The following is a 72,089-nucleotide window of genomic DNA, read 5'->3' as shown; positions in this document are numbered from 1 at the left end:
CTCAACAAGTGTAATTTCAGACCTGGTTTGTCTGCCTTTGGGGCGAGTCCTCCACTGCCAGGAGCTCCTGATCCTCCGTGGGCCATTTGTCCAGGTCTTGATCTACATGCTTAAAACAATTTCAAAAAGTCTCTAACTAAAGTTTGTAGTTGCATACAGCTAGTCATCATTAGAGGACTTTTCCAGTATTACTCTTTTCTCCAGCTAATTGATGTGAACTGCTTGAGCCCATATGCTTGAACAGCATAGAAAATTGATAGAAGCTTGGAAAAATTTTTGGTCCAGGAGGGAAGGAACAGAAGAGACTGAAATAGACTATGCATGCAATTGAGGAAACAAAGCATTTGAGAAAGAAGTCTGTGTTGGATGCTGTCTGTGGGCAGCCAGCACTCTTCCTGCTCCTTCCCGTGCTCTCCCCCGCCCTGCAGGAGCTGGACACCTGGGACCTGCACTCTCTAGACATCTTGACAACAGGGTTTTGAATATGGTTTTTACCAATGAGATCGACTCACACAAGCTTTAGGAATCAGGTTTCTACATAAATCTTTGTCCTTGAGACACCCGATCAATTCTGCCTCCTGTTGGTCCTTTACTCAGGACATTGGCAAAGGCTTTCTGCAGATTTCTGACCTGGAGGTGACAGAAGTTTTGTCCTGGCTGTAACCAAGACTGCAGGGATGGACCTAAAAGACTATGCAGGTTCCCAGCTTTTATGTCTCTGGCTTTTCTATTAATCTTGTAATCCCCCAATTCCCTGTATTAAATGCCTTTCTATTTGAAACACTTAGTGGTTTACGTTCCTTCCTTATCATGATTGATACAGAGAGATTTCATTTAAATTATTTTAAAGGGTCAAACATTAGCACCTCTTTTTAAGATTATTTATCATACATTATCAAAAGGCGACTTACATTTTTTGGACTTAACCTCATGCTGTTTGCTCTGACACACCAAACATTTTGCTTACAAAAATTAAGCCCTTTTCTATTATTTTACTTTAAGTTGGTGGTTCATTACAGAATTAAATTCTCCAGGAATTCCTTCCTTGACTGGTTGGATCTCTATTTGGTAAGTCTGGTTCCCAAAAGAGGAGGGGAGATTTTGCCTCCCCCACCCAAACGGGAGACACCTAGAGACATTTTGGGTTGTCCGATTGTGGGGAGGGTGGGGGGTGGGCAGGCGTGCTGCTGAATATCCCACAATGCACGGTACAGCCCCCCAATAGAGAAGTATCAGGCCCAGGATATCCGCTGCTACTGAGGCTGAAAAATCCTGGTGAAGCAAAGGATAGCTTCCTGCAATCATACGCCTGTGGATTCTAAGCAAGGACACTTCCGTTGATGTTTACCATACGCTCTGAATGATTCACTCCCTTCCTGCTTCCCATCTGATAGAACTTAGCACATTGGCTCCCATTTCCACACAGCCTGCTGCTTGTCCACTTAGTCTTGCCTCTCGTGAAGACCCAGTCCCCACCAGGTATCCTTTGTCCCATGATGGCATGTTTCCTTGAGGCACGCTACTGGACGCAGATGGCTGTCAGGGGACCCCTGTGGACGAGACCGAGGGAGAACACCTTCATTCATTTCTGAGCACAGGATCACGGAATTGTAGGCAGGAATCTTAAAGGATGTCCAGACATAGCTTCCCCTAAGAGATGAGGAAATTGAAGCTCAGAGAGGGAAATTGACTCCCCGAGCTCTCTGTTTCTAGATTTGTAACATTCTACCTGAATGCATTCGGAGGACTTGTAAAAGCTCTCCCCTGATTCCAAGACAGAATGTTCTGGAATAGAAGACTTACCTGAAGATGGAAGAAATACTCTACTCAATGGCAAAGCCGCTTGGCACTTTCCAGCATCATTCACTCTCCCAACACACCTTAACTCTGGGCAAATCCAGCTTTGAGCAGGAGATTTCCCACACGCTTCCGGCTGGACGCAACCTCCCCCCCAACTCAGGACAGAATGGCAGCACCTATGCGGTAGCTCCGGGGGCTTCCAGTGCCCCGTTCAGACCTTGCTGGGGGGGCTCTTCCCGGGAAATCTGTAAGAACTCCTTAGTTAACATTACTTGAGTTTCAGCTTTGTTGATATTTTTTTTTAAATGGAAATAACTTAAACATCTAAGAGTGTTTATATAAGTTTTAACATATCAATGTGATCAGATTTCCTGGCATGAAAAAAAAATTTATTGCAGAAGAATATTTACCAGCATGGAAAAATATCCATAAGATATTAAATGTAAAAACCCTCAGATGATCAAGGAACATGTAGTGTGATCCTAATTTTAATTAAAAAAAATTTGGAGGGGGGCAGAGGGAGGTAATTAGGTTATTTATTTATTTAATGGAGGGAATGGGGATTGAACCCAGGACCTCACACATGCTAAGTACACACTCTGCCACTGAGCTATACCCTCCCCCTTCCAATTTTAATTTAAAACAGTATGTATACTATGGGAAAAAATATGGGAACAATAGGAACCCAACACCAACAAATGGTCCTCTCTGACTATTTCAATGACAGGTGAGATGGTTCCTCCACTGCGCTTTTCAGAACTTTTCAAATCTCCTAAAAGGAAACTTGTAATTTTAAAGGAACCTTTTGCTGGTGGTGTTAGCACAGGTGAGGCCAAAAGAAGGGACTGAAAAGGGACAGAGACCTTTGCAATCAAGAGGCCACTGATTTCCTTCAAGGCTGCAGTTTCCATGGAGAGGGGAGAGGCCAGACTTGTCAGGGACACGACAGCCAGCAATTAAGAGGTGGGACACCGAGCACAGACCACAGACACCTGCGAGGGAAGGTGCGACGGAGACGGAGAAACTGAAGGTGAGCGCCAGATGGCTTACAGGTCAAACAAGACGATAGATTTTATTTTATTCTATTTTCTTTTACTTTATTATTTTATTTTATTTTTCTAAGAAGCAACAAAATTCACTCAAATATTTTTCTTTTTCTTCCTTTTTGTTTTCTAAGATAGAGAAAGATCCTTTATTAAGATTCGTTCGAGAAAGAGAACCAATGGTTTGTGAGTGTGTGTGTGTGTGTGTGTATAGACACACACACACAATATATTTGGAAAAAATACAGGAAGAACATGAACTCCCAAATATATATTCAGTATGTGTATTTTTGAATATGGAAAGAAGGACCTGACTGATGGAGCGAAGTCCTGAGAGGGAAGGGGACTGACGTAGGTGAGAAGTGAGAGGTGAGGCTGGACAGGAGGACTTCATAGAGACAGGTAGAGCCCAGCGAGGCAAGCTGTGGCATCTTCAAGGAAAATAAAGAGCTTTTCATGTTTCAAGTTGAAAAATGTCATTATTCTTAGGGATGTGAACACACTACATTCATTTCTATGAAGTATGAAAGAAATGGGTTTTTTAACTATTCATTTGCAAATTGGCTGCAACCACAATCACAAATTAACCGTTATATTTCATAATTGTGTCAGCCTCTGAAAATGCTAAAGAAGAATGAGTGTGATGGTCAGTCTCCTTGAGGCTGTGTTGTCACTTTCATTGAATTTTATTAAATGAAATGAAACGTATTTATTTAAGGAAATATCATTTAGAACGGAAGCCTGAGTGTTCTGCTGCAGTGCATCCCCAGAGCAGATCCAGAGCTCACAAATGATGACTCCAGCTTCGTGACCACGGCTACCGTGGGGGAAGTTAATACAGACCAAGAGTCTGCAAAGATGTGACAATCTCTAATTTCGGGGGGAGTGACTCTGAAGCATTCCTATGCAAGAGGCGAGGTTCATCAGCCAGCCGACTTTATAGAATCCTATCAAGTTATCCACATGGAATATAGCTGAGCATTTTCCTCCAAACCTGCAGAATCTCTTTAGCAATTAATCTATCTATGCTCCTTTAAATATCCAGAGTCACTTTGAAACTCCTCATGCAGATAATGGGATAGACATTCTGCACATATATTTTTCCAAAGAGAATAATCTGAAGTCTGTTACATTTGAACACTTGACTCAAGTTATAAACACAAGCATAAAACACTCCTGAGTGTGGCAAGTTGAATGTTGGCTCTGCGCAGTTCGCTCTCTGCCCATCCCAGTTCATCAGATACAGCCTTGCAAATTTATTTGCAGTTGCCGGATTAAAACACACTCAAGCTGGCTTAAGCAAAAAGAGAATATATCAGATCATACAAACTAAAAATTCCTGATGAAGGGCTCACTTTGGACGTGGCTGAAGTCAGAGTTCCCACGACGTAATCAAGACTATGTCATACCTTGGCTCTGCCTACACTGAGGGCAGAGTTCTGTTTCCAGCCAGTGTCGCATGGGAGGGACACCTATTACTTGTGACACTTGATTCAATTCTGCCGAGGCTGGATGTAGACATGTGGAGATTTGACCTAGTTTAACAGCTGTCAAACGCCTTCCTCGTCTAAAAAAGATCACTTTATAAAGATCACCTTCTTGTTCCTCTGTAACTGTCACTGGAAAAATCACTTTCCTTCGCTCCCCTCATCTCTCGAATACCTTCTCAAATCACATCCATTATCTTTCCTTTTTCTTCTAAGAGTGTACATTTGGCTGCAATTTCAATAACCAAGCTCTGCTGGTGGCCCCGGTCTGTGAAACAACGTGTGTGCAGCTCCACCTAGTGGGCAGAAGGCAGAAAATACAACGCAAAAGATTCAAACAGGATTCTTCAATTTTTGAAAACAAGGATGCTGAGTTTGGGCAATGAACAGATTGGAGGAACAATTATTACCAAATCCACTGATTTGAATCATGTTTACACCTCTGTAAGTAACTACTGGTTCCGAAGAAAAAGACTTGGCTTTTTGAAAAATTCGATACGTAATCAAGCCATAAGACGTTGAGATTTTTCTAATTTTAGAGATTTCACACAACCAAGTCAGTCGCAGGATCAAACTTAACGTTAAAAAAGTCTCGTCTTGTAGCAGAATCTTTCTTTCAAATCATATATTTTCCTACAGACTTAGGTAATAAAACTGGGTATGTATTTCTTGTGGAAAACACTCCTTAACAGACTAAGTTAGAACTGTTTGGAGAGATGACATTTGAATGTGTCCTGACTTTTTGGCGTCCAGAGGGAGAAGACTGCACCTCCTTGGTGTGACTCCTCGTCAGCTGTCTCTTTCAGATTTTGTCTCTACAGATGTATTCTGTGGGTATTTTCTGCCTCTAAACAAACAGTGCCAGGTGCACTGACACCAGGGGGAATATGACGTCGCAGACACAGACCCACATGCCGCTGGTGGGGAGTGGCCAGAGGCAAGATGGCTGCTGAGGTCTGGGAAATTCACCAGCATGTCCCAGGTCAGATAATAAATGGTAAAGTGTCATGTGAGTTCCCTGTCCGACTGTCCCAGGCGTGCAGAATGTTTATATCTGATTTGCGCTTTTCTGCTGTATCTTCACACTTGAAGAAAGAACAGAAGGGGTGAACAGGGCTGTGCTCTGGGTCCTGGTGATACAATCCTTGGATTATAGCCCCTTTGGGATTTCCTAGAGCGGCAGGACTCAACAGGGCTGCTCCTTTTAGTAAGAGTTTGATACACATTCACTGCCAGGTAGGAAGGAAGTGTGTTCTGATGACTTGAAGGAATGGGATAATTCTGAGACATTCGTCTAAGAAGTTGGGCTTTATGTTCTTAAAAAAGTTTTTAGTAATTTAGTTCTTTAAGAGTTGTTATGCAAGCCTTGTTATGTTAGCAACTGACTATTTTTCAACCAAAAAAGAAACTCTGAAATAGAAAAATAAACCAATAAAGATTTAAAAGGTTAAAAATTAAAATAATTAAAAATTAAAAATTTAAAAAAAAAGCGTTGTTATGGATTCGGGCAGGTATTTGGGAAGTGGTGATGCGATCTTCCCCCACCTTGTTCTCTGTGGGTCTTTTTCACCTACACGAACCGCCTGTCTTCTTTGCATCACCCTCTGGATTTTATCACTCTTTCCCAGAGAGCTTTCTTCAGTTTTCTCCCCTTTGCAGTCCTCATCCGAACCACGCAGCATCTTCAGCTATCACCCAAAATCCAATGACTGCAGAATCTCTCTCCAACTCCAACTTCTGTCTCAAATTCCAGCGCCACCTGACAGTTGGATATCTCTAGAATTTTCCATCATTCAGAACTGCAAACTTTGCCTGTCCCCCACACCCCCCTGAATCCTCATTTTTATCTAAGTACCAATTTTTGTTTTATTTCTTGTTGACCCATAACTTCCCAGCTGGCTAACTGTTCTGCCCTAACTGACCTCCTGCTCTCTGCTGGCTGATTTGGAGATGGTCAGCTTCCTCTCTTGTGCCTCTTTTTCTCATTACTCTTGCTGTACGATCTGACAAAATCTTCTCAGTGCCTCTGGTTGTCCCCTATTTTACACACCACTGTCGTATTCAATGTTTAGAAGAATCTTCCAGTCTGTTACAGAACAAATTGTGTCCTCCTCCAAAATTTGTGTATTGGAGGCTGAATGGTCAGGGTGGCGGTTCTCCTGTTCTCTGTACATCCCCTGCTCGACCAGCCCCTGCCTCACCCACACCTACTCACCTGACCCACCTTCCCGCTTCATCACAGAGCCTCATCAGTAAACGCCTACACACTTGCCCCAGGCCCCAGCTAGAGATTGTTCAAATATTTAGATCAGAATGTGTCTGCTGTGATAGTTTATCACAGGGGCGGTGAGGGCTGGGCTGCTCTGCTCGTTTCCCTGGTAACTGATGAGTCAATTTGACATTGACTTTCCTGTAACTGCTAACCTCCCCCTCCCCTGGTCGCGAAGAGCAGTGCCTTGTGCTGCCTGCCTTCTTCTGTACACGGTGGGGACTCGCGCCAGGACCTCGCTCCAGATGTGTAAGGTCTCCCACCCACTGGGGGATGTCGCTGTCGCCGACTCCAGGCTCTGTCTTCAGCCTGGAGGCCGGGCGGGTACAGGGCTTGCAGGCCTGCGAGGTGCAGCCCAGCAGAGGCCTGTTATCCAGTATCTCAGAACGTGACTGTATTTGGAGGCAGGGTCATTCCAGAGGTAATCAAGTCAAAAATGAGTAATTAGTGTGGCCTCTAACCTGACATGATTGTGCCCTTAAGAGCAGAGGAATTGGGAAAACAGACATGTCAGAGGGAAGACAATATGAAGACACAGGAAGACGGTCCACAAGCCAAGGAGAGACCAACCCTGCCAACATCTCGGTCTCAGACGTCTGCCTCCAGACAGCCTTCAGACAGGCCACAGCATTCAATTTCCCTGGGCCTCCAGCCTGCCAGACTTCCCTGCAGAGTCAGAATTTGCCAGTCCCTACAACTGCATGAAATAATTTCTTAAAACAAGTCTCCCTCTCTCTCTATACACATGTACGTACATCTTATTTCTTCTGGTCCTGGAGAACCCTGACTAACAGACACTACAAATTAAAACCTATGATTGTTTTTTAATGCAAAATATGGTGCAAGTCCTTAGACTAGTCATCGAGATCCTTCCCAGTAATACCCCAAAAGTCCCATTCCAACTACAGTTTATACCACTTTCTTTCAACCATCTTTTGAGCAACATCTTAACAATAACATTTATTGAAAACCAACTATTTAACATTTAAGAAGCATTTTTTTTTTCTCCTGTGGTCTAAAAGCATAGACTAGACTCAGACTGGATTCACATCCCTAAGATTTCCCTACGTTTCAGTTTCTTCCCCTGTAAAATGGGAATAATTCATCCGATTATTCTACAAATGGTTACTGAACAACCATGGGTGTCACAAATACCATCATGAGGTTGCTCCTTTGGAGACGAGTCAGCGGAGACCTCTAACCCCTACGTGCTGGCGCTGTTTACTAAGAGGAAGACCAAGGAAGAGCACATTTAGGGGAAGCAGTGAATCATGACTTTTATTTGGGGTTGAAATGCCTCTTCGCCATCCAAGACGAGATGATAAGTAAGTAGCAGAAGATGGAGGAATGAAGCTCAAAGATTAGAGCAGGACTCGCGATAGAAAATTGAGAGTGATCTACCTTGAAAGGCATTTAGAGCCGTGAGATAAACAACGTGAATTTAGACACGTGGAGTTCCATGAGTCAACGGGAGAAAATGCTTCAGAAGGAGACGGTGATCAGCCTTGCAAAGTATTCCCAGAGGCTGCACTGAGCGGACGGCTGCATGAGGAGCTGAGGTCCCGCCCCTCAAGGAGACAAGCAGAACTGGTGAAAGCTATCTTAAAAAAATTTTTTTAAGTCTCTGGAAATTGTCATAAGGGCACACAGCGAAAAAAAGAAATCTTTATTCAAAAAGAGCACACTAAGTCTTGGTGAGAACGGTGAGCCTGGAATTGGGATCTATGACCTGATCCCTCCTCCTACCCTCCCACCCTTCCACTCTGACCCAGCTCAGCTTGATGGAAGCCCCATTTCAATCAGGTCTGGCAAAAAACACAGGACTGCCTCCCCATCTTCTCCCAGTCAAGGGAAAAGGCATTTCACGGGGAGGCATGGAGAACCAGCATTTCTCATCCCCTCCAACTTTCTATTTAAGAGGCTAAATACCTGGGGAGTGTGACTGCGAGGTCCAGGGCTCCCTGTCTCCATCCAGGGGAGGCTCCACGCCAGTGAGAATGCTGGCTTCCTAAGTGACTGGAGGGTGGAGGCTCTCCCTAGCAAGGGACGCAAGTTACCACTCTGCCCAGCACCGAATATGGCTCAGATAGTCTGCCCAGGGCAAGAGGTGTTACATGAGAATAGAGCTACAAACGTCCCCCTAAAGGAAGTGAGGTTGCTTGAAACAGTGCGGGAAAGTTCACGAACACTCCCCAAACCACGGCCCCTCTGGGGAGCAACAAGCCAAACCAAGCTGGTTCACCGGAGAGAACCAGCGAAGAGGCAGCTAGCAAGAGCACACCTGGAGTCAGAACGGGCCTTAAAGTCTGGCCTCCAACCTGCCCCTGTCTGAGATGGATAGGAATAGGCTGTGGACCAGTTTATGCCCAAGGGCATAATAGAAAAATAGAGCCATCAGCCGGCAATTATTGAAGCCTAACAGCAGGGTGTGATACCAAGTGATGCAGACAACTCAACAGAGAGATCAGAGGAAGAGGAAGTCGAAGAGAGCTGTGCTAAAGCTGTGCCAGCCAGGGCAGCTGTGTGCACGCCAAGGCTCCACACTGAGCGGGGAAGGGCTCTCACTAAAACGGTCTAGCCAAATCACTAAACCAACCAACAAGCAAACAACAACAAAAATAAAACCTGGAGAGAAGGGGAGACGAATCGTTATCCACAGTTACCACCATGCATTACCTAAAATGTCCAGCTTTCAACAGAAAATGAGACATACAAAGAAACAGCGAAGTGTGACGAGAAAGGAGGCAGTAGAGATGGCCTGTGGAAGGGTCCAGATTTCAGATTTAACAGACTTCAAAGCTGCCATTATACATATGTTTTACGAATTAAGATAAACATACTTAAAGAAGTAAAGGAAGGTATAGGGGGAGGGTATAGCTCAGTGGTAGAGTATATGCTTAGCATACATGGGGTGCTAGTCCTGGGTTCAATCCCCAGAACCTCCTCCAAAAGTAAGTAACTAGATAGACCTAATTACCTCCCTTCCCCCCACCAAAATAAGTAAATAAATTTTTTTTAAGTAAAGGGAGGTTTGATGATGATGTCTCATCCAGTATCAATAAAGAGATAAAAATTATAAAAAGGAATCAAATGGAAACTATGGAGTTGAAAATACAATGACTAAAATGAAAAAAGGTCACTAGAGGGGCTTGACAGTAGATTTGAGCTGAAGAAAGATGAGAGGATTTGAAGAGAAATCAATACAGATGACATAATCTGAAAAAAAAATAAAGAGAAAAGAATGAATAACAATGAACAGAGCCCCAGAGGAATGTGGGACACCACTAAGTACACAAATATATGTGTGATGAGAGTACCAGGAGAGAGCAAAAGGGGCAGAAAAGAAATATTTGAAGAAATTATGGCTGAAAACAATCTACACATCCAAGAAATTAAACAAACTCCAAGTAGGACAAATGCAAGGAGAGCCACACCATGACACATGGTAAAAATGCTTCAAGGCGAAGAGGAAAGCTGGGAAGCAGCGAGAGAAAAATGCCTGCAGGACTTTCCACAAGCCCGTGACTCTGCAGGGAGCACCTCTCACCCAGCAGGGGTCCCAGCTTCCTGGGCTGCCTGCTCTGAATCCCCTGGATTGGATCCCAAGCAGCAACTACTTCACCTTTTATAACACTCATTTCACTCATTGTCAGGCTTAGACACATAATTTTGGGGGCTCAGTGCCAAAAAACAAAAAACCAAACCAAAACCAAAACCAAAACCAAAACGAGGGGCCCCTCTTCACGACTTCTTAAGGATTTCAAGATGGTCTTAGCAAAGCATTAAAATCAAGCTCAGGGATGTTCTGAGCATGAAGCCCAAGCCATAAGCCCTCAAAGCCGGCCCTTCTCAGTTTCTCGTTCAATGTCTTTCTTACTAGATTTTCAGAAGCATGAGGCCAAGTATACAGGTGGTGTCTCTCTTGCTTATCATGAAATTCCTTTTGTCTTTCCCAGTGACTATCACAGCAGCCACGTAATGAGTTTGTCAGCATATGGAAGCTCCTTAATTCAACTTGCCTGTTTTTGCTAAAAAACAAAAGCTAATTTTTGCTCCACTGTATGGTCCTTATTACATTGTTTGATTCACAAAGGCTTCATCTTTCACTGTGTCTAGCATGTTGGCCTTTTCAGAAGAGTACAGACAGCTTAAGCCCAATTATTTTATATCATTTTGCAGTTCTTAGGTAAGTTCACCATATTTATAAACCCATCGAACAGAATAGTCCTTTTCTCATGAGTTGATTGATTAGCTGCGCAAGTTTTAGTGTTTTCTATTTCATCTTACCCTTACCTAGGAAGTATCTCACTGTATTAACCATTGTTAGCTTTGCTTTTAAGTAAGTACTCATCTATTTGTAGAATCTTGAACTTTTTGATGAGTGATTTAAAACTACCTTAGCTTTGGATTCCATTTACAAAGTCACCCTTCAGATGTCTTCATCTTCTACACTATGGGTACAATTACAACAGATGTGAACAGGTAAGTGATGGTGGGTCTTTGGAAATTTATCAAATTTCTCTGTGCCCGTTTCATATCTAATGACACAGGGTTACTACTACTAACCTCACAAACTTTATTAAAGAGAATGACAGGAGGTGTCATAAAGGCACCTCGGAGGGTCCTTAACATTCAGCAGATACACTGTGGGTGTTAAATTTTTCTCCCTCTCACACGACAGGGCGTTGCCTGTTGGCATCAAATGCAGTCATCTACTTTCCTAATTCACCCAAGTTTTTATCACTTACCAAGAATCACCAGATGGTGGTGGTTTTTGAAATTCTTCTGATTTAAATGCAGTTAATAATGAACACATTTCATGAATCACAATCCTGTAGCATCAACAGAGATTTAGTTCATATAGTCATGCACTCTGACAAAATGTGCCTTCTGAGAAGATGTTGTCGTGAAATTCTCACAGTGAAATGCACATTTTCAATGCACGTGTAAACCAAACAACATTTTAAATAAAATATTTAGTTATTTTAAACAAATATTTAATCCTATGACCCATTTAATGGTCCTTCAGTTTAATGAATTTAGCAGGTTAATGCCTGCTTATTAATAATCTTTATCAACACATTTTTCCTTACTGAAAACAAAACAGACCTTTCCAAATGACAGCCACATATCACCAAGAGCAGATCAAAGCCACTGAGCAAACAGACTAGCTATAAAAAAAGTTTATTAAAAAAATAGACAACATATGTAAACATCTTTTCCAGTCACAAAGCTTCATAATACAGCATATCAGGCCCAGGCCTTGAATCTCTGCAGTGGGAGCACCTGAATTGTTGGCTAATAGTAATCAGCTTAATTTACCTTTCAGCGAGCTGTTAAGCCTGTAAGAAAATAAATAACCAGATTCCGCCAAGTATACTAATACACAGAGAAAATCACGACATGTACAGTAGATCTCAGCAAAAAATAACTATTTGCAATAATACATGAGATTGAGTCCTCATATCACAATTATCTTTTCAATATATCTTCATTTCTAAATTCATCATAATATAGAGTGACTAAAATAAAGCTGAACAGGAACAGGTACAGAGCAGAGGGACAAGGCAGATGGCCACCCATCACTCCCCCACCCTCACGCCACACACACGCGCACACACACACACACCACACACACACACACCCCCCACACACACAGCCCTCACACCACACACACACACACCACCCTCACACCACACACACGATGTTTTGGTAGAAGCGAAACTGAAAACACAGTTTCTACATTTTGTATTTCACGCATTACTTTAGGCACATATTTCCTCTACTTATAGTTGGAAGTTACATGCCCCAAATGACTGAATATAATGTAGCTAACCAGAGCTGCAAATGTGATCAAATTCTGAGGAAACCAAATCTCCGTTATGTAATTCAACCACCACCCAAAGGTGAAGCCAAATCACAGAATGGATAATAACACAACAAAATGTACCTGAGGTTTTGCTGCAAGAATCTTAAACACGAGATTGTTTTCCTTAGGGCAAAAAGCCCTTATACTGATAGAATTCTTTCATGCCCTGTCCATCATTCGCTGAGGAATACTTGTTAGATGACTAAGATGTTTCAAAATGGCCAAATAATATAATTTTCCTCCTTTAAAAGTCTACTATAGGTAGATATTTGGTCATATCTGATTTAATTTAAATCATTGACCTTTCAGTTATTCAGTAAACCTTAACCAAGGTAAAATTTTAAACGAAATATCAAGCAATGTTTAATGTTTGCAATTAATGTTTCTCATTGTATAGAAAAATTTAAAGTTGTTGTCTATCATTAGAGCAACCGTATTCTAGTGATAGAAGTGTAACAGATTTAACAAAAGAAACCCAAGCAAATTCACCAAGCTCCTGGATTGCCATTTCAGCAGCTTAAGAACTCAGTAGTCTATATTGTATTATATCTGTATGCTTTATAAAAGTGATTCATCAAATAATTTAAAATCATTTATAAACCTGATCTGCTATCCAAAGATTCATTTGATAAATTCACATCTGAAAATAATCTGTATTTCTCCATCCTACTATATCAGTTTACTTCACCCAAGAGATATCTAACATTTATGCACAATTAAATGAAATGTGAAATAACGATTTTAATATACTTACATTCTAACAGTACTGCTGTTTCCTGACTTTGCAGTGTTTCTTTCTGATTGCTTTTGAGATTATTGGGATAATTATGCACGTAAAGAGAAAAATAAAATTAAATGATGTGAATGTTCATGATACATGAAGTGTGCATCAATTAATTTTGAAAAACTCCCTGGCAAAAGGAAAAGCCAAATCAGTGGGTCCTGATGAAGGAAGACCCTTTCTACAGGCAGAACCTACGGATTATCCCCTCGCAGCTGCACAGTAGGGTCTGAGTCAAACGTCAATGACGGATTTGTAAAAAATCTATTTCGGAGTTCTAATGGGCAACATTGTTATAAGTTACATTCAGTAAAACTTGTTTTACAAGTTACATTCAGCAAAATTTTCTCAACGAGAGAAATATTGCATATTTTAGGTGAGATCTGGATATATTTATGCATTATAAGTCTACTGCTGAATTTAGATAGTAAACAGGACTGAATATTCCAGTCATCAAATTAAAAAAAATAGACACCTTTACTTATTAATAGTATCACATTATCCTTGGCTTTTTGTTGCACAAATAACAAAAAAAAAAAAAAAAGAGAGAGAGAATGAAATGAAAGAAATGAAGAAAACAAGAAAGAAAAGAAGGGAAAGGAAGATAGAAGACGAGAAAAGGAAGGAGACAGGAAGGAAGGAGAAACACACACTCATCCCAATTTCTGCGTGTACTAAGAAATGGGAACAAAGCATGAAAATTGCGCTTAAACGTAGTTTGACATTGTTGCACGTTTCTTGTTTTACAGGTGCGTGTTGTTTGTATTTCAAGTTACTAGGTAGGAGTCCAGTGGACAAAGCACACAGTCAGCGCCCACAGCCATCACGCATGTTTTGGGAGAAGTCAGACGTCCATCACTAGTTCAGTAACATGGCCACAGCTTTGAGAACACAGCAGCGTGAAACAGTTCAAAGGGAGACACATTGCTCTCATTCATTCACCTTAAAAAAAAAACAACAACAAAAAACAAAACAAAGAAATGCCTGAACAACCTAAGGCACTTAAGACAGAAATTCTTTCTCCAGTTGCTGCAGAGACGGCCGGCTGGCTCCGCCCCTCGGCCTGCACAGGGGCACCGTGCGGCCCCCGCGCTGGCCTTCCGCGGCGGCGCCCAGTAAGGAAGGCACGCGCGGCTCGCTTCTGTCCTTGGCGCCGAGGGGGCGGGCGGAGGCTGGTCCTGGGCCGCCCACCCCGGGGCCGGCCTGCGCGGGCGGAGGCGGGGAGGCCGGCGGGGCGTCGACCCGGCTTCTCGGGGCGGGCGGGTGCGGCAGGGGCAGCACGTGGACAGCTCTTTGTTTTTCAGGCGGGACCTCACTTGGCAGGTCACTGCGAGGACCAGAGGGGGAGGGGTGCATCCCCCAAACCCACTCAGGGGGCAGTTCAGAGGCTCCGGGGGCTGAGAGGAGAGCGACACCAGCTGGTCGGGAGGGCAAAGACAGCGTGTGATTAGAAAGGCAGGGCCGTCTAAAACGACGGACGTCAAGGCAAACAACCCAGGCTGACCTCCCTTGAGTACCCACCTTAACGTGAGCGTCAGCAAAGGAACCCAAACACAAACCTTATCTTTCAAACTGTCAGGATATAACGTTTGTTTTTATGAAAAAGTACTACAAGGTTGGAAAGACTGCTTAGGACAATGATCACTGGAATTGTTTTATAAACAGGATGGATTTTGAAATGGATTAGACTGGACTAAAGGCTTTAAAAAATGATGGTGAATATGACTAAATTTCACTTTCAGACGATGACTTGAGAAAATTACTGAAAATAAGAAAGCAGTTATGTTTTTAATTTTATAGCTTCTCTTTTTTTTGTTCTGAGAACTGACTTCTTCCCACTCTAGCAAATAATTATTGGCTTCAAATTTAAAAAAAGAGTGGTTTCTTATGGGATTGTTGAGATAGGATTTCACATGTGCAATTATAAACTACTGATCCTTTACTGCATCATAAAAGAGCAATAAGCCAATTCATCTAAAGACAATGAACAATAATACGAAAAAAAAATCTTGAGGTATAGTACCTGAAGAGATAAAGGAAAAGGTAAAGCAAATTAAAGCAGATTCAGTTTTAATATACTTTATAACCAATCCTAGCGTAGCATTTTACAATCTAAAATGCATTTTTCATATACAGTATCTCACTTAACCCTCATATATGTCTGAGGTAGTGGTAATTATGTATAAAAGGTGTAATAGTCAACTCCCACATAGCACTGAGTGCCCATTTGAGTTTTACACCTCCCTAAACTCAATCTCAACATAAACTGTGCAGAAGACACCATACCCAGGGGGAGGTTAGACAATCAGTTTTAGTGCCAGCTTTCCCACTAATTACTGACTGGTTCAGATTTGGGCCAGTGTCTTCCTCCCACAAGGGGCTTGGGGCAGTTACTCTCCACTTGCCCTTTCTCTTTTAATATGCTATTACGTATTTAGTTTACTGAAGTTTAATTATACTTTTCCCAGAATCCAAATGGTAGTTACTTAAAGTCAAATAAAAGAGTAGGGTAAAATTCGAAGATCTATGTGAACAGTGAAAGCAAACTTGTAAACATCCTCACTTGGAAAAGATAAAGTCAAAAATTCATACAGTTTTACATTCTAGTCTCTACAGTGGTGTTTCGTCCTCTCACCCACTGGTGCAGCCTACCTGAGGTCTGAAAGGCACTTCCATCAGACCTGGTCCGTCGATGACGCACTGCTCTTTCCTTCGAAGAGGCAGAAGAAGGCACATCCCCACATGTGGGCTCTAGGAAGGAAGGAGGCAGGTTCTCCCACACACCACGATTGGCCTCCAGTCTTGGCACAGAGGTCGGCTCTGGACCCCTCCCTCCGAAGGCTGGGCAAAGATCTGGGGTGCGCATCTCGGGGTCACGAGGGATGTGTGCGCTGCCCTCGAACGAGTCTTCGCCATCAGTCTGCAGCAAGCACTTGGTGGAGAGAGAAGGCACGGCCAGGAGGCCCAGGGCGCTGGACGGGGGCAGCGAGGGGCAGCTGCCGGCCCCCTCGCCCGTGCCTGGCAGCCTGCTGGGCGGGCTGGTGGGGCTGCGGGACTTAGGCGCCCGCTGGAAGATTCCCTCCCGCCTCTTCCTTTCCTCTTTGGGCAGCGGTTCCTCCCCAGCCCGTGTTTTTTGAAGCTCTCTGAGGTCCAGGCCCAGGGCCACTGACGCCAGCAGCACGGTGCAGCTGTACAGGGCGGACTCCGTTTTCTTCCTCGGGGGGCATCTGCTTAGGCTGTTTGGAGGGGTCCCCTGAGGGGTGCCAGTGGCAGGGCTCCCGGGGGTTCCTTCCTCCCTGCTCTCGGGTTCCACCGGATTCTCTCTCTGGCCTTCCTTCCAAAGAGGTAGATCAATGCAGGCTTGACTGGGTGATTTTATCTGCTTTGGTTTTCTGGGTTCCAGTCCATCAGGGGCAGGTTTTGGCTCTTCAGAAACACCTGAACAGAGGTACAGACACACACGGTAGCACCATTTTACAGTAAGAAAACAACCATTTAAACTATACTGTGAAACAAAGCTGAAATCTAATAAATACATATTCTAGATCAAAACACAAGGAGTCCTCTCCAGTTCAACAAACGGTTCATCCAGGAGGACCCGAAGGAAGGGGCGTCCAGGGAGCTACAGCTCAGGCCCCCTGCAGGGGAACCGACAAGCAAACCCTCGGCTGTTTCCTGTCCTGCATGGGCACGGGGAATAGAAAAAGTCATCACGATACAGAAAGGCACCCTCACATCCAGGGGCATGGGGCTACCCTGGACAAAATGTGCCCTTTCCTGACCTAATGACAATGCCGGGCCCTGCTGCTACATCTCGCCTGCAGAGATCGGTGGTCCTCGGAGTCTGCAAACTTGGAGAAACGTGCATTCTTAGTCCCCTCCAGACTGTGGAGTCAGAAGTTCAAGGGTGACGCCCAGCCGTCTGCGTTTTAGGGATCCCTGCGTTAGGGGAAGTTTTATCGCTAGTATTTGTTATTTGTTTGACCAACGACGTTTGACAATGAATCTTCGTTGATGAGAGGAGAATTTCTTGCCCTTAGAGCAAGAAAGAGTCAGAATATAATGAGAAATCTGACAGCAGGCAGCAGTTACCCGGGAGTTACAGAGCAGCTGTCTTGGTGTACCTGAGTGTGCTAACGGAGATATTTACACTGAAACCACACACTCACGATGACACAGAAGAAAACTAAGAATGGACAGTACGTGATAAGGTGCTTGTAAAACTGAGCATAGCACCGATACCAAATTCAAGAAGTTTACGGCGTGTTTTGCTAAAACAGCTTTCATTTGGCCACAGTTATCAAAGGGCTGTCTTAAATTGCCAAGGAGAAAGTTCAGTTTTCTTTTCTTTGGTGATGACAATCGTTGACATTTTCCAACCATTTCCATATCTCTTCAACCTTTTATTATCTGAACATTGAAGAGGAATACTGAGTACTGGAAACAATTATGATTCCTTTAGATTAAACAGATTCCAACGTCATACTCTCCAGCAGGAGTTTTCCAGAGCTAACCTCCTTGACAAGACTTCATCATGCCGAGGGCTGGGAATACAGCCCGAAGACCACCCCTTAATCGCAGCAGAATTTCAGGGTGCCTTTTTTTTCTATTTACTATCTCTTATACTAAATTAATTTGATTCTAGATAATTAATCACATCAACTTTTCTAGTAAAGAAAAGAGGCTGCAAATTCCTAATAAGTAATGTGGAACCTAATTATTTTCCGCCACAAAGACTTAGAGGACAGAAAATAATTCTGAGCTTAATCCAGCAAGGCTACTGCTTGGTATATGGAGTGCCGCTAACCTTCCCTGTGTTACCTGAGCAACAGGTATTTAAGCAAAATTTCCGGGACACTCAGGTGCTAAGTCCAACTCAAACAGATGCCACTTCCCGAAGCACATTTACCTGGCTGGTCCACAAATAATGATGCCAACGGCATGGCTGTCTGGTTCTTTATTAAGATAGTTGACCAAGGACTGTTGCCATCTGAGAGAGGCCTCATTCTACAAGAGAAAAATGTTTATTTTGATATAACAGAACCACACGACACACAAATTAGGTTTTGGTGAATATATGACAATAGTATTTTAGGGTAGTAAGGAGAATGTATTTGTACCCTGTGTTTTAAAGAGCAAACAAAGTACAAATAAAAACTTAATCTGAGACAGGCGATGTATCAGAGAATTTTTTTAACTGTTTAACTAAATAATAATTTAGTGTGAAAAACTCATCCTAGAAATTAAATTAATATTCAGGTACCTCGGTATTATTCTAATTGCTTTCTAAAAGCTAACTCTGGCCAATGCAATATTTCAAAGGCACTGTTCTCTGTCACAGCACACACTGGAATGACACCGGATGTCACACACATACCTTTCTTTGCAATCGGTTCTTTCTTTCATTTGTATTGAATTTGGTCCCCAGGTACAACCCTTTTTCTTGAAATTCCTTTTCACATCTTCAAATTCTTCTTGTCGACAAACTGTGTTCCTTCCCCAAGTTTTATTGCTTTCATCTGAAGTCACTAAACAGAGACCATCACTCATGAACCAATTAAAATTTTTTTAAGTCAAAGTGAATCAGGTCAGTTGTGAAACTATCTTACTTAAAACATGTAAACAATCAAGAAACATGAAAACAATGAAGAAATGATGTCTTTCGCCCCAGCAGATGGCCAGCTTCTTTCTCTAATCATAAATAACAGGAGAAGTAGAGTAAATTAAAAGGTATAAATTCAAGGTAAATTAGCAGCAAAGACCCGATCATTTATCTATGTATTTAACATTATGCAACAGTTAGGATTTCATTTTACTGAGGGAAAAAGTCAAACTGAACATTTAACTTACAAGAAATTTAGTACCTAATTTCTCAACCAAATCAAAGTTCTGAACCTAAGGAACACAAGTGTATTTTAAAATTATAAATTAAGCCAATTTTTCATTAGCTGTCACAACTGCTGGGCTACAATTACCCTTTAAAATCTGAATATATTTCAAATCCCCCACTTCTTGCCATATTTCATTGCTTCCTGGGAGGTTTACATCCATGTTTAACACCCATGTGTCAGTGACACGTGTGTAAGCCGTCCCTCAAGCCTCTCTGTGCACTTACAATTGACTTGGAAATCAGTGGGGAGAGTGGATATCATTTCTGCACACTTAGAAAACCACCCCGTAACACAGACCTGCTACGAACACGACCAAACATTATGACGTATCTACAGGGTGGATAAGAAAATCCGTAAAAAGTGAGGTGGGAGAAATGATCTATAATGTTTATATTACATATAACCTACTTTCATCAAAAATTGTTTATGCATACAAGTATACACACACAAACAGAAGATAATTAATGTGGATATAAACTTTTTAATAAAAGTGTCTACCTTTGAGGGAGAGGATTGCTTAGATAAAAGTGGGAAATTTAACTTCTTTATATCATTTTTTAAAATCAGAGGCATTATGGGTGATGCTTGTGTGTTCCAGTATTTTCCACATGTAAAAATACATGTATATATGTGTCCGTGTGTTTGTATGCACACATGTATATGCACGTGTGTGTGGTGATCTTGAATCAGCTGTGCACTTTTTTATTAAGAGTCTTACAGTCGAATTCGGGAGGAATGGGTCAGCAATGCTCACGTCCGTGAGAGGAGCAGAGTGAGCGGGAGAGGCTTTCCGCTGGGGACTACGCGCCCTGAGTTCATCTCCCTGCTTCGTGCACCTGCCGCCGGCCCAGAGCCAACGTTAGCGTTTGCTCTTCTGCCTCCTCCCTCCCCTCTAGCCTGGTGCTCCTGTTTCCTCCTTTGCTCCCACATCTGTTGAACTGGTACTGCTCTGTGGTTGCTCACTGCTGCCAGAACAGTGCTAGGGCTGGACCGCAAGATCTCTGCCTTGGTGCAGCGTGTTTACTGTTTTGACCTCTCCTGTCCATCTCTGACCTGTCATTGCTGCGTTTAGTCCGCAGAGGTTTCTTGGTGTTTGTTTGCTACGCAGACCGGTACGTAGGGCAGGGTGGGATGGGGCAGGGTGAGCGACGTGTCCAGCTCATATCCTCCGTCTCTTTGGAAAACTAAGTGCTCTAAGTTTACCATGCATCACGACACTCTGTTATTGGAAACACGTCAAGGAGGGACAATGGCAGCAAGTTGCTGAAATAACGGAAGGCAGTGTGACTGGCTTTGCCTCCATCTGATTCAGCTCAGCAACAGGGGAAAAGGTGCGCTTGGCCCAAAGACATCAACCACAGGATGTGCCTGGAAACTTGAAATTCTCGGATGATAAGTGAATTCTATCATTTCTTTCTTTCTTCTTCTTCTTTTTTCTTTTGTTTTTTTTTTTGGGGGGGGGGGAAGGTAATTAGGTTTGTTTGTTTGTTTATCTATTCGTTTAAGCGGAGGGACTAGGGATTGAACCCAGGACCTCATGCATGCTGAGCATGCGCTCTACCACTGAGCTATCCCCTCCCCCCTTATCGTTTCTTATTCTCAAACAGAAGTGTGCACTAAACATGACATGACATCATAATACCATTATTAGAGTAAACCAGAGGACGTTATAATAAGAAAAGTAGTAAGAAAATACTTGGTGGAAATATCAGGTGGTGCCCTCTCTAGCAGACGCTGATTCTTGGCATGATGGCAAAATACCACATTTTTATCCAAAGTCAAGCGTGTACTGTAAGGCCCTTTACGCTGGTATTCTTCCCACAATCTTTGGGGGAGTTTTTTTCTGTTCAGTTTCTCTGAAATGACTCCCATCTTTCTCAATACATAAAGTTACCCTTCCTTCAGTGTCAGGGCTTTTTTTCCTTCTTCCACTGCTTTCATGACCAATTTTTCTCACTCGAGTTGACTCATGTCTGCCCATCGCTGGTCCAGGGGAAATGGGCCAGACAACATCTACGACTCAGGGTTGAAAGGGTCCATTCCCCTGGGTCAGATGCGCATTTGCATGGACCCTGACTCCCTCCGAGAGGCAAAATCCTCAATGCCTACATGCTGATGCTATAAAAGGCAGACACCAGGGAGGGACCTCAAGTCCACAAAGAGCTTCAGAGCCAGAATAAAAAAGATGATGATCGTAACAACTGTCAACACACAGAGCTCTGACCAGGTGCCGGACACTGTTCTAAGTGCTTTGTATGCATTGGACCCTTTGGTTTTTAATTTTCTTATTGAAGTATGGTTGATGTACAGTGTTCTGTTAGTTTCTGGTGTACAGCATAGTGATTCAGCTATACAAACACACACACCCACATATATATATGTGTTGTACGTTGTGGGCTTGGACAGAATATATATGTATATATATCTATTCTTTTCCATTATAGGTTATTATAAGCTATTGAATATAGTTCCCTGTGCTATACAGTAGGTCCTTGTTTATCTATTTTGTACATAATAGTTTGCATCTGCTAATCCCAAACTTCTAATTTATCCCTCCCCCACAACCCCATCCTCTTTGGTAACCGTAAGTTTGTTTTTTATGTCTGTAAGTTTGCTTCTGTTTTGTAAATAAGTTCATTTGTGTCATTTTTTTTAGATTCCACATATCATTGAAATCATGTATTTATCTTTCTCTGTCTGAGTTACTTCATTTAGTATGACAATCTCTAGGTCCATCCATGTTGCTGCAAATGGCATTATTTTATTCTTTTTTATGGGTGAGTAATATTCCACTGTATAAATATACCACACATCTTCTTTATCTGGTCATCTGTTGATGGACATTTAGATTGTTTCCATGTCTTGGCTACCGTAAATAGTGCTGCTATGAATATTGGGGTGCATGTATCTTTTCAAATTAAAGAGTTTTCTCTGGATATATGCCCAGGAGTGGGATTGCTGGATCATAGGGTAACTCTATTTTTATTTTTTTAAGGAATCTCCATACCATTTCCCATAGTGGCTGCACCAGATTACATCCCACACCCTCTCCAGCATTTATCATTTGTGGACTTAATTTTAAGATGGCCATTTTGACCAGTGTGAGGTGATACCTCATTGTAGTTTTGATCAGCATTTCTCTGATAATTAGCGATACTGAGCATCTTTTCATGTGCCTGTTGGCCCTCTGTGTGTCTTCACTGGAGAAATGTCTGTTTGGGTCTTCTGCTCATTATTTGACTCTTTTAAACTATGATCATCCCGTTTTTACAGAAATGGAATCTGAGGCCTGGTAAGGTTAGGAACTGTGCACAGTCACAGTGCAGGGGGGCCAGAGCCTAGATTTGATCCCAGACGGTGTGGCTCCAGACTCCATGCTCTCAGCTGCCACGTTGAACTGGACTGTGAGAACCACAGGGCAGTGATGCAAGCTGGGGACCAGAGGAGACAGAAACAAAGACTGGAGTAAACCACTGGGGGTACCTGGGGTGGGAGAGAAGAGTACCCAATTCATGTTCAAAAGCATGAACAGTCCTGTATGGAGGGTGGATCCTGCTGGAATATGCGGATTCAAATGTTTTCACCTGTTACTGCAGAGAATGAATGCTGGGGACCCGGCTGCCTGGGGGAAGTAGGGGTGTTCCCTGAGCCGGCTGCATGTCATGCCACAGGGTTAGAATGTATTTGAAATCCCCAAAGTATTCAATGTCACTAGTACAAATCCCGGGCCTGGCCAGGCTGATCCAGGTACAGCGTCCCCACTGCGTGAGGCTGGTGTTCACAACTGAGGACTGTGACACAGGAACCCTCATTCCTTGTTGGTGGGGATGCAAAATGGGGCAGACACTTCGGAAGACAGCCTTGCCGTTCCTGCAAAACTAAACACACTCTTATCATACAGCCTTATCAAGTATTCCCACTCCTTGGTGCTTATCCAAAGGACTTGAAAACTTAGGTCCACACAAGAAACTTCATTACTGCCAAATCTTTAACTTGGAAACAACCAAGATGTCCTTCAGTAGGAGAATGGATAAATAAACCGTGGTACATTCAGACAATGGAATATTATTCCACATTAAAAGGAAATGAGTTGCGGGGAGGGTATAGCCCAGTGTATGCTTGGTTTGCAAGAGGTCCTGGGTTCAATCCCCAGTCTCTCCATTTAAGAAAAAAAAAGGAAATGAGTCATTAAGCCATGAAAAGACAAAAAGGAATTTAAATGCGTCAGTAAGTGAAAGAAGCCAATCTGAAAAGGCTACGTGGTATCTGACATTCTGGAAAAGGCAAAGCCATGGAGACAGTGAAAGGACCAGGGGCTGAGGGTGGCGCACAGGGGATATTCGGGGCAGTGAAACTACACTGTATGATACCACAGCGGTAGATACATGTTGTTGTACAACTGTCCAAGCCCAGAACGTACAACACCAAGAGAGAAGCCCAGGGTGAAGGATGGATCTTGGGTGATAACGGTGATGTCTCAGTGTATCATATTATAACGAACTGTAACGAATATCCCACGGTGATGCCGGATGTTGACAGTGGGGGAGGTTGTGTATGTGTGGGAGGGGGTATATGAGAAAATCTCTGTACCTTCCTTCCAATTTGGATATCAGCCTAGGAACTGCTCTAAAAAAATTAAGTCTTAAAATACCAACAACAACAACAAAAAAAAACAACAAAAAAACCCCCAACAATGTAAAGACAAGAGGAAAGAGGTAGAGAAACAGCTTGGCAAGGCCAGAGGTGTCATGCCTTCTCTCTGCCTGGTCCCTTGACCAGAGATGTGAGACAGGCCTTCATTCTCTTCTCTATTCCTTTAATTAAGCCCTTACTCCTTCTGGGCAAAGGCAAAGTGCCAAGCATGGCTTTATGAAAAAGGCATTCTCGGAAAGACAAATTAGGTATCATAAAACGGTCACACTTTGTGTTCTAGGATTATACATTTATTTAGATGAATGAGAAAGAGACTGGTATCCTGCGAGCTTTAAAAAAATTTGTTTTTCTTCTGGTGCCAAGGTTTTCATTAGCAAAAGAAAATAAAAAAGAAACTGATTGCAGGCTTGATTACAGAAAATATTCTCTTGGATTTTACCCCTCCAAATAAAGATAGTAAGTGCAGAAAGGTAAGTTTGGTGAAGAAAAGAGAGGATGTATGTTATTTAATATGGCAACTTCCACTGACTATCAGATTACTCACATACATACATATTAAACACATTCTCCTTTTGCTGAGACTACTTTTGGGGTTCATATGGATTCACCTTTGAACAAAATCAAGTTTTGTCTCATTCCACTCAAACTCTGATTCAGGGTCTAACTGAAACTCTCACAGTGTGAGGATGTCAAATGAAGTAGCATATGTGTTTTTCTCCACCAGGCTGAAGATTTTCAAAAACCAAAACACTATGTGGTATTTTGAAGTACAGATCTTCCTCAACTTACAGCGGGGTTACGTCCCAATGACCCCTCGTAAGCTGAAAATATCGTAAGTTGAGAATGTATGTAATACATTGGCCTATTGAACATCATGGCTTCGTCTTGCCTGCCCTAAACATGCTTAGAACACTTACATTAGTCTACAGTTGGACAAAATCAAACAATGCAAAGCCTGTTTTAAAATAAACTTGAATATCCCATGTAATTTACAGAATACTGTACCGAAAGTGAAAAACAGAATGTTTGTCCAGGTCCAGAATGGTGGTAAGTGTATTGGCTGCTTCCCCTGACATAGCAGGGCTGACCAGGAGCTGAGGCTCACCGCCCAGCATCATGAGGCTGAGATGATGCTCATCATGAGATGAGGCTGCGTGTCACTCGCCCAGGAAAAGATCAAAATTCAAAATTCAAAGCGTGGTTTCTACTGAATGTGTATCACTCTTGTACCATCATAAAGTCAAAAAGCCCTGAGTCAAACCATCTGTGAGCGGGAGACCGTCTGTATTAGGTTGGTCAATCCAGAGCCAATTAAAACCAAATCTCCAAAAACAAACTATTTTTTTTTTCTTTACCAAACAATGAAACTAATGGAAGAAACCCTGAATTCCTGATTCCATTTTTCAAAATATCCATAAATATGCAACTGATATAATTAGGTTATGCACATTTTGCACGCGAGTGTTTAACCAAATGCCTCAAGATATTACTTCCCCTTCTCACTAATTGTCAGAGAAATACAAATAAAAACTACAATGAGGTATCACTTCACAACAGTCAGAATGGTCATCGTTCAAAAGTCCACAAATGATAAATACTAGAGAGGCTGTGGAGAAAAAGGAACCCTCCTACGCTGCTGGTGGGAAAGTAGTTTGGTGCAGCCATTATGGAAAACAGTATGGAGATTTCTCAAAAGACTGAAAATAGACTCACCATATGATACAGCAATCCCACTCTTAGGCATATATCCGGAGGGAACTCTAATTCGAAAAGATACATACACCCCAATGTACATAGCAGCACTATATACAAGAAGTTGTGGTATATCTAAATAATGGAATACTACTCAGCCATAAAAAGGAATAAAATAATGCTATTTGCAACATCATGGATGGACCTAGAGATTGTCATTCTAAATGAAGGAAGCCAGAAAGAGAAAGAAAAATACCGTATGATATCACTCATATGTGGAATCTAAAAAAAAGAAAAAAAAATAGGAAAAAGAGGACACTAATGAACTCACCTACAAAATAAAAACAGACTCGCAGACATAGTAAACAATCTTATGGTTACTGGGCGAAAGAGGGTGGGAAGGGATAATTTTGGGAGTTTGAGATTTGTAGATGTTAGCCACTATATATAAAAATAGATTTAAAAAACCATCAAATTTCTTCTGTATAACACAGGGAATTATATTCAATACCTTGTAATAACCCTTAATGAAAAAGAATATGAAAACAAATATATGTATGTATATGTATGACTGGGACACTGCTTGTACACCAGAAATGGACACATTGTAACTGACTGTACTTCAATTAAAAAATAAAAAGATATTTCCCTTTCTGCTCTGTGGCCTGCTTACATCACTGATTGCATAGAACCTGAAAATCAGTTATTGTGAAAACAAGAAAATGAGACCAAGGAACGTAAGACCAAATTTTGTTTTCCAAATAGTTATAACATGTAGTAAATATCCCATGCTTAGAACCAGCCATAAAAACAATATATATGTATATATATATAACTGAACTGAATCACTTTGCTGTACACCTGAAACTAACCTTATAAATCAACTACACTTTAATAAACATTTTTTTAAAAGTCTCCTTAAGTTGACCCCAAGTCACCGGTGACAGGTGCCCAGCGTCCCTACACGGGGAGAAGGCTTACGCTGTATGGCCCGGAGTCGGGGAATCACGGTGGGGCTGCTGGGCGGGCTGGAGCTACCGCTGTTCAGGCTCCTCCGTTTGTCCAAGGTCGGGGAGGCCTGCACCGTTATTTTGTGCTGGAAATCTGTTGGATGCAGGAAAACAATGAGAACTGAGATCCCAAGGGTTTAGTTTATTTTCCCAGCCAGGTCTTCCGCACAAGGCAGGAAAAGCAGAGACTGCCAGGCAGTCAGAATGAAGAGGCCAGAGCCTTGCTTGTCTTCCCTTTGGGGTTCAAGTCCTGAAATAATGGCTCAGAGTCATGCTGTGTTGAACACAGTGAGACACACACTCATAAGGAAATGAAATATTGCTGAGCGCCAGGAGACTTAGTCTGCTGGGAAGAAAGGGTTCCCCTCATTCAGTCCCACAGAGTTGAAAACAAAACTGAAATAGGGGACACCCTGGGTGACATGAGTCCTGGGTCTGTCACTAACAAACTAGGGACCTCAAACCAGTCAGGAGCCTCTCTAAGCTGGTCTTTGTGGCTGTTGTACAGAACAACAGACACCTCCCAGCATCACTATGGTGATTAAAACAGAAAATGTACGTTACGTGGGGCTCAGGACACGCTACCCGCCCTGACATCTCCTCCTTAACCTGTCACATTTCTACACAACTGTCCACCTCCACGTCAACCCAGCATGGAAATGCTCAGGTCTGTTTCTTTGGGTCTTCATTTACTTTTCAGGCTCCCGTGTCACACAAACTTGCATTAAATACATTTTTATATTTTTCCCTGGCTGATCTGTCTTTTGTCAGTTTAATTTTCAGACCCAGCCAGGGTCAAGGGAAACTGCCCCCTACCTACAGTTAAAAGCATTTTGTGGTCAAGGTACCTACAAATGATGGTTACTATCACCTAACTGTAACACCGGGTAGCTGTAATGCCAGAGAGATGCCAGGAACTATGGAAGAAAAGTAGTATTTCCAGAGGGAAGAGGAAAGGGTCTAGGAAAACTTTGTAAGCTGTCAGAAAAATTATCAAAAACTTAGATGCAGGTAAAAGAAATTACTGGGTGTTTTTTCAGTGCCGTGCTGAGCTTAACCTCTGATTGATTTTCTATTGTCTGGGCTATTTTTACAACTCAGTGGGGGCAGAGGTTAACTTACAGATTTTGTCTGGTGGTGATGCAAATAATTTCTGTCTGGCATAAAAGAAAATCCCAAAGGTTACATTTATTGCCACACTTGGTCACTAACCAGGTTTGTATTTAACCTAGAAATCTAATCCCAACATTCCATGATTAAATTGCCCATAAATACTTAGCTCCTCAAATTCTCAACGTGAACTAACTTTAACTGGTTCCCTCGTTAATTAATAAGTTGAATAAAATCTTTGACACATGTTCCTTTCACTTTTGCAAGAGAGCTATAAATTACCTTTTGGAAAATTACACTTTAAAGAACTTTAAAGAACCACCTGCTATTTGAAATGAGGAGCTGGAATTTGGTAGGCAAGACAGCTATCCAATTACTCATGCTAGAAAACTGAAAATTTTTCTTCGTATTGTCTTTTCCCTGACTGCCTGCCCCAATTCCAGTCAAACACAAAGTATCTTGTAATTCCTGTTACATATTTTTCTTAGAGTTATAGGTGAGAAATTTATATTCTAGGTTCTGGAGTTAGCAAACTCCAGATTTGAATTCCAGTTTACCACTTACTTGCCATATGAATTTTGGGAAAGTAACTTCATTTCTTTAACTCACAGCATCTTCATTTACAAAAATGGAAAAAAAATTTGTTATTCCTACTTCACAGGACAGCTAGGAAAAACTACATACAAAGAAGTACAGAAAACACTTAGTACAGGGCCCAGGACATGATAAGTGCTCAACACACATGGCTGATATTTTGTGTTCTCTCCACCTGCACTGCCACCATCCGTTCACGCAGAGGCTGCTACAAGCCCTTGTTCAGTGCAGGTATCTCTGTTTGAGATCTATCTCACAGCAGAGGTCTATCTCACAGCAGCCAGATGCACTTTAAAAAATGCATGCCTGACTGTCATTCCCCTGCTAAAAGTCCTTTAAAGGCTTCTCATAATGCGTAATTACAGGTCAAAATCATAACCCGCTCTGTCACCCCCTGCAAATCTGAGTCCGGGCTCTGTGCCACTCCAGCCTCCTTTTGCCCTGCCCCCCCGCCCCCCCATCACTCGCCATGGTCTAGACCAGTGGTCAGCAAACTTCTCCCCAAGAAGTGCCACACAGCAAACATTCTAGGTTCTGTGGGCCATCTGGTCTCTGTCACCAGAACTCAGATCTGCTGATGGAGTGAGCAAGCCTTGATAGAAACGCAGAAGGGAGTGTGTTCCGACACAACTCTTATTACGGATGCTGCCCTTTACATCTCATGCAACGTCCGTGTGTCAGAAACCTTCTTTTCATGTATTTAAACATATACAAATCGATCTTAGCTTGGTGGCTACCCAAAACAGGCGGGAGGCTGGATCTGGCCCGGGGGCGTAGTCAAGCCACACTGGCCTTTTTTCTCTTTCTAAAATGCATTTTTATTTTATTTATTTATATTTGGGGGGGTAATTAGGTTTGTTTTTTTGTTTGTTTTTAATGGAGGTTCTAGGGAGTGAACCCAGGACCTCATGCATGCTAAGCACGCACTCTACCACTGAGCTATACCCTCACTTATTGGTCTTTTTCAATTTCTAGAAGAAACCAAGCTTTCTTCTCATGTGCTCCCTGCCTGCTTTTCCTTCCCCTTGTATTTGGTAAATTCCTCTTTCAAGTTTCAATTTAAATATTACTTCCTGAAGAAGCTGCCTATGCTCTTCTTAGACCAGGTGGCATCTCTCTGCTAATCACTGTCATATGAGTTTTCCTTTACAGTTGTTAATAATTACAGCAAAAAAATTAGTATCTGTTTGATTATTAACTTCCGGTCCACCTTCCACAACCATACAACATCAGCCCTGTATGGGAGGGGCTGCCAGTCACCATCAGTGCTGCGTCCCCTCCAAACTGGCTCAGTGCCTTGCACGTGAACGATGCTTAGTAATTTGGCTGAATGACTGTTTCCTGTTTTGGATGACAAGTGACATGAGGGCAGGGATCATGTTTATTTTATTGTAACCCCTTGGTTCTTGGGACATGAGAGGTCCTCAAGGGTTCGCTGAATGAGAAAAGCGTGCAAGATTCTGCCACAGGCTTATTGAACTGGTGTTTAAAGTTGATTGCTGAGAAACAGACAGCAGGGAAGAGGATGGTTTGGAAGACAAAGCAAATGGAAATGAAGTACCAGATGGGAGGCTCTTCCATCTACTGTATAAGTAATCATGAAACATTGGACCAGGCAGAGCAGTTTAGGAGAACGGAAGAACGGATGTAAGGAGACAGTGCATCAGGACAGATGACTCACTGAACTGGGGGAAGTGGGAGGAGGCAGGGAAAGAAAAAACATTTAGACTGAGGGGCTTTGCCAAGGTTCAACTAGTCCTGTGATCTGTTCTAACCCAACGGAAGTACGTCCTTCGAGAGCTTTTACAGCAAGAGGAGCCTCCAGCCCAGAGCAGAAGGCAGGCGAGCTCAGAACAGGAACTCAGAGCGTGGTCACGGCGTCTGACGGGCAAATCACAGGGAACAAACCACAGAGGAAGAGAGGCCTGGCCCTGGTCAGGGAACCAGCACAGGAGGTCTGCAAGGCCGAGGGCCAGTCCCAGAGACACAGGCTGGATGTCAACACACCTAAGATTCAGAGTGCTTCTGGTCTTCTGACAAAGGCTAAATACTTTCCCTTGGGGGCGGGGTGGAGAAGAGGCACCCTTTGTGCACTGAACATAAATACAATCTTCTTTATCATCAACCTTGTCCCTGTGAAGCAGGCAAAGGTTATTCCGTCCCAGCCACACATTTGGGAACACTGAGTCTCAGCTGGTCTGGGGCCCTGACCGATGTCCAGCTTTTCTCTGGGCTCCTTGCCAGACGTGTTCTCAGGGTGCCTGCCCAACACAGATGATAACGTGATCCACAGGCTTCTGAGAAAAACCCGCACTTGTATTTTCACTGGCAATATTCATGTTTCCAAAAGCTTGAAAACCTCTTTATCTTGCCTTATGTGTTCTAAAAACACACCTGTGGTTCAAAATAAACATAATACAGAGGGAGTGATGTAAGTCGTCACAATATAAAAATATCTATCACGGTAATTCTTTTTCTTTTTACAAATCCCCCCCCTCAAAAATTCCAAGAATGCACAAAGTGTAATTTACAGACTCTTAGATTATGCTGTCTCATCTTATGAGCATGTATCTTCCTTATTTGGTGGCTATGCATGAAAGACTGCCAACAGGAATAATTACATTTGAGTTTTCTAGCATTAAGTCACCAGAGCTGTAAATAGCTGTAAGATTAAAAGCTACCGTCGATGGTTCTGCAGGACAAAATTACAATACCTAGGTAACCATTCACACTTAATTACACATTTTTGAAAGATCTACAGGCGTAAAGATTAAGGGCCAGTTTGTAGGAGTCTCAAGTACGTTCCCAAGAAATTCTCTCAGCTAGTTACACATAGGAAAAAAGTCCTTCAAAAGGGGTTCAAATAACATGGTATGTTGGAAGGAAAGTATCACCACCCTTCAATCTATTACCTAGCAGATACTTCTTCCTCGATAATGTACCATTAAATAGTACACAAAGCTGGCAACTCAAAGAATTTTCTATCTGGAACAGTAACTGCTTTCTCTGCTGAGCAAAATTCCTTAAGGAGAAAAACAATTATTTTTATGGTTATCGTTCTTTTCTTTAGATTTTTGGATGTGTGTCCTACTTTGGGATATTGTGCAAGTAAATTGTGTGTTGGGGAGGATGGAGAGCTGGGGAATTCTAGTAAGAAAAAGCATTTCCAGGGTGGAACCAGAGTCACATGATGCAGCACCATCTTGTGGGCAGAAGGGGGAACTGCCACACTAAATTACAGAAGCTGCTTTTCCATTTCTTCAAAATGGCTAAGGATTACAGCGGTAGATGGTTTTGGTTAAGTTTTAATTAGAATCTTTTATTAAATGGCACAAGGTAAATATGTGTGTAAGGAAAATGTCCCCTCTATTCTCTGAAAAAGAAAAGCCAAATAGCACAATCCAGGAATGATACAAATGTAGCAAAAAGAGTCAGATATATTCAGTTTGCGCTGAGTAGATGCAGGGTGTTAGCCAAGTAACGTGTGAAAAGAAGAACCTCAGGGATCCTGAGATAGTTCTATCGTCTATACTTTAAAGTGGAAGCCTCATCACAAATCAGAAGATTTTAAGTGATATCTGACAGCCCAGCAAGTGCTCCTTTAAGCTACACTTCGGCATTACAAGAGAATCTGGAAAAGGACTTTTTTTGTTCCCAGAGAGGTTGAAGGTAAAATGAATAAAGACTCACAGCCTGTTTTGACCTCACCAAACCAAATAATAACTGATGTGTATTGTGTACTCCTGGTTACCCCACATCAGCAATTTTCTGATCAACTGAAGACTTCGGCAAATAACCTAAAAAGTCACAGGATGCTGCAAGGCTTCCACAATTTTGTAGTAAACGTTTTTAGAGGGCAGTTTATACATACTTTATATAAAACAAAACTGTCGTTATTGTTACGTAAATCGAATTTCCACACCATTAACAAACATCTCAGAAAGACACTAGAACCCACGAAGAGATACACATATAGAGGGACAGAGACAGGCAGACGCAGGTATACAGATATTTACTGCACATTCTATACAAGTGCTCCTGCTCTGTCTCCTTCTTCCCTGCTGTGAGGAAGAACCGCAGAAAGTGTGTGTGTGTGTTGGGGTGGGGGTAGAGGGTTGGCTTTATCTTAAGCAAAGTATAAACTGTAACATTAAAGAAGTTAATTTCATGAACTGATACGTTGGCTATTTTCTACTATGTTTTGTTTCTCCTAACATATTATAACCCTTTTATGCTATTGGCACAATATCCTAAAGATATTTTTATTTTTATTTATTTATTTGTGTGTGTGGGGGGGGGGAGTGAGGTAATCAGGTTTATTTCTTTATTTATAGAGGAGGTACTGGGGATTGAATGCAGGACCTTGTGCATGCTAAGTATGTGCTCTACCACTGAGTTGTACTCTCCCCTGCTTAAAGATATTTTTAAAAGCTTCCTTAAAATTACTGGTTAGCTTTTATACCTGGAGGAGTCTAGACCCTCAGCTGAAGGCAGGTACATAACTTTAGTCCTGGATACACTCTGTGGCAGGTACAAACGGCAATCTCAGGGCCCCAGGTGACTGCAGAGCATCCCGTGGGAAAGATCAACACAGTGACGGAACAGTGACGGTTCCGTTGTTCTGGATTTTCACAACGCCTTGGCAGCTGAAAAGGCTCAGTGCAATTAGCTAAAAGGGAATTCTGCTTTGACTGCAAAAGGAGCAAATTGATTACTGCATTGACAGGAGAGTATGCTGAGAGCTGCCCTGCGATGCACCCCCTGGGCTGTTTCACACGTGACAGCTCACGAGGTCCTCCCGTGAAGACCATGGGCTGAAGCAGGCGATGAAGACATTCACTTGACGCTTTCAAATCCCACTCCCCCAGTTCTGATGCCACGGAGCAGCTGACCAAAGGGACAACTGCGCAAACCCCAGAGGACAAGAGGACAGACTCGTACCTGAGGGTAAGCTGATCCGACGTCCGTCCTTGAGCTTGAGGCGACTCCTCTTGAACTTGCCCTTCCTCTTCTTGACCTTGGGCTTCTCCTGGTTCAGCTGGAAGATCAGGATGTTCAGCTCACGCTCCAGCACGTGGATCTCGCGCTCGGCCAGCTGCTGCTCCCGCCGCTTGAGCTGCTCCTCCTGCGACTTCTGCTGCAGCGCGGCGCGCATCAGCTCCTCCTCCCGGGACCGCAGCTCCTGCCACACAGGCCCCAGCGTGACCCTGCGCTGCCACGTGTCCCTGCACCCGGCCGCCAGGACAGACGCGGCTGCACGTGCGGCACGTCTGCCACTCACACCCACGCCGGGCTCCGCCCGGCTCTTCGAGTTTTAGGACCGAAAAGGGGCATCACACGTTTTTACCCACCTCGCTGAAACTGCTCTCTCCCTCTCCAGTCTCTGTAATCACCTGGCACAAGTGTACATCAATGCCCAGCAACCAAGTACAGATGTGAATGACCCATTTAACAATAAAGCCGAAAGAGCAGGGAGGGTATAGCTCAGTGGCAGAGCACAAGCTTAGCAAGCACGAGGTCCTGGGTTCAATCCCCAGTACCTCCTCTAATAATAAAGAAATAAATAAACCTAATTTACCTCCCCCCACAAAACCCAATAAATAAACAAATCACTCTTCAAAAAAAAAAAAAAAAAAGAAAAAAAAGCAGCCAAAAGGTTAAAAAAATTTGATGAATTGAAATTCTGAAGTTCAGACTTCTTTACTTTGGGCTTCCTTAGGGTATTTAAGAACTTGCTTAGAGAATTAAAACATCTTGGTGGAGAGATTAAGGGGGAAACTACAGCAAATGCGTCATGGAAATGTGACATCTCTAAAATTATAAGCCAACAGAAAACAGATTTCAGTACACCAAGAACTTTCAGGATCCTGTGGATGGATGGAAACTGTCACTTTATACACAGATACCACGAATTAACTAATAAAAGTCCCTTGGTCATGACACTGATTAAAATGTAACTTCCTCTTGGTTTTGAACTTCTGAGAAAGAGAAAATCTTGAACTAAAGAATACACTTGGGGGGAGAAGCAAGATGGCGGAGTAGAAGGACGCACGTAGCTCACCCTCTACCACAAATACACCCAAACTCACATCTACGGACCCACTCAGCCAACCAGAGCACCTGCTGAACTCCGACAGGACATTGCCCTCTTTGAAAGACAAAGACGCCCAAAATCTGGTAGGAGAAAAGGAAAAAAGAAAGAAGAAAAAGCAAAACCGGGAAGGACTGGTCCCGCGGGGAGGGAGTGGCAAAGGAGGCCTGGCGCTCGTTCGCTGGGTCCCCCCTCTCCAATGGAGAGGCCAGCGGGACGGAGGGGGAGCCGCCGAGGCTCAGATCTGCCCTGAGCACCCCTTGACTGATAGAACTGAGTTAAACGGGCACAAAGGGTCCCCGTGATACCCAGCCCGAGACGCGGGCCGGCAGCTGGGGCCGGGACAGGTGGCCCAAGCCGGGCGGAGGACGGGGGCGGCTGTGCTGAGGCGGCCCCGGGGGACAGCAGGGGGCTGCGCACCGTGGCTGGGAAGGGATACAGAGCAGAACAACCTCGGTCCCCCATAAATTGCGAAAAAAGCAAAGCAACACGGCTGGTGTGCCCTGGGGGGAGGGGCGCCATAGCCTTTGTCTCCTCAGACCTGCGCCGCCATTACTGGTGCTTCTCTGAGAAGAGAGGTGGGGCGCAGCCACAGCCGCCACCTCTCCCTGTGCGCAGTGTCCAGGCGGGGGCGGGGCCGGGCCCTGAATCCACACCTGGGGGCGCCCCAACCTCCTAGGCAGGACTGAGACTTGTTTACAGCCCGAGGCAGGTAGGATCTTTCTGCCCTGGCACCTCAGAGAACTCGTGCCGCCAACACAAACAAAGAGCTGAGATTTGGCATGGAGCAGGGGCAGGGCTGTTCTGCGGTCTTCCCTGAGCCCACCTTTGAAACTCTGACCTAAGGAGGAGTGGGCAGCTGCACAGAGCAGCGGAGTGACCGCCGCCAGGAAAAGGGCAGGCGGCCACTCACCTTCCTGGCAGGAACGCAGCACCTGACCGCAGTGCTGGGAGGGCGCGCGATCCGCCCACTTGCCTCCCCTGAGCGCAGCATCTGACTGCAGCATCAGGACGGGGAGTGACCCGTCCGCCCACTGGGTAAGAGCTCAGCACCTGACCCAGTGCTGGGAAGGGGCGTGATCTGCTAGCCGACAGCCACTGGAAGCAGCATAGACTGGGAGGGTGCCAACAGAGGGCCTCTGGAAACAGCAAGCTGAGCTTCCAAAACAGGACGAAGACAGAAAGGCCTCTCGATAAAATCATTAAGAGCACACCGTCTCCAGGACAACTAGATAACTGATACTCCTTAAGCCACAGTGCCAGAGAGATATGAGCAATATGAAGAAGCAGAGGAACCACTCCCAATTAAAAGATCAAGAGAAATCCCCTGAAAGCACGATCAAGGAAATAGGCATTGATGGCCTACTAGATCAAGATTTCAAAAAGGAGTGATCAAAGTACTGAAAGAACTAAAAGAAATAGTGTTTAGAGATACAAAATATGTCAAAAATGAAATAGAAGCTATAAAGAAGAACCAAGTAGAATTAGTAAACTCATTTGCTGAGATGAGAGCTGACCTAAAGGCTGTGCAAAGCAGGCTAGATAATGCAGAGGAACGAATAAGTGACCTAGAAGACAGGACAACAGAAAGCACCCAATCAGAACAGCTGAGAGAAAAACAAATAAAAAACAATGAAAACAATATAAGGGACCAAAGGGATAATATAAAGTGTGCCAATCTACGCATAATAGGGGTTCCAGAAGGGGAAGAAAGAACAAAGGGGATTGAAAAGGTATTTGAAGAAATCATGACTGAAAACTTCCCAAACCTAAAGGAATCAGATATCCAAGTACAGGAGGCTCAGAGGGTCCCAAACAGGAAGAACCCAAACAGACCCACACCAAGACATATCATAATCAAGATGGCCACAGTCAAGGATAAAGAAATGATCCTAAAGGCAGCACGAGAAAAACAAAGAGTGAGTTACAAGGGAACCCCCCATAAGGCTCTCAGTTGATTTCTCTACACAAACACTACAGGCCAGAAGGGAGTGGCAAGGTATATTCAAAGTCCTGAAAGAAAAAAAGATGCAGCCTAGGGTACGCTATCCAGCAAGGCTATCCTTTAGAATAGAAGAAGAGACAAAGAACTTCACAGACAAGCAAAAACTAAAAGAGTTTAGCAACACTAAACCCATGCTAAAAGAAATAGTCACAGGTCTACTTTAAATAGAAAAGAAGCAGGATGCTACAAAAATGAGAAACTCATAACTGGAAAGGAGATAACTGCCATGAATTACAAAAAGAATAAACACAAAATTGTAAAAGAAGACATCTAAATCATTAAGAGTGGGAGAGGGAAGCAAGGAAAGCCACTGTGAAAACGGTATGGAGATTCCTCAAAAGACTAGGAATAGACTTACCATATGACCCAGGAATCCCGCTCCTGGGCATATATCCAGAAGGAACCCTACTTCAAAATGACACCTGCACCCCAATGTTCACAGCAGCACTATTTACAATAGCCAAGACATAGAAGCAGCCTAGATGCCCATCAACAGATGACTGAATAAAGAAGATGTGGTATATTTATATGATGGAATACTATTCAGACAACATAACGCCATTTGCAGCAACATGGATGTTCCTGGAGAATGTCATTCTAGGCGAAGTAAGCCAGAAAGAGAAAAATACCATATGAGATCGCTCATATGAGGAATCTAAAAACAAAACAAAACAAAACATAAATACAAAACAGAAACAGATTCATAGACATAGAATACAAACTTGTGGTTGCCAAGGGGGTGGGAAGGGACAGACAGGGATTTTAAAATGTAGAATAGATAAACAAGATTATACTGTACAGCACAGGGAAATATATATAAGATCTTGTGATAGCTCATAGCAAAAAAAAAATATGACAATGAATATATATATGTTCATGTATAACTGAAAAATTGTGCTCTACACTAGAATTTGACATAACATTGTAAAATGACTATTACTCAATAAAAAAATGCAAAAAAAAGTATACTCTTATACTAACTACTATACATAAAACAGATAAACAGCAAGGACCTACTGTATAGCATAGGGAACCACATTTAATACCTTTTAATGGTCTATAATGAAAAAGAATATGAAAAGGAATACATATATATATGTACAACTGAATCACAATGCTATACACCAGAAATTAACACAACATTGTGAACTGACTACACTTCAATAAAAAACATAAAGCATATAAATAGCAGCTATTAAAAAAATACTCATTCCTATCAGAAAAAATTATTCAGTAGCAAAACTGAGAACTCAACAGTTTATAAATCACATCCCCATTCTTATTGCATCTCTATAAAGTGTTCTGTTCTTTATCAGGGACATAAATATTCCTTTTCGTGCTAAACCATTTTCTCTTCCAGATTACCCTGCTACTAAATCAAGCACTCACATAGAAAATGAGGCATCTGCAAACTTTTATTCGCCTTGCTCCAGACAAACTTTATCTTAAAATAACCTAACAACAAAACTCTGTGAGAAATCCCGCCTTCTCAGGTGGAGCTTTGGGCTGTGAGCTTTGAGAGCTACGAGCAGTGTGCACACTTTACATAAGCAGCCCACATTTCACACTGGCCCACCTCGGAAGTACTGATGCACAGAGAAACGCTGTAAAGTGGAGACTCATGAAAGAAACTAGTGCTGAACCACAGGACTGAGACGCCGACTCAGTCTGCTAATCCCTTGGACTTTATACAGACGGGCACGAAAAGTAATTGGGCATCTGTCAGTCTAATTATAAACACAAAGCAAAATAAGTACGGAAGACCATCATCCCACAAATAAATATGATAATATTAAGAAAGGAAAGGGAGCTCTAAAGAAAGGATTATTTATTCCAATCCAACAAATTCTGAACTACAGTAATTCTACCAAAGTGGACCGAATTCACTGAAACAGTCCTTAGATTTATTTTTTCTAAACAAACTTCATAAACAAAATTGCAGGAGAAATGATTTGCTTAAGACCAACTGATTGTCAAATCACTTTTGTTAATATGTATCTGCTGGTTTTTATACAGGAGACCAGTATTTCCTCATCACATTGTGCCAGGTATAAATTACTATTTATTACCTGAGAGTGGGAGGGTATATAGCTCAGTGGTAGAGCATGTGCCTAGCATGCATGAGGTCCTGGGTTCAATCCCCAGTACCTCCATTAAATAAATAAATAAGTAAACCGAATGACCTCCCTCTGCAAAACAAACAAACAAAAAATAGAGTACTATTTATCACTTGAAAAAAAAGGGAAGAAAATGTTACCTTTAAAAAAAAAATTCTGGAAGCCATTATTTAACTGGTGGTTCTCTCCAACCAGTTGTTCAAATTAGAGACTTTACTGTAGTATATTTGGGGGTAGGGGATCATTTCCAGTCAACTTCTAATTTCTAATCATTACTGTCTGCCCTTTTGTGAAGATATTAGTTTTCAGTGGTGTTGTTAACAATCTAATTAGCTATTTATTGTGAAATGAAAAGGCATGAGGAAGAGATAAGGGCTGCAAATTCAATTATGCTCTTTGTGTTACCAAATAAGAAACACATTTTTAATTCCAGGTCCCAAACTAAACTGCGAATCCCCTTGTAGTGACTTTAGAAATTAAAAAAAAAAAAAAAATCACTTGCCTAAGACTTCATAAGAGGAAAAAATAAGATCAAAGAGAAAAGAGCCGAAGTATTCTTCCTTCTGAATGAATTTTAAAGCATTCAAGAGTAGAAGAAAAAAAATGTCTAGGGTGTTAGAATCCCTTTGAATACTTTGAAATTATGAAGCACACACACACACACAAATGCTTTGGGTTGCTCAGATTACTAAGCAGAACAATTGTTTAATTGCTTGGCACAGGACATCCTAGTAATGGGAAACCCAAATTCCTGGCAGCGATGTGAATCATTAACAGTGACATGCCTTCACATAGCGGTTCAAAGACAGGTGCACGCACCCACCGCACCGAGACAGACACACAGAGATAAGAAACCAGGAATTTGGGGAGGAACCGGTATCCATGGAGGCTACAGTTTCCTGAATAACACAGAGCACGGCCAAGTTACTGACCATTAATCCCAAGTCTGACGCCTCCTACCTTAAGTAATCAGTGAACAAGAAAGGGAGATACAGCACGTATACTGTGCTTCTGACTCCATCAAAAAATATGCAGTTAGAAACCTTTGAGCAAAAAAAAAAAAAAAAAAAAAAAAAAGTATATATTCTTTAGTTGTAAATCAAAGGTTCACAAGATACCATAAATGCTGTATTTCAAGCAGCACTGCAAAAAAAGCATAGAAAGAGAAAAAGTAAAGATACAACACCAGATAGCTCAAAAACGAATCCAAAGAACAACAGAGAAACTACCTTATAAGACCTTAAAATGCAGAAAGAGGAGACGTCCATTCTTAAAGCATGACTTTTGATGTTTACATCACATATAACAAGAATTAACTCATTGGATATGCCTCTATCCTGAAGTTTCATGAATAATTATCAATAATTAACAATAAGAGTTTAAAATAATAATTAGTTATTAATAATATCACCTCCAAATTTTAAATTCTGTGATTTCAGTTTTTATTTTTCCTCCAAGACCTCTCCTGTTCCCCAAAATGGTTGTTTTTTTTCCCTTAATTTTTGCTCTTAAACATCTAATTTTAGAATTCTGGAAAACAATTTGGGGAAATGTGAAAAAAAAAATCAGACTCTTTCCTCTGTCATTTTAAGTCAATAAAATGTCTTAAGGTTTCTAAAAAAATATTAATATAATATCACTGATAGTAGTTCTTCAAAGAATTGCAGGATTTCAGAAGTAATCCGCGCAGCCATCTTCTGGATGACTGCTCAGAGCCCCGTTTCCCAAACGCCCGGGCTGGGGATGGGGTGGCGGGGCTGCCAGGAACCGGCCCCGGCTTCAGTCAAAGCCACCACCTTGTTGTTCTGAGGCTAACGTGTCACACTTACTAGCACTTTCTAAGCAGCACTCATGCTCTGAGCACTTGGGGCACTTCACTCACGTCAGCCTCGCACCACCTGGAGGGGGGGAGACAGCGTCACTGTGACACCCCATGACGAGGAGGCACTGGGAAGTCAGTCTTCCGTCAGCAAATGGCAGAGCCCCAGTTCCAACCAGAATGTCCAGCTCAAGTCCTTGAACCACTCACCACCCTAGTAGACTGCTGGAGATGTTGGCATTCCACTAAAGACTTAATATACAGTAATCAAAACAGCATGGTATGGGTACAAAAACAGACCTACGGACCAATGGAACAGAATAGAGAGCCCAGAAATGAACCCACAAACTTTTGATCAACTAATCTTCGATAAAGGAGGCAAGAACATACAATGGAATAAAGACAGTCTCTTCAGCAAATGGTGTTGGGAACACTGGACAGCAGCATGTAAATCAATGAAGCTAGAACACTCCGTACACCATACACAAAAATAAACTCAAAATGGATCAAAGACTTAAACATAAGACAAGATACAATAAATCTCCTAGAAGAAAACATTGGTAAAACATTATCTGACATACATCTCAGCAATGTTCTCCTAGGGCAGTCTATCCAAGCAATAGAAATAAAAGCAAGAATAAACAAATGGAATCTAATTAAACTTACAAGCTTTTGCACAGCAAAGGAAACCATAAGCAAAACAAAAGACTTAATATAAAAGCGGGGGAGTCTGTCAGAGGTTTTCAGAATCCCATAGTGACAGCCTGAATGCCCAGGGGAAGGAAGCAGAGCAGCTGTGGCAGGAGTCTACTGCACCACTGCCCAGCTCCAAGAGCTAGAAAGACCAGATTTTAATCCCTGGGCACACACCCGAGAGGTCCTGCTTCTGAACTCTGGAACCTATTTTCTCCCTCGTCTGCTCCAAAGTTCTTCCAGCATCTGAGGACAGCCTCTGCACCCCACCCCTTCTGTGCCCATTTCTCTTCTCTGTCCACTCAGATTTCCAGGCTCCTCTCCTACCCTCCTGGCCACCCACCTTGGGAAGCTCTTTAAAACATGGTGCCCACAATCAAACGTGATGCTGCAGATATGATCTGAACAGAGGCAAACGAGACTGCTATTCCTTAGTGTATGAGTTCTCTGTACTTATTAATGGTGGCAGGGTCAAAGGGCTGCATTTGCCTGTTTTGAATTTTTAAACTCACAAAATACTAAGGAGGAGAGTGGATTACCTATAAATCTACTATTTGAAAAAAAATGACTTACCAAAAAAAGAAACAGGAAAGAAAGAAAGAGAAAAAAAGAAAGAGAAGAAAGAGAAGAAAGAAAGAAAGAGAAGAAAGAAAGAGAAGAAAGAGAAAGAGAAGAAAGAAAGAAAAAGGAGAAAGAAGAAAGAAAGAGAAGAAAGAAAGAAAGAAAGAAAGAAAGAAAGAAAGAAAGAAAGAAAGAAAAGAAAGAAAGAAAGAAAGAAAGAAAGAAAGAAAGAAAGAGAAAGAGAGAAGAAAGGGAAGAAAGAAAGGGTCTTTGCAGCTCACACATTTCTAACTTTTATTTTTAATTACTTAAAATTATGAAATATTTAAAAGATACTATAATTAGAATAGCAAACACCCATGTACTTTCTATCAATATTTAACAGATGCTAAATTTTTACCACATCTGTTTCAGATCTGGTAAAAAGTCCAATGTGCATCATATCTTATCTTATCCCTCCCTCTTCCTAAGTTGGTTTGTATCCATTTTCCTGTCTATACTTTCAGTCTTTTTATAAATCTATACAATGTAACTATCCTTCTGCAACCGCTTTTTCTGCCCAATATTATATTATAGACTTACTCATGTTGAAACTTACGTCTAGAATTCACTCATTTTCAGTACTGTACAGGTTTCCACTGTCTGAATACACAATAGTTTGGGCACCTAGTCCTCTATTAATGGATATTGGGGTTGTTCTCAGTTTTTCACTATTACTAACAACATTTAAGTGAATAACCTGAATTTCCTTGGTGCATATGCATGAGAGTTTCTCAAGAATATATAACCCAGAAGTTAAACCGCTGAGTATTATGCCTATTTTATAGCCTAAGATTTAAAATGGGATTCATGGCATTTATACACTTTTAAATGCCTTTTTCACTTGAAAAATATTAATAAGTGTTAAAATAATAGTAAGTGTTAAAATATAATAATAATATAAAATGTAATATATAAAATGTAAAAATTTCACTTGAAAATATAATTAATAATAATTGCTAATATCTCTCATCCATTAAAATACCTATCAGGAACATGTTAAGACACTTTACTTAGGTTTATTTAATGTACTTATCGAATGTATATCATGTGCCAAGTTCCTTGTTTGATGCTGTGGATGAAAATGACCAAGAATGAAACAGTGTAGCTCCTGAACTTACCCAGCAGAAAAGGCAGTGCACACATAAACAAGCAGCTCCTGAGAAAGTAGGACCTAGTGCAGCCGTGACGAGGGACGTGCACGGTTCATGTGGTGGAATGGAGTCAGGGAAGGGAGCTCTGAAGACCCAAGCGTGACGAAGCAGCCATCGTGGGGAGGGTGTAAAGTCAGGGAGGGGACAGGAAGGACACAAAGGCCAGAAGTCAGGAGCATGGCATTAGAGGAACTTGGAGGAATTCAGTATGGCTGAGGTCAAAGTGAGGCTAGATATGGAAGGACAGAGGAAGTTAAGGAAAACGGGGGCAGGAGGGATAGCTCAGTGGTAGAGCGCATGCTTAGCGTGTGCGAGGTCCTGGGTTCAATCCCCGGTACCTCCATAATAATCCTTGCCATTGCTAACATATAAAAAAAGAAAGAGTTTTTAAAAAATAAGGAAAAGGAACTGGCCACTGAAGTGTGGTTGGTCTGCTTTGCACTTGGGAAAAGTCACGGGTGGCGGCGCAGCAATCAGCTAGGGGACGAGGCTGGAGGCGGAGCAACCAGGTGGGAGGCTGCCTGTCCTGCAGGTGACAAGTGAGGACAACAGGGATTAGGGGAGTGAATTACCACCGATGGTCTTTGTCACAGAGGAGACCACATCTTCAAGACCTTTGGGACTGGGCATCTAAGAGAACAGTCACCTCATTACCACACCACGGAAGCAGAATGGGAGAGGCAGAGGGGGAGTGAGGAGGAGGTTCTGATTGCAACGGCGGGCTGGGAAGTGTTGCCAACACAGTGCCTCAAGCCCCTCTTTGAAATTTGTCAACAAGCTTCAAACCCCTGGCCGGGCATTCAAGCCCAGGGACCCTGCCAGGACACAGACTGCCACACCCCTCGTGTGCCCCAGGGCTCTAAGCCTCTTCCAAGCACACAGCAGACACGCCCTATGTTTGCTGGAAGGCAACTGTAACATTGCAACTCATAACATTTTCCCCACAGATGCGCTTTTAAATTGTATTTTTTCCCTAGAAAATAATTTGCCCTTTGGGGGAGTATTCAGTACGGTTGGGGGCAAAGTGAGGCTAGATATGGAAGAACAGAGGAAATTAATAAGGAAAATGGGGGTGAGGTGGGGGACAGCTCAGTGGCAGAGTGTGTGCTTAGCGTGTGGGTTCAATCCCCAGTACCTCCGTTAAAAAAATCAACATACAATAATCCTTGTCATAGCTAACACTTAAAAAATAGGGTTAAAAAATAAGGAACAGGAGTCCCTATGACATACCTGTATTAACTCCCAGGTCAGCATGACCGCGGTATAAGTACGCCACTTACGGGGACAGAAGGTGGGTATGTGACATCCCGGCTTCCTGCACAGCCTCATAAACGCGAGCTCAGGGATGTTTACACATATATACTCAAACCACAACTTTTCACCCCCTCTTTTGCCCTTTGCTCTGCCCTTGGGTTGGCTGTTGGTCTCTGGTATTATGGTTGATGCGAAAGTCTAGAGACTCAGTGTGGAGCCGCACTATAGTAACTTCACCCTGGCAGGACGACTCTCAGCTGCCGCATGACCCCGAGGTTTGGTGCCACACACGGGGATCAGCCAACGGGCTTTCTCATTTAGCAAAGCATTATCGCCTACTTAGAAAGAAGCCTACTATTTTAGAATCATAAATACAGGAGGCATAAAAATTCCTTCCTGGACAATGATCTGGCCTTATCAGGGCTATCGATAACTTGCAATGTGGTATTTTAGCCCAGACGGTTATTGCACAAGAAAAGAATTTAACCTACTGAACAATTATACACCTCAGGCAACTGGAATGAACCTTGACTCATCAAGATGCTCAAGTATTACAAGAACATCTTTTAAAAAGTAAGTCCTGCCACTGAAGCACAGGGCTGTGCCTTGAACTTGGAGTTCTTCAGTGCCCGCCGGCAGTCAGCTGTCACCAGTCACAGGAGACAGACCGCGCTGACTGAGCTCGCTTCCCAGGCCGTCTGCCTCCCAGCTAGGTGTGTTTCTACTTTTCATACTTCACTTTGTATGTGGCAATATATGTGCAGCTTCAGCACTTTTAACACTTAGGTTTATTACTTTTCTTCTTCCTAAAACATATAAACCAACCAGAGTTTCACTCATCATATTAGAACGTTCTGAAATCACACATTTTCCCAGTTTCTCCAAGAAAGCAGTGCTTTGGAGATGAAAGGAGGTGATGGGAAGACTGTAAAAGAGGCTTTAAAAGACGTAACTAAAAAAATTCTGATTTGCACCAACCATCTGTAAGAAGACATCTTTGAGACAAACTATGACATTTCTGTCTGGAGTATTACATGGTATCAGGGAACTACTGTTATTTTTTAAAGATAATATATGGCAAGAAAGACAGTTTAAAAATTCTTCCCAGTTAGAGATGCATATGGAAGCATTTAAAGGTAAAATGACAAGAGTCTAGGTTTTAACTTAAAATACCCCAGTTAAAAAAAATGATAATAGGAAAAAGAGATGAACAAAATGACAAAATACTGAAAATCACTGAAGCTAGTCAATGCATAGAAAAGTTCAGAATGCCATTCCCTCTCCTTTTTCAAAAACTTTTTATTTGAAAATTCCTCTAATAAAGGGTTAATTCTTTTCTAATTGTATATATTGAGTGCAGTTCTGTTCTGTTTTGTTTTAAATGGAAGGAAAGAATCTATGTAATATTGACATCTGAGAATATTTTAAAATACTGCTAACAGTGGTTCTTTTTTTGTTGTTTTGTTGTTTTGTGTTTTTTGTTTTTTTTTCAAGAAAGCAAAGCGAGGATTTATTAAGTGACAGGACACTCTCAAGGGGACAGTGGGCAGACTCAGGTGAGTAGCCGCTGCTAGCAGTGGTTCTTGACTCAAGTTTCCATGATCTTCGTAAGTGTGAGTGTATTATGCAATTACTATATATTGCTCACCTTTTCCTTTGTTCTCAACTCATCAAACATTTGCTGAATTTCCAGCTTCCAGTCATCTTGCATGGAATGAAAAGATTCTTGAGGCATCTCAGTCATGACTGCCCTTTCAATAGCAGTCAACTGTTCAAGAATTAAGGCAAATGATGGGCGAATGTGAGGGTCTTGTTGCCAGCATTCTAAAATAAACAAGAGTCACACTAATTCCATTTCTCGGCATAGTTCAGATTATCAGCCCATAATGACAGTGTCTGCTGAAGATTTTAAAAATGAACTGATAATGATTTTTGAAAGTTTTATTTTACCCAGTGTCCATGTCAGCAGCATGCACAGTAATTCCTAGCAGATAAGGATTCTATTGTCTATATTATTTGTCATTAATATGTAGACGCGTGTTTTCCCTGTCTTACCATGAACTGTGTCTCCTGAGTTGCCCTCCTCAGATGACTTGCAGGTACAGAGTTTTATAAAACTCCACCCAAGAAGACCAAAGTCACTAAAATGTTATAATCACAAGAGAGGTTCTGAGAAACAGCCTAATAAGTAAGGTAACTGCTGCTTACAAAAAGAGTTAGTTAACGATTTTTAAAAGACAAAGATGGAAATAGATAAGGTCGGGTCAAAAACCATGCCAGTGAAGACAGCAAAACATTTTTGATCATTAGGTAGAATTAAAAATAGCACATACGGAGCCAATTCAAGAGTGCCTTTGAACTCCCCTAGTGTATTTAATGAAACATTTATTACCATCTAACTGAATTTTGTATAAATGAGTCACTATTAAACTGGGCTGTTTTCAAGTTACTCGGTTCATCAAAAATTTACCTGGCATCTTAGATCAAAGACATGGTTTCTAACTTTTAAAATAGTATCACGTATTTAAAATCACTTGAAAATGAGTATCACAGAAATTACTCTTTTGGTTAAAAAAATACAGATGTTCCAATGAGCAATTCCCTCCCCATTCCAGACGCACAAACACAGAGGTGCCCAAATACCTTTCATGAGCTTGGCAAACGGCTCGGGGCAGGTAGAAGGAACGGGCAGAGTGAGCTTGTTGACTGCCACCCCGTAAGCCACGGCAAGACCATCGATGCCCCGATAGGGGACCTCTCCCGTGAGCAGTTCCCACAGCAGCACTCCGTAGCTGGAAAGAAACGTTTTCATACAGTTAAAAGGGGTCTTGTTTTTATGACATGACTAGGGGAGAAACGTATCAGTGCCTTCATCCAGCTCCTCATAAGAATCCTCTCTTCCAAATGAGCCCTCGGCACCATTACCCCAACGTGAGACGTGGGCTCTTCCAGTTAACATCCCAAACACGGGCCAAGGCACTCCTTGCTGGAAATCGGTGATGTGTTCATTACAGGAATGAAAACTGCTGAACGAACAGGAACGCTTAGGACCCGTTAGTACAGGACTGAGTTAAACGGGGTCCAGAACCAGGCCACACTCCAGGAGTCATGTGGCTGTTCTGACGTTTGTCTGTATTTCGCTTTCCCCAGCCCTAGGTAAAAGCTCTTGAGGACTGTCAGGACCCTGAAGATTCCAGCCCCGCAGAAATCTCATGCCACACACCGCAGGACTGACGTCGAACCATGCTGACATTTTTAAATAGTTTTTGAAACTGTTCATCTTCCTGCCTCTCCCTTTATATTTTGGGAGATGTGAAACTCATGTTTCCATGCACTGCCTCGTAGTAATGGACGAGCAAGCCACGTGGGACTCCCTGTGCCGGCTGGCAGGACGGAACACCTCTTTTTTGTAATGGATGGAGCTGTACTGAAATGGGAATGAAAAAGCAAGAACTCGGCTGCCACGCTCTCCGGAGTGCCAGCAAACATGATGCAGGTTCACGGCCGCTTCACATCTCCGGAAGCAAATGAAATTACAAACAAGAGCGAGAAAACGCACAGTGGAAGGATTTCTAAATGATTTTTTTGAATGTAGCTGAAGGATCAAATCTCACCACATATCCATACCACTGGTTCTAAGTCTCCCCAATTCAAGGCAATACAGAGAAGCAGAGAAATAAGTCTTGTACGTTATATATATTTACTCTCGTAGACAATACCAGTCAGCGCTGTAGTTTCCTTCCATCTTCCCCAAAACAGACAGTGCATTCAGATTACCTTTTGAAACACCTAAAACATCAGTTGCTCCAGATGCTCACTTGACTTTCAATTAAAGCACATAGGCATACAAGGAACAGTCACATTTACTCTATTTTTAAATTCTACTAACATCACTATACAGTCCAATTTACTTAATCTTTTAAAACTTCATTAACTTTTAAGTTAACGGAAAAAAAAGTTTGAAATTTAAAGCAGCAACTTAATTCTTATTTCTTCCCTTTTTGGGGGGAAGGGGGAAGTTAGGTTTACTTACTTATTTTTGGAGGAGGTACTAGGGATTGAACCCAGGACCTCGTGAATGCTAAGCACGTGCTCTACCACTTGAGCTATACCCTCCTCCCCGCTTATTTCTTATGTTTGCGGCTGATACATCACATTTTAGCATAGTTTTAAAGATAGTAAACAGAAGGTAATAATGAGCCTGGAGGAAAGGCAGAACAGCTCAGGATAATACTCAAAAAGTCATTTACACGTGGCCTGGAATTGATTCCCAAGTCTCATTTGAGTATCTCCTGATCTTAAGAGGTGTGGGGTTCACAGCATCACACATACAAAAAACCATCTCCGAAGAAGACCTGGCCTGCAAAGAAATCCTCTGGAGTCCAGGTGCAGGTCATCCCGGACGTGATTACTTCATTTATAGACCTCTGCACAAGTGCCTGCTGGACTCTAGACTACGTACTGAAAACGTCAGAAAAGGAAAGTATAAACAACAGAACGTGCCCATTCAAAGGGGCCTCAGGGGTCCTCCAGCTGATGATCTATGGGCCCTAAGCCAGTGTTTCCATCCTGAGGTCTTCGAATCTGGGGCTCCTCCAGCAGGAGGAGTAACAGGGCACCACTGTGCAGGCAGCAGACCTGAGTTTCAGCTTTGGGACTATCACTAGTTGCTAGCTTTGTCCCCATTCACCTGGCCTTGAAGCTGATCTGGAAACATCTATAAAACTTAAGTGGTATCTGCTCTGCCATCTTAAAGTACAGTTTTTATATATATATATATATATTTTATATATATATATACATATATATATATACACACACACACACACATATATATATGTATGTATGGGACTATATAATGCAGTACTTGTGAGTTATATAATGCTATAACTATTAGTAATTAAGTTGAAGCCAGTATTTTTCAAAGGCTATCTGCTCAGTTTCTTGAAAATTATCTATATTATGATGCATCAGCAAAGATAACACTCTTAATTTCAAGAATAAGTAAATTTAACTCAACAAAAATCACCTCAGTGTAGGGAATCAAAACGTTCTTAGAATAAATGAAAACTGTCTAAATTCAAAGACGCTTCTTTGCTCTTCTCATTAGCCAATAACAAAATTGAAACAAACAGTAACAACCACACAACTTTGCCTCTCGGAAGTTTCAGAGAATGAATGACTCAGGACAGGTCATTTTCCCAGAGAGTATTCTGGCAAAAACCAACGTGGAAAAAAAACAACCTGAATTCTTTTGATGGGACAACTAGAATTCTAAAGTATAATGCATATTTTGCTGCTCTCTAAACCTGGGTGGGATATAGTATAAAAAGCCCTCTCCTGGGAACACAGCAGCCCAATGATTAAGGGCTGTGGCAGCAGGAACTTGGGCCTCAGGCCAGGGACCAGAGTCCACCGCTCACTAGGTTTACAGCCATCACCTCTTGGTGCCTTGGGGACCTGCTCTGTGAAACTGGGGTGATTGCAGGAGACACTGTAAAAGTCCAGTGACAACATCTGTCACAGTTACCTTGCAGTGTAATAGCGGGTAAAGAGGAAGGGGGCCGAGAGAGGATGATGACTAAATACACCAGTGTGTATACTGGTCCACTGCACCACAGACTAGAGCGAAGTTTCTAGTGAAGCTACTTCTACGGGAATGTCATCAAAGGAGATTCTAGAGCAAAGGTCTGTGCAGTTCAGAGGGTGGCCTTCCCCGCCTTACACACCTGACAGACTCGGACTCTGGTATGCTTTCATACATTGATGCCTTCTGGAGACCCATAGGACATATGGATCCATATTTAGGTGGCGCTGGAGGTCAGTAGTTTCTGGTCCTTTTCATGGTATTTTGTCTTTTTTTCCTTCCTGTCACCTACTTTGTTCTCAGCCGCCATTTTTTACTATTACTAGCTTAGCACCCCTCTCCCCTCTTCTTCTTCTTTTTTTTTTTTATTGAAGTACAGTCAGTTACAATGTGTCAGTCTCTGGTGTACAGCACAATCTCCCAGTCTTGCATATATATACATACATACATTTGTTTTCATATTTTTTCGATTAAAGGTTATTACAAGATAGTGAGCATAGTTCCCTGTGCTATACAGAAGAAACTTTTTAAAAATCTATTTTTATATATAGTGGCTAACAGTTGTAAATATCAATCTCCCAAATTTATCCCCTCCCACCCCCCTTCCCCAGTAACCATGAGATTGTTTACTAAGTCTGCGAATCTGTTTCTGTTTTGTAGATGAGTTCAGTGTCCTTTTCTTTCTTTTCTTTTATTTTTTTTAAGATTCCACATATGAGTGATACCATATGATATTTTCCCCTCTCCTTCTGGACCACCTCACCCAGAATGACAATCTCCAGGTCCATCCATGTTGCCACAAATGGCATTATCTTATTCTTTTTTGTGGCAGAGTAGTATGCCATTGTATAAACATACCACAACTTCCCTAAGCAGTCATCTGCCGATGCACACTCAGGCTGCCCCCATGTTGTGGCCATTGTATATAGTGCTGCTATGAACACTGGGGTGCATGTATCTTTTTGCACTAGAGTTCCCTCCAGATACATACCCAGAAGTGGGACCACTCCCTCTCCCCTCTTCTGATTAGATACTTCAGACAACCCAGCTTATAAAATTGAGAAATAGAAATTAACCGACTCTGAGAGAAGACCTCTCCATGAGCGTTTGGACTTGAAGACTCATGTTTTGGCTGGTTTTAGAAATTCTTTTTTTCTTACTTCTTGATTCTCATCTATGTTTACAGTAGACGAGGTTGCTCTAAAGCATTTATGGAGATTGTGCAGCATTTCTGTAGCTTATAATTACAGTCTACTAAAAAGGCACACATAACAGAATGGTTATAGTCTTAAGTAATTATTTTAAATGTAAAACTGATTTATGATATATTTTGTTAGGTATGAGAGTCTTGAAGTATTCTTAAAAGAATCACCTATTTCACTTAAGTGTTTTGGCATTATATGGTCAGAGATGACCATAATTATATCAAAGAAAACACTTAATGTTTTATGGACACATGTGCTCTGGCTCCACCAGCAGAGTCTGAATCATTAAGTAAAGGGTGAGGCTGAAGCATCTGTGTTTTTCAAAAGGGCCCTAAGACACTATAAACCCCCTGACACAGGTGACAAATATCTTAAAAATCCTAAAGAGAACAACTATATTTTAAATGTAGAGGATAAGCTTTACATTTAAAGGAATTTTGGAGAACTTAAACTAACAGGGGCTCTGCCACCAGAAGTGTGAATTTGAGAGGAACTTCTGGTGCATCCAATGATTAGAGGAGGAAAGCACACTACTCAGCCATAAAAAAGAATGCAGTCATGCCATTTGCAGCAACATGGATGGACCTAGAGATGATCATACTTAGTGAAGTAGGTCAGACAGAAAAAGACAAATATCCTATGGTATCACTTACATGTGGAATCTAAAACATGACACAAATAAACTTATTTACAAAACAGAGACAGATCCACAGACATAGAAAACAAACTTGTGGTTACCAAAGGGGAAAGGGTGGGGAGGGATGAATTGGGAGTTTGGGATTTTCAGATACAAACTACTATATATAAAAAACAGATAAACAGCAAGAACCTACTGTACAGCACAGGGAACTGTATTCAGTATCCTGTAATAAACCATAATGGAAAAGAATATGAAAAAGAGTGTGTGTGTGTGTGTGTGTGTGTGTGTGTATACACAGGAATTAACACAATATTGTAAATCAACTATACACCAGGAATTAACACAATTATGTAAATCAACTATACTCCAATAAAAATTAAAAAAAAATTTTTTTAAAGAAGGAAAACCGTGTTTGCTGATCATGAATTTGGAAGTCAGAGATACCTGGGTTCAAATTGTGCTTCTGTCCCTTAGGAGATATGGATTCTTAGCAAGTGACATTTCCTCTCTCAGTCCTAGTTTTCTCTTATGTTAAAAAAAAACAAAACCTGGAATCTTAAACACAACGAGATACCACTTCACAATCACTAGAGTGGCTCAGAACAAGTCAGCTAGCAACAAGTGTTGGTGACAATGTGGGGAAACCAGAAGCCTGTATTTATCCAAAGCTGGTGGGAATGAAAACTGGTGCAGCTGCTGTGGAAACAGTCTGGCACTTCTTCAAATGATTAACCATATAATCACCATATGGCCCAGCAACCTCACTCCTAGGTATGTACCCAGGAGAACCAATAACTTAAGTCCCCACAAAAACTTTGTCATAAATGTTCTTAGCAGCATTATTCAGAATAGCCAAAAAGTGGAAACAACCCAAATGCCATCAACTAATAAATGGATAAACAAAATGTGGTATTGCGCACCCAAGGGAATATTATTCAACAATAAAGAAGAATGAAATTCTGACACATCCTGTAACATGAACCTTGAAAATATTATACTAACTGAAAAAAGCCAGGCACAAAGGACCATTTATATGAGATGTCCAGAATAAGCAAGTCTGGAGACACAAAATGCAGATCAGTGATTGCCTTGGGTTGGGAGGAATGGAGTGAGGGGGGTGATGGCTTTGGGCTGCAGCATTTCCTTTTCTGGATTATGAAAATGTTCTAAAATTGGTTGTGGTGAGATATGTATACAAATCCACTAATCTGCTAAAAACCACTTAACTGTACAGTTTAAATGAGTGAATTGTACGGTATGTGAATTAGATCTCAATAAAGCTGTTCAGAAAAAAACAGAAAAAATCCCTAGAATTTTAATACTAGACACACAGCACTTTATGAGCCTTAAATAAGGCAAGTAAGCTCCTGAGTCTGTAACTATGAACAGAGTGACTTTCCTTTGTTGTTCTGTGGTTGACAGTGTCTTCACTCCCTACTGAGTCACAGCTGGACGGAAAAACCCAGATAACTTGGGACCCCATTTCGGTCCGGCTCCCCATCCTCAGACCGGAAGCTTTCATCTTCAGATGATGCAACCTCTGAAATGGAGGAGCTGATCTGAATTTTTTTCCTGCAACTTCTATGATAACACGTTGTCTGTGAGTCATGAGAAACCAAAATTTTGCTCGAAGTGCAATTTACGTTTATTTACTGACAGGCCTTACAAAATGGCATTCCTGTTAAACTCCAATTATAGGCGATTTTAATTAAACCTCAGATTTAACAAGGCTCTCCTGTCACATAGAGGTCACATGACAGCAAATATCTCAAGCTACTCATTCTGCTGTGAGTACAGCTGCCTTGATCAAAACCATAGGAGCTTCTTCCAAAAGGCCCATACGGCTCCCCTTCAACTTTCAACGAGGTTACTTCTGGTAAATCCACAGTCAGCTAAAAATATCATAAGAAGCTGAAAACGCATTTCACACACCCAAGCTACCAAAGATTCACCCAGCCTTTCTTAAAAGTGCTCAGAACACTTACACCAGCCTATGGCTGGACAAAAGCATCTAACACAAAGCCTGCTTTGCAGTAAACTGTTGAGTATCTCATGCAGTTTACTGCACCCTGTACCAAAAGTGAAAAACAGAATGGGTGCCTGCACAGAGTGGTTCATTCTAGGTGTAGCAGCCGTTCTTCTTTGTGACCACTTGGCTTAGTGGGAGCTTGCAGGCCACTGCCTCTTGCCCAGCCTCACAGGAGAGGCTTGGACCACATGCCACTAGCCTGGGAAAGACCAAAATTCCAACTCCCAAGGACAGGTTCTACAGAGTGCACACTGCTTTCCCACCATTGTAACGTCGAAAAATTGTTATGTCGAACAATCACAAACTGGGGCCCGTCTGTACCCTCCTCCAGGCTCAGAGGTACTGAGCACTTGGGGACTCATTCAAAGGAAAAACAGTAGCCAGCGTCTGAGGACGTCTGCAAAAGCAAGACGCATGGTGCTCACTCACCTCCAGATGTCGCTTCCCTTGGAAAACACAGACGACTTGATAACTTCGGGGGCCATCCAGGCGTAGGTGCCCGCAGCACTCATTCTGGTGGTCCTGTGCCACTCCCTCGCTAAGCCAAAATCTGTGATCTTCAACGTTTTATTGCACATGTCATCATTCTCTATCTTCTCGAGTAGCAGAACTAAAGACAAATCAAAGGCAGAATGTTTTCAGATTTGTATACATTTTCAGCTACAACTATTCTTCCGCATTTAAGACACAATTTTCACTGCCGCTGGCAGAGTCCTGAGAATGAACCTGTATTTTACCCTTTTATCTTACTTACATCATGTTTTTCATAACCTTTCGTGGGTCATTTGTGCCTGAAGCTGTAAGTTTCAAAAAGAAAAAAAAAAAAAAACCCCACAGACACAATGCAGCTGAGCACTCTTTATGAATGTTTCTCTTTATGAGAAAATAAATGATTTCCAGGGGCAAGAAACACTGACCTATCACAGGTAGAATCAGGAGTCTGAAAGTTTACCTGCTAGATAAAGACATTGTTTTTTTCCACTAAGTTAGGTCCTGTTCTAAATGCAGAGTCTTTTCTAGAGAATATTGCAAATTGATGACACAGCAGCATGAATCATTATTATAAATCATTGTCTTATCTAAAATTTGCAAAATGCTTGTGGATATTTTAACCCATGAAGGAATTTTACGAGGTGTGATTGCTTTACTGAAGCTCAAAATACAGCAGAAAGTAAAAACTTCAGGGAAACCTTATCCAGATTCTGGTTTCCCCCAGGCATACCCCCCACTCCCGCCCCCTGACAAAATACAGAATGCACAAGGGCAGCTTTCAGGAGGGTCTTTCCTGGGCCCTCTCCGTGAGAGGCAAGGAGCAACTTTCATGCCAGGGTCTGCCCCGAGCTCCTGCATAACAGTAGCTAAAATGAGCCAGCTCTTCCTCACTCCTCACCTGCACCTGCCCGCCCCGCCCTTCCCAGTGCCGTGGGTCCCTCTCCCCCCTGGTAGATTTCCCCCCACCTATAACCACGCAGAAACGTTCCCTAGGTTTTCCGTTGGGCTCTGACACAACTATGTACCCACGTTACTCCTTCTCGTTTGCTACAAGGGGAACAGGCTTAACCTACTATTTTGTCTAACGAGTCTCCTTGCTCCTTCCTTAAAACCCTGCACTCCAACTTGCGGCTCATCCAGTCTACCTCAACCCAGTGCTCCTGCAGACCCCCTTCTCCAGTTCCCTGGCTCTGCATGACTTCCAGCCTCACTGCCTCCAACCTGAACGATAACCCTTCCAAGTGGACCGCACGCAGGCCACCTCCTCCTCTCCCCAACCCAGGCACCACCCCAGCAGACTCGTCTTCCTCAAGTTTTGTGCCATTCGTTCATGTTTTTAAAGCCACTCATGAGGCCTAAACCACTGACATGATAACACCAGGGGTGCATCTCAAAACTATCATGCCATAAAAGATGCCAGACATGAAAGTTCACATGCTACAATTCCGTGTGGCATTTTGGTAGAGTGACAGAAATCAGATCAGTGGTTTCCAGAGGCCCAGGGGAAAGGTCTGACTGCAGTGCTACACAAGAGAGCGTCTTCGGTGACGACAGAAATTCTCTATCTTGATGGTGGTGGCAGTTACAGAATTATATACATTTGTCGAGACGCATCAGAATGAACACCCTCCGAGGGTGAACTTTCCTGTATGTAAATTACACCTCAATGAACCTGCATTTAAGAAATTCCACGGTTCCCCACCATTCAGGGATAACACCCACATTCCAAAAGCCGGGCAAGCACAGCTCCAAGGTTTACACAGCAGCCTACCCCTCATCCTCTAGGGGTGCACTCCCTCTGCTCAGGACAGGGTGGCTTCCGATCCAGCCCAGACGTGATCTGCTCGGGGACACCTTCCCAATTCCCCTGAGCCACAGGAACCATCACCTCCTCCACACACGCATGGACTGGGAGTTGCTGTCGCAGCGCTATGAAGCCCAAGGTCCCATAACTGTTTTCACCTCTGACTCCTCCACTAGACTGTTATCTCTGAGACAGTGATTATTTAAGAGAGTGAGAGAGAGAGAGAGGGAGAGAGATGCTGGGGAGAGGAGGAAATGGTAGGAAACCTGTTCAATCCCTGTTTCTACGCACACACCTACTCTGTGTCGAGTCTGACTCAGAGCACGTGCCTAATGTTCACATATGAAATAAACAAAACATGCATTTGTCCTTTGCCCATGTCATTCCCATCGAATAGAAATAAAAACCAATCAATGACAGAGTCACCAGCAAGTAGTCAGTAGTCACTATATTCCTGGTACTGTACAAGCATTGTTTCATTCAAGCCTCACAAAAATCCCAAGTGATGGGACTTCATTCTCAGAGGGTAATTAGTGCTGAAAAAAAAATGAAGCAACACAGTGAACCCAATTAAACTGTAATTGAAATTTCAGAGTTAACAGGGTATGTGTGTGGAAGAAGGGGAGGAGTCATTAGTCAGGTTCCACCTTGAAAAATAAAATGAAAATAAGTCTATTTTATTATTTTTTATTTGCATAGATATACATTTTATTGAAGTATAGTCAGTTTACAATGTTGTGTCAATTTCTGGCGTACAGCACAGTGCTTCAGTCATACATGAACATACATCGTTCATGTTTTCATATTCTTTTTTACCGTAAGTTACTACAAGATATTGAATATAGTTCCGTGTGCTATACAATGTGAATTTGTTGTTTATCTATATTTTATCCTTTATTTAACATTTCTGTCATCATTGCAACCACGCACTAACTCTTAAAAGGGCAAAAACAGACAAGTATGGGAGGTTTCTTAGAATAAACTTTCCCCACAAAATGGGAGAATAGTGTGACACTCTCCCTGTTGGATTTGTGGAACATGATCACGAGGACCATTTTCCCAAATGCTAGTTGTAGGACTGAGGACATTCTGTTTGTCAGGTACACACACAGGAATCAGACAACCCACATCACGATGCTTTAGGTGTACACTATTAATCATCTGTACTTGATAGATAAGGAAACTGAGACACAGAGATGTTGAGTAATCTGTCCAAGGTCACACAGCTAAGGACCAGTGACTCTCAAGCAGTCTGACCCCTGAGCCCATGGTCCTAACTACTGTCTACATTGCTCAGTTTACAGCTTTTTATCAATTTTTCACAAGGGCTTTCTTTATCCTCTGGAAATCTGTCTGCTTTCAGGGGCCCAGTCTCCTCCTTTCTGATTTCCTAGGGGCTCACTACCAGCTGATCTAAGCAGAGGCACTACGGCAAGTGACGAAAGCAGGTGCTCCAGGGCCAGACTGCTTGATTTACACTCTGTGCTTAGCCTCTTTGCCTGTCAGGGGAACTCTGACAGTGCATACAGCGTAAGGTTGCAGGGAGGAGGAAATGAACCCATGTCAAGTGCTCAGAAGAGTGTCTGAAACACAGCAAGCACTTGGTAAGGATTACACACACATAACACATCCACATCCACACCCTTTATCAAGGGTTTGAAAGTGTCTTTAGCAAATCTTCAGAATCACTTTCACGGATGGCAGGAAATCCTATCACTCTGCAGGGCTTGAAATTTCACTTTGCAATGGATTCACATTCATACCATCAATTTAGACGGTCAGAAAAATCAAAGAGTTAATGCAGCTGGAAAGAACCAGCGCTGGGCCGAAACATGAAGAGACATCTGAGCAGGGACTTAGACAAGTCACCAACACTGACAAGTACTGCTGTGTGGTACTGTTTCCTCCCCCAAGCAATCTTCTAATTATAAGGTTTGTAAAGCAAGGGCCTCCTGTTTTCTATGCCCCAATATCACCTAACACAACACCTGCTACCTCAAGTGTTCAGTGGAATAGTTCTTGACAATTATCACCAGTCCTAATAAGAATATTGTCTACCATTTACTAATCCTCTTCTATGTATACTTGTTTCCATCCATTGAATATCTCATTGGATCCTCATATCATTCATTTTTAAAATTTTTGGGGAGGGAGGTAATTAAGTTTTTATTTATTTAATTATAATTTTTTTTAAAAATGGCAGGACCAGGGATTGAACCCAGGACCTTGTGTATGCTGAGCACACACTCTACTACTGAGCTATACCCTCCTCCCACCTCATACTATTCTATGAAGTACAAATTACAACCTCCAGTTAACAGTTTAGAAATGTTATCTGGTTTTTGAAGTGAAAAAAAAGTGAATGAAAGGCCACAAATGGCAAAATACCCTTCTTTCTTAGGGGTGACCTGTGTTCCATTACATATACATATGCTGCATCTCCATTATCTATTCAACTTTTGATGTGCGCTTAGGATGCTTCCTTATCTTGGCAATCATAAATAATGTTGCTGTTAACAGCAGGATGTATGTATCTTTCTGAATTAATTCTTATTTTGTGGTTGGCTTTATTCCTTCGATAACTATCTAAGTTAAAAAGCTAAATCTCTCAACGTCCTTAGAAACAATGAACAGTACATATATGTAAATTTAAAAATATATGTGCAGTAAAAAAAAAAAAAAAGATCTATCAAGCCAAGAAAGACATAGAAGAAACTTAAAAGACATGTTACTAAATGAAAGAAGCCAGTCTGAAAAGGCTACGAACTGTATGATTCCAACCAAATGACATTTGGGAAAAGGCACAGCTACAGAAACAATAAAGAAGACCGTGGTTTCCACGGGTTTGGGGAGAGGGAGGGAGGGGAGGGATGAACAGATGGAGCACAAGGGATTTTTAGGGCAATGAAATTACTCTGTGTGATACTATAGTGGCTACATGTCATTATGCATTTGTCAAAACCCACAGAATGTACAACATCAAGAGTGAGCCCTAATGTAAACTGTGGACTTTGGTTGATAATAATGTGCGCATGTTGGTTCATCGATTGTACCAAATATGCCCCACTGATGAGGGATGTTGACAGTAGGGGAGTATGTGTGTGTGGGTGGGAAGGGCTATGTGGGAACTCTGTATTGTCTGCTCAGTTCTGCTGTGAACCTGAAACTGCTCTAAAAGAATAAAGTTTATTAAAGAAAAAAACAAAAAGGAAATGTTATCCAGATCATACGGCTACAATTCAGGACGGTTTTCAGATCCCATCCGCAGGACTGTCTTTCCAGCCTTCTGTGCTACTGATCAAGCTACCAGTTATAAAAAGGGGGCAGAACAATCAGAAATTTCATTTTTTAATTTCTGAATTTTCCTTCCTTGCATGTCAGCTTAAGGTATATTTATCTCTCAGTCTTTATTCCTCATGAATATCAAGAAAAATAAATCTCTAATCCTTTAAAACTCTATATACTAAAACCACAGAAACAAACAAACAAAAAAGATACAGATAGATTAATTAGCTATTTCATGAGCTGGATTATGTTGTTTCCCCTTTTAATACTAATTTCACTTTAAAACAATGACATTCTTACCACCAAAAAAAGACTTCAAATTAATAATCAAGATGGCTTGCAGTTCCCTAAAACTTTGTTTTCCAGGACACTTTGACAAACATTATCTCCTCATTCTGTTAAACGACCAAATAGGAAGGTATGAGGAAGCAATGATTGTTAAAATAGGCATTAAAACCATTCCACGTCCCTAGACCCTCAATGAGTCCTGGCAGCCCTTGAGAAGCAAAAACCTGAGAGAGGCAGCTCAAAAGTAAATAAAGACAGAACTAGAAGTGAGAATTAAAACCTAAATATTTAAAATTAATTGCATTTCTGAAGCAATGCCAGAGCAGAAAGTACTATTAGCAGCCTTTGCATGGATGGCTTGAGAACACTCCCCTCACCTGGAGTCCAAAGTTTCCAGGAGCCAAGTGCCTCCCTGCTTTGAACTAACAGAAGACAAGTTAAAATAACACTCTGAACGTCAAACGTTTAGAGTCCCATGAAAGGCCCATTGTTTTGGATTCTGTTTCAGAGGTGTTCAGCAGAATTCCTCAAATTCCTTATCTTTTGGGCAAAGTGACCGAAACCAAAAATAGCCGGTGTCCCGCCAGGTAACGTGACCATGCCCGGGCACCTGGCCAGGTTTCAGCCCAGGGCACGAGCTGGCCCTTCTGCTCCCCGCCCCTCCCCAGGAAGGGGGCCCCCAGGAACAACAATGCACAAACCTGGCACATCAACCTGGGGCCACAGAAATAGTAAATGCTCCCCTTTTGTGTGACTTTGGTGACGAGTTTTGACCCTGTGAGCTTCGTCCTATAATGATCAGCCTTTACGCCCTGGGGCTTTGTCAACTTATTCAACCACAAGGCACTCGGTTTTTCCAGCTCCTTTGAAGTCTCGCGTTGGTATTTTCTGAATTATAGTATACAACATCTATTTTTTTTTTTTTAAGCAATCACAATGTATCCATTCTATTTCCTCAACACTTATGGGAGTGCTGTGTCCAAATTCCATTTGAGTTGAACAGGTTCATTTCAATTAATCTTTAACTAAGAATATATTACCCCCCAAAAAAAGTCGTAAGAAAGAAGTCAGTTGAGACCAGCAACAATGTGAAAGAATATATTAACAAAATACCACTTTTCTCAGTGGAACATGGTCAGGTTACACTGAATTTCAGCTCTGAATACAATCCACCTGTAATTCCAATTTATTCACAGGGAATAAATGATAACTTCCTAAATGCACTGAATAGCACTGAATTTGCTCGCATTCCTTCCCCTCTGTTTCCACACACACACACACACACACACACACGCTCCTCATTCACTCACCAGTCAACGGAAACCTTCACCCTGGCCTTCAAGTGCCTTCTCCATCTCCTTCTCAGTGATCTTCTCAGCTCTTTTTGCACTCTCCAAAACGAACCCCATACTCTAACAATTCAGCGTATTAAAAGCTGCTTCTAAAAAACACGACTCTGCATCAGTGTCTCCATACTCCTTGCACCTGCTGTGTGGACTGCTTGCTCCTTCCACCCGCCACCAAACCACACCTGGCCTCCACTTCCCACGGAAGCAGCAGGGCCTCAGCCCTGGATCCTCTTGGCAGCGTTAACTATGAGACTGCCTTCAAGTCCAGTAGCCTCTGGGATCTGAATTTCTCCTTCTGGTAAAAAAATGAACAACTATGCCACTGTCTCCCTGCTCCAATGTTACATGCGTCTGTAAATACCGGCTCCCCTTGGCCCTTCCCTCATAACCCCAGCTCAAGTTCTCCGCATCGGGAATGCACTTAAGTTGGGCCACTCCCATTACACACCAACGCTGCGTTATCTTACTTGCTGGTCTCATCTCTCTAATTAAATTAGAAGCAACTGGAGAATAGAATTTGCATGTAATTATATTGTTTATTTTTACTGCACAGAAATGAGTATTTTTATTTGTTCAATAAACAGGCAAATGAGTGAGTGAGGCAATATTGTAAGGGGAAGAATGAGCACGAAGAAGATGAATAATTTTATGCCTTTTCATGTGAAGCCAGTTGCTGATTATGGAAAACCAACTCACCTCTGCCCTCCCAAAACAGTGCTAGGAAATTCAGACTCTCTTAGAAATAATGATAACAGAGCAGTTATTCGGATACTGATCCACGAGCAGCATCAGACAGAGGTGATCATTCTTCCCTGAATCTCCTTCCTCACTGGCCCCCAGAGCATCCCAGCACTGCCCCGCTTTCCGTCCTTTTCTAGCTGCTCCTTTTCCTGGTTCCTCCCTGGCCTCTCTGGCCCCGAATCACTGGTGACCTCCTGGACTCAATCCTTGGACCTCTGGTCTTTTCTGTCAATACTCAGTCCCAGATAATCTCAGTCAATCTCAGGGCTCTAAGTGCCATGGACACGCTGCCACCTCCCAAGGGATCACCTTCACCCTGGTTCTGTGTCTGTTCTCCAAACTGCAGCCCGTGCAATCTGCTAAAACATGAGGCAGAGCCTGGTCCTCAGTTCAAAACTCTCCAGTGACCAATGAGACAGACCCCTTTCCCTCCTGCCTCCTGACTCCCCTCCATCCTCTCCTGTCTGTCGCATGGGCCTCCCGTTTTGGGGAGCACTTTCTGTCCCCTCTACAAGAGTATGCTTTCCCAGGTGACCCACGTTCCTACTTCTCGGGTTCGGCTTCCTTTTCTGGGAGGCCATCTGTAGCCACACACTCTTGAGTCTTCAACTGCTCACCCCAACACGTCCACCATCCTTTGCAACTTACAGTTTTTCCATCGAGCACTTCCCACTCCCCAACGTACTGTATCTTTCATCATTTACTGTTTAATGTCCACGCTGCTCAGTGGAGTGTAAATTCCACCAGGGGAGGAATTTGCTTCTGCTTTGCTCACAGCTGAATACTCGGAGCCTGGAGAGTTCCCAGCACATAGTACACAGTCACTAAATAACTCGTCTGAATGAAGGAGGCGGTTTACTGCACAAGAAGAGAGACTTCTGCCAAGGCAAGAGAGACGCGGTCAGCTAAAAGAGAACTTCACACTGCTCTTAGCACCAAAGGCAAAGGCCACAGTGCACTCCTTTTCCCAGACACACACAATACTCAGTTTTAATGAGAAAACTCCTTACATTTCATTGTGAAAGCCTAGCTCTGTATTTCCGTCACCTTTGTATTTTAAGTGTGTTGTCAAGATACCCCAACATTCCACATGAACACATTAGTAAACAAAAAGTAATGGAGTTGCTGTTCTTTGATTCAACATGTGCAAGAAAACCTGGAACAAAATAACTCCTTAAAGACACATTAAGCTAATAGTAAGTCACACATCCTACAGGCAATCAAGAGACTTCCCCAGATAGCATGTGATTCACTCTGTTTCAAATAGCTTAAAAACCATCCAAGCAATGAAGTCTGGCAGTGAAACAGTTACAACAGCAACACAGTACGAGCCATGCCTTCTCCTTGACCCTCAACTTATCAACCTCAGTTACAAGCAGACCTGCCAAAGAGATGGCAGGGTTCCTGCCAGGAACAAAGCTCCGAACTGTTTCCTTGTGCCGCTGGCTGGCTGGCTGGCTGGCCTGGATCAAGCAAGTCCGCTGAATTAAGCACACCCTCACCCCCAACCATGATGAATAAATACATGATAACATGGCGCTGTACTTTGCAGAATGACTAGTAATAATGTTCTTGGCTTGTAAAGAATTGTAGAAAACTTGCAGGTATCAATGGGTTCACACACACACAAGTTAGGAAATATTTAAAGTGCTCAGACTGTTTCCAAACAATGTATTAAAATGAGAGTCACCAGCTTATGTTTAGATTGTATCTTACAGTTTATTAAACACTTTGACATACAGCAGGAGTCAGCAAACTACATCCTACAGGCCAAAGCAGAGAGCTGACTAGTTGCAACAGAGATTACATGGCCTGCAAAGCCAAATATTTATCTGGACCTACTGGGAAAAGTGTGCTGACCCCAGGGGTACACTACCTCACTGACCCTCACATCCCCCTATTCAGAAACTCGGGACTCATGAGCCCACAGCTGGCAAGTAGTGAGCAGAGCTCAAATCTTACACATCACAACAGCACCAACTGTCCCCTAGTGTCAGTGGGACAAATGCTCAGATAATTTTTTCCCCAGAGACACAAGCCCAGAGTAAGCCACCCCAGCCCTCAGCTAGTGCCTCTATGACCAACCATCCAAACTCATCAGACAGTTAACTGGATTTGGGATACAGTCTGTGGCCAGGGAAGAACTTACATACCAACCCAGCTGACCATAAGGAGGAACCGCCTAATCTGGTCCCTTGGACAGCAGTTTGCAAACTTGGCTCTGCATCTCAATCACCCAGAGGCTTTTTACGGTTATTTATTTTTTATTTAATTACTGACACATTTTATTGTACTTGCATCTAAAGATTCAAGTATTACCTTGGCATTAGGGTCCCTGAGTAACTTTTTATTGACTTTTGAGACCCTGGGTAACTTCGCATGGAATTTTTTTAAACACATTTCTTATGGTATAATTCCTGTACAGTAAACTACACGTATTTCAGATGTACAATTTGATGAATTTTGATAGATGTATATACACCAATGAAACCACCACCCATCTGGAAGCTTTTTTTAAAAAATATATTGCTGCATCCAAAGCTCAGCTGGATTGATGGATAGATAGAATTAGATTTGCATTAAAGCAACTTAGTAAAACATTAATGGTAGAATCTAGGTGAAAATACACACGTTCATTTAAAATTCCTTCAACTCACTATATTCCAAGATTTTTAAAATATAATGTTAAAAAATAAATTCATTGTTTGTTCCCACACTAAGGCAACCAAATCAGAATATCCAAAAGTGAGACAGAGAATTTTATTTTTAGAAGTTCATGGGGAGCTTCTGATGCTCTATTAGGTGTGGGGACTACTGCTCCACAGTGTCTATCTCTGTCAACAGAACCGGTCATCTAGCCTAGGGGTTCTCAAAGTAGGGTCCAGGGACCCTGAGCAGCCCTAAGGTGGCAACAGATTAAATGCAGGTACAGATAGGAACGTTCACCGGTCTTCTGTTAAGTCATCAAAGTGAGCTTCAAAAATGTAAATTTGTTCTGGACAATAAGGGTTTCCCACCCCTCGTATCCCCCCTTAAAAATGCTACGTTAACTTGCAATGGGTTTATTGTTATTTTTATACTAAATATCTTTAGATTTATCATTCTAAATTTCTAATATGGTAAGTATCAATAGCTATAACCCACGTAAACGAAAGCTCTTTGGGGTTCGGATAGCAAGCAACTGAGAACTGCTCATCCAGGCCCCGTATGAAGAAGCCAGAAGCCCAAGGTCTGGGATTGGAGGCCCTGGATCCAGTCCTCTGATGAGAAGGGTGATCTTGATCAAGTCAATGAATCCTTGGCTTCAGTTTTTTCTTCTGTAAAATGGGCGTAATTAAACAAAAGGTTGCTGTGAGGAATAAAACGAGGATAAAGTTGTAAATGTTAGCTATTGTTCCTATTATGACAGGTATTTATGTAAAGCACTTAAGATAAAGCGACAGTGGAAGAAGAGGAAGTTTTAAAAAATAACCAAACTCATAGCGATTAGGAGTCAGTTGTACAATTTCTGCTTCAGGCTCCAAATAAAACCAGCACAGTTCCCCCAGCCTCCCCAGGAACCCTTCCTATGCCCCCTAACAGTCCTTCATTAAGGTGTTTCCACCTCTGGGGAGCCCCTCAAGTTCCACAGAAGGTTTGGGGACAGTCACACTGAAATCTGGAGTTAAAATCATCAGCCTGACATAGCCATTCAATCTGGTCATTATCTTCTAACTGCAGTGAGTTAGAGCGAGAAGGTGCCCTAAGTGAGTGCATGAAACAAACAGTGATTATAAAAACAAGGCTCTGGTTGAAAACGATAAATAATTCACACCAAACCGAGGTCTAAGTATTTTATTTTTTATGACGGCCCTACTGATAGTCTATGATATTATACTCATAAAGCAAATTATCCCCAGTGTACACATTTGTCTTTGTATAACAGCACACCAGAGCACTTTCCTCCTCAAAGCCGCCAACGGCTGGCTTCTGCCGTTAGACAGTCCACACCTCTTAGCATGGCATTCAAGGCCATGCCAACTGCCTGGCCACCTGCTAAACACCTGTCTCCTTCCCTCCAAAGAAGCCCCCGTCTACCTTCCATTCTAGCCATACCTGACTACTCCATCTGCTTCCATGCCAGTGTTTACCCAACTGCCTGTGAAGGGTTAAAAAAAAAAGAAGAAACATTGAACAGATTTTCTCTACAGGGCTCCAGTCCATCGCCAAGAGAGGAATTCAGCAGACAGTATCAGAAATTAAGACATCCAGGCTCAGTGAGGTCATGTAACTTGCCCAAGGTCACACTGCTTGTCGATGGACACCAACATTCAAACCCAGGCCTGACTTCTAAGCCAGTGCTCCTGCCAGCACTGCTCCATTCTCAAAAAGCCAACGCTCACAGGCTCGTGTGGGCAAGCAGGGCTTACAGACGTCTTCCGAAACGATGGAGGAGATTTCCCTCTCCTCTTTCCTTTCCCGTACGTGATTCACCTGACGATGACCTCAAACACAATCAGACATGGATAGTGAGAAGCGACCTTGGTCCAGCACTAAATAACTGCCCCTCTGTACAGCTACAAGAGCTGAGAAGTGGGCTATTTATTTTTAACTCACAAGCATGAATACAGTAGGAGAGGATGGGGTGACTCTCTGTGATGGCTGTTCTTCTAAAACTGTATCTTTAGCTGACTTTATTTCGGAAGCAGAGTAGCTCTGTGTCACCTCTGGGCTCTTTGGACTGACCTTGGACTAGGAAGAGGCCACGGCATGAAGCTACATGTCTCGAGTAAAGACTAGACCAGAGGAGGGAGAAGACACATGTCTTCTAACTGATAATAGCGAATTAATAGTTCCACCAAATCACTCTCATGAGCTTTTTAAGCACCTTATTTGGAGATCAAATTTGCTATAATTTTCTCAAATAGCTTCTTTATTAACACTGTCCTAATGAAAAAAGCTTTGAAAAAATTTAGATTTCTTTTGTAGTTTGTTTTAGTAAGAGCTCTAAGTTGAATTTCGTAATAAATATAACTATGTCTATTTATAGGCTGCAGATGTCCTTGTAGATACTAACATAGATAATAATTATTCTCAGAAGGCAAAAGAAAAAAATCAGGATAAAAAGATGCTTAATCATTGAAACAACAAGTACAAAAATAAACAGCTACTAGAGTCAGTGGCTTAGTTTTGCACAAAACATTTATTTTCTGCTTTAAAAAAAAAGAAGGAAAAAAAAAAGAAAAAAGAAGGAAAGAAAAGAAAAAAAAGAAAGAAAAAGGTATAACGCAGTAAGCACCATTATTTAAAACAGGAACCATAAATCATGCTGCACAATCTTCCTTCAATCCTGAACTATGCCAGAGAAAACAAAACACTTAAGACCAAATTCAAATAATTCAAACCATCCTCAGCCATTTGCACTTCGTGCTGTTTTATTTTCACTCCTCCCTGGTAATTTCCCTGAAAACCGCTTCCACTGTGACCCTCCTCAGTCAAGCCAGTGCCCTCCCTGCCCGGGACAACCTCCACAGCCTTCACTCAGGCCAAGTGTCAGTCCTTTCTCCAGAACGACCAGAGTAATTTTGAAAGCGGGGAAATCAGATCACACCCCTCCTCCGCACAAAATGCCCTAAGCCTTTGCCCCTCAGCGGCGCTGGGAGTGGAACCCCACGTGGACCACAGCCTGCAAGCCCCCGCACGCCCACCTCTGTTCCTCTCTGCCTCCGCCTTCCGGCCTGGCCTGCGCCCCAGTCTTCCCACAAGCCAGGCTCATTTCGGCTTCATCTTCTCTCAGCCTGGATCATTCCTCTGCCTCCCGGTCCCTGTGCACTTCCTCAGAGTATCTTCCCTTGCCCTTCCCACTCTTAGCACCCACATCCTCCACCCCTGCAGTCTCCACCCCTCACCACGCTTCATCTTCTTACCAACACTTACTCATATTTGCATGACTGTCATCCTTCCTATTAGACTAAGCCCAATGCTGGTGGGGACACTGTTTGCCATCTGATTGCCTGGTACAGGGTGGGCACTCGAAACGTGCTGAATCAGTGAGTTCCAGCTCCTAATGAGTTTTCCCTTCTCTGCATGCATACAAAACTGGCTATCTTCACAGTAACCCAAAGTTGCCCTGCCTTGCTCTCTGGTTGTGGTACAGAGATTTAGCAAAGTGTCATTTCTTTACTTTGCATCCACGAGTGACAGGGTCTAGCATATCTTAACAACATAAATGATGCTTGAAACTCGCTAATTTTGTTCAACTTTCCAGTGCTACCTGTTAGAAAAGGGACAAAGTCGTTTGTACCATCACACCATCAGCTTTTATTTCAACATAATGATTGTCTCAAAATGATACGATAAGACTTTAAAAAAAAAAGAGATCAATGAGAAAAGAGGAAAATATATCAAGCCATATCTTACTTTGATAAGTTTAAACGTTCGTTTGAAACAATAATTTCTACTAGCTCAGTTCCAAGCAGCGATATACTGGCTCTTTGTTCCAAGAGTAGGCTAAAGAATGAAACTGAAATTCAATATTGATTTCTAAAACCTTGTTTACATTATTGTTAACTCACTACCACCATTAGCAAACAACCAATAAAGTCAAACAAAACATACTGTAACAGAGTCCCTGCTGTATTCGAAAGTCTGAACAAGAAGTTACGGCTTCACATAGCAAAAGAGCATTCCAAGGTATCTGCATTTACTGACTGAATAACACCAGAGAGTCAAGATAAGGCAATGTGCCAGACGCTGGGATCTGCATCGTTTGTGCCTTATTCAAAATGCTTATGCAGATAAATTTTTTAAAAAACTATAAAATTGGTCACATTCTAACAAATGTTTGGCGAGGCTAGTGACCTTGCCAATTAAGCCTTTTTAAAAGTGCGATAATTCAAGTGCAAAGGCAACCCTGCCACGTAATTACAGAAATTAAAATGCTCTAGAAAGTTTGGCAGTTTATTCTGAGGGTGAAAAGTCTTTCAAAAACTAAGTTGCAGCATGTAATCACCTTCAAATGACATAATATCTGCCACAGACACGGAAGGCTACTTGTTCCACTGTACAAGTTTTTCTGGCGTCAATGAAAACTAGCTAGCCACATTATCATTCCAAGGTCACGTTACTTCTTTTTACTATTTAAGAGTATTAGTTCTTTAAAGGTTTTAAATTTATATATTGGAAAATGGGTTAACCTTCCCTTCTATGTTTTTACAAACAGTACAAATGTGCTCTACTTTATGGACAGGTCATACGGACCTCAAGCGTTATTATAACCCAACAAAGCGGCCTAAGCATAGTGCAAAAGTAATAGTTACAAGCCCTTTAATTTTTTCGGTCTGAGGACCAGTCTATCTCAATCATTTGCCTGTGTCAGAGGTTTGATTTCTTGCAACTGAGTAAGTTTGTAGGATGCTAGGTTCCATGTGTATCACTGAACTGCAGCAAATGTCAAGAGTCAGAGCAAGCAAGATGCTCCTGCCGTCCTTAAAACACCTTCTGCAGAAAGTTCCTGGCAGACAAAGGCTCCCAGGGTTTCACTGGGGAGAAGGCTTACCAGACACATGGAAAGAAAACACAGGCCTTGTTCTATGACAGCAGGTTAAACATTTCTTTCAATAAGAGCCAATTTTAGGAAATAAGCTTGAATTGGTAGCAAAAACTGTGTCAGGTTGGAAGCATTTACAAAAATAGGTATGTTTAAAATTGTGCCATATCTTTATTGTAACACAGTCTAAAAGTAAATAATTCTAGAGTCCTTCATGTGGCCTCTGCCAGAACTCTAAGGACACATACCACGAGCACCACTTTTCTACGCCATATTTTGTTAGAATTTCCTCCTGTCACTCAAGCAGCTAGGATCTAAATTATAAGACATGGGGGCAAATGAAAGTCAAAAAATAAAACCTAAAAGAAATATTCAGTGCTTACATGTAGTCACCAACACATCAATTATTTATAATTCACGTAATGAATGTGCTACCTTAGTCATTTTCAAGCAAATTTCAGTGCTGAAGGATTCTGAATAGGAAAAAAAAACTACATAAATCTGTATGACCAATATATCATTTCTTCTTGTCACTCTTCTGTTTGCAGACTTGGAGGAGGACGTTTCCATTTGAGTTAGCTCCTGTCCTAGCAGGTTTTACAAGATTGGAAGACATGCAGCTGTGGTGGGCCAATGCCAGTTTGGGCTGCATCCTTTAAGTGCTCATGAGATTTCATCTCATTCTAAGAATATGAAGTGATCTTCAATACTGAAGAACAAACCTTAAACAACAATTCTATGAGCTCTTTTATACAATGAAATTTAATAGGATTTGTGCCTAGTTCATTCATCAGTTCTCGACTGACATTTGGAAAATGCACCCTGATTTATAAACAAAGTAAACAATGACATAGGCCAGGTCTTCAGAATTCCAAGTACTTGCACAAGGACAATGAACTTGCTCTTAAATCAACCTAAATGTGCACAATGGAGCAAAATGGTGTTACTGGTCTGGCAACCAACACTCAAGCCACTGAACCAATAATGAAATTATACTTCATGGACAGAGATGTCTGAATGAAAACTCGTAAATATGAAAGGACATGAAGACATATTTAAAGTAGAAGAGCGACCTCAGTATGGTGCTTGCAGAACTAAAGGGCGGTTTGATGACGGCCACTAGGCAAGATGAGGGGCCATGGATTCCTCATAATCTGAGTAAGGCCTCAGTTTGCAAAATTCTGTCCAAATGAACCAGTTACTGTACCTAAACGCCCAACGGCACCTTGAGGTTTCCAGAAGGTCCATGTATTTTCCAACTGTGTAGTCTGCAAGCAAGCCTGCTGTGCATTTTTTAAAAAAGCACCTAAAAGCAACAAGTCAAGGTAAAGTGTGCCACCTGCCCCAAGGCAAGTAACCAAGGTCTAGTGGACCTCTGAGCCCTGGGAGGTCTCCTGCCCCAAAGCAAATAACCAAGGTCTACTGGACCTCTGAGCTCTGGGAGGTTTGTCGGCGTCGGGAGGCTGATCCCTGCCTCCTTCCCCCTGGCACCTAGCCTCGTGGAGTCCGCTCAGGGGCGGCACGGAGGTGGGCTAGGCGGGGCACAGCTGCATCCACCCTCCCCTCTCCACTCCCCCACCCCGACCCCACTTACTGTTGCTGGACTTGAGGTCCCGGTGCAGGATGGGCACGACGGCCTCCTCGTGCAGGTACAGCATGCCCCGCGCGATCTGCACGGCCCAGTTGACCAGCACGTGCGGGGGGATGCGGCGCGCGCGGCGCGGGCCGGGCGCGCGGGGGTCCGGGGCGGCGTTGGCGGCGGCCAGCGCCCGGTTGAGCGCTCCGCCGCGGGCGAACTCGAGCACCAGGCAGAGGTGGGGCTGCCGCAGGCACACGCCGCGCAGCTCGATGATGTTGGGGTGCCGCAGCATGGCGAAGAGCCTCGCCTCCCGCAGCACGCTCTCGGCCGCCGCCGCCGCGTCCTGCTCCGGGTCCCGGCGCGCCGCCTTCACCGCCACCTCCTGGCCCTGCCAGGTGGCGCGGTACACTTGCCCGAAGCCACCCGCGCCGATGAGCTCCTTGAGTTCCAGTCCCTCGAAGTCGACGTGCACGGGCGAGCCGGGCCGCGGCGGCGGCGGCCGGGCGGGTGGCGGCGCGGGGCAGGCGGCCGGGCGGCACGGCGCCACGTAGTTGGCGGGGAAGATGCCCAGGCGCCGCTGCACCTGGCCAGCCCACCAGCCCTCGTCGCCCGACACGGCGGCGTCCTGGGACAACACCTCCACCAGCTGGCCGCGTCGTAGGCTCAGCTCGTCCTCGCCGCGCGCCTCGTAGTCGTACAGCGCGGCCCACAGCCCGGCTCCCGCCGAGGCGGAGGCCGAGCCCCCGGAGGAGGCGGACGACGACGACCCGGAGCCGGCGGGGGCGCCCCGGGCCGGGGACCCCGGCCTGTCAACCGCGCCCTCGGCGCCCGGCAAGGCCATGCGGGGCGGCGGGCTCAGCCTCCGGGGCGGCCGGCGGTGCGCATCGTCCGGCGGGGTAGCCACCCGCGCCCCGGGAGGCAGGGAGAAGTCGGGGCTCGGGGACGGCAGGTGTTCACAGGCCCACTACCCGGAGGCGCCAGCCTCAACCCCCGTTCCTCCTCGGCCGCCTCTGCTGCTTCAGCGGTCGCCGCGGCCGCCGGCGCTGTCGCTCCATGGTGGCGCGCTGGGCCTGCGGCCGGCCTGCCGCACGCTCGGCCTAGCCGCCGCCCGGGACCGCCCCGCCTCGGGACCGCCCCGCCCCCGGGACAGCCCACCCCCTGCACAGGGACCGCCCCCAGCGCTCCGGGCCCAGGGCTGCCCCGGCGGCTGGCGCTCCCCGGCTTCCGCGCGCCGCGCCCTTGCGGCCGCGGAGGCGGAGTCAGCCAAGGGCTGCGAGAGGTTTTCGGGAAAGTTTAAATTAAGCCCAAGGTCAGGCTCGGAGAGTCTGGTATTCTCCACGCTTCTCTAAAACGCGGTGGCAGCGCATGAAGAGGATCTGGTGCCACGGCGTGACGCGGAAGCAGGTAGCCGCGGTGGAGAGTCCGTGCGTCTCCAGAACAGGTCGCCAGACAAGCCGAGCGGTTCCAGACCCGCTCACTAGGCGGCGCGCGCTTGAAGCCCTCCTGCAGCCCAGACCTAACAGGTGACCGAGCACCGGGCGGTCCGTAGAGGCCCGGAAGCCCGACCTTCGTGACAAATCATCCTGCGTTTGTCTTTATTGTTGACTCAAAGGAGCAAGGACCGCCTGCG

General features: G+C 43.0%; 1 protein-coding gene across 2 annotated transcripts; it reads right to left on the bottom strand.

Moving 5' to 3' along the window:
* Window positions 1–11,767: 11,767 nt before the first annotated feature.
* Window positions 11,768–71,555, bottom strand: MAP3K21 (mitogen-activated protein kinase kinase kinase 21). Of its 2 annotated transcripts, XM_064487879.1 has the most exons (10): window positions 70,475–71,555; window positions 53,823–54,003; window positions 46,576–46,724; window positions 45,581–45,756; window positions 33,141–33,381; window positions 26,467–26,589; window positions 18,627–18,777; window positions 18,159–18,256; window positions 15,902–16,687; window positions 11,768–14,667 (listed from the first exon to the last, which is right to left on the bottom strand). In XM_064487879.1, the coding sequence occupies exons 1-10, from the start codon at window positions 71,298–71,300 to the stop codon at window positions 14,252–14,254; spliced, it is 3,147 nt and encodes a 1,048-aa protein (XP_064343949.1). In that variant the 5' UTR covers window positions 71,301–71,555; the 3' UTR covers window positions 11,768–14,251. The 2 variants fall into 2 exon arrangements, with proteins under 2 accessions (XP_064343949.1, XP_064343951.1); XM_064487881.1 differs by lacking the exon at window positions 26,467–26,589.
* Window positions 71,556–72,089: the final 534 nt, after the last annotated feature.

Source organism: Camelus dromedarius, chromosome 8, assembly GCF_036321535.1.
Source record: "Camelus dromedarius isolate mCamDro1 chromosome 8, mCamDro1.pat, whole genome shotgun sequence".
Lineage (NCBI taxonomy): Eukaryota > Metazoa > Chordata > Mammalia > Artiodactyla > Camelidae > Camelus > Camelus dromedarius.
This window is presented reverse-complemented; position numbering and strand designations above follow the sequence as displayed.

What these genes read in the sequence shown, in the direction of transcription:
- MAP3K21 (XM_064487879.1), bottom strand. Translation starts at nt 71,300, where the DNA reads ATGGCCTTGCCGGGCGCCGAGGGCGCGGTTGACAGGCCGGGGTCCCCG. An exon ending in CCGACTCCGGGCCATACAGC is followed by an intron (nt 18,778 to 26,466) that starts GTAAGCCTTCTC and finishes GTCTCTGTTTAG; the next exon opens with TGACTTCAGATGAAAGCAAT. An exon ending in AAGTGCCTTTCAGACCTCAG is followed by an intron (nt 14,668 to 15,901) that starts GTAGGCTGCACC and finishes CCTCCCGACCAG; the next exon opens with CTGGTGTCGCTCTCCTCTCA.